At 36.9% G+C, this 72,089-nt stretch overlaps 1 pseudogene; it reads left to right on the plus strand.

The window, feature by feature from the left end:
• Positions 1 to 13,156: 13,156 nt before the first annotated feature.
• LOC114093061 (large ribosomal subunit protein uL16-like) lies at positions 13,157 to 36,093 on the plus strand (annotated as a pseudogene).
• The last annotated feature ends 35,996 nt before the right edge of the window (positions 36,094 to 72,089 follow it).

A 72,089-nucleotide genomic window follows, 5' to 3' on the forward strand; every position in this document is an offset into this window, starting at 1 on the left:
TGACATAATTTGCCTGCTTAAAATCTTCCAATTATTTCCCATGGCACTTAGAATAAAATCAAACCTGTTCATTATGATATGCAAGTTGATCAGGTAAACTCCTTGAATGATCAAGCTCCTGATTATCTTTCTAGTATGTCTGACACTCTTTGTGTTCCTTGTAGTCTAGCCACACCCTCCGTCTCTCAAGCAGTCAGATGTCTTTATACCCCTATGGTCTGTGTGCCAATCCTTCTCTTTTATTAGAATCATTTCTCCACAGGTATTTCATAGCTATATTTTTCTTTCCCTTACATCTCTGTGGTACCCACCACAATCCAATATAAAGTTATCAATCGCTTCCCGTCTATCACATCATCCTCTTTATTTTCTTCATAGCACTTATCACTATCTTAAATTATGTATTTGCTTATTTGTTATTTACCATCTTTCTTCTTTAGATTAGAAATCTTATGAAATCAAAGAACTTATAACTCTTACTACTTTCTACACTTGAAGAAGTGCCTGCCATTTTGTAGGTGCTGACTTATTATTTGTTCAGTAAACAAAAAACATGATTCTGAGATTCATAGAAAGCTAGATTTTAGCTCTAGTTCTTCTGTCCCCATTACTGTGATGCTGGGAAAATTATATTGACTTATTTTCCTTATCTATGCAATCAGGATGATGATACACCTTTTACATTATTATTGTGAAGCCTAATTAAAAGTGTGTTTCTAAAACCCTCAATATGATAACCCAAATATAAAGAGTGCTCAATAGGGATGGTTGTAATCATTGCAATTACTACCATTTCCTCAGCACCCACAGTAATACTTTCTTTTGCACAATGGCTAATGTCCTCATCTTCCTTGTCAGAGATGTAAAAATTTTATGTTCTTTTTTTTCATTGTGAATATAATTTATTTCTCACATACTGGTTTATATAAAGATAGACCTATTTCCTGGGTGGCAGGCATAGGATTATCTTTTTTTCTTTTCTTTTTTTTATAAAATATACTATTTATTTGTAAAAGAATGTGTTTTTTCTACATTTTGAAATTTATTTTTAAAATGTATTTATTTGCTCTGATTTGTTATACATGACAGCAGAATACATTTCAATTCATAGTACATGTATAGAGCACATTTTTTCATGTCTATAAGGTAGAGTCATAACATTTGTGTCTTCATACATATACTTAGATAATGATGTCCATCTCATTCTACCATCTTTCCTACCCCTATGCTCCCTCTCTTTCTCTCCCTCCCCTTTGCCCTATGAAGAGTTCCTCCATTCCTCCCATTTCTCTCCACCCCACGGATCAGCATCCACATATCAGAGAAAACATTTGGCCTTTGATTTTGGGGGATTGGCTTACTTCATTTAGCATAATATTCTCTAACTCCATTCATTTACCTGCAAATGCCATGATTTTATTCAGTTTTAATGCTGAGTACTATTCCATTGTGTGTGTATGTGTGTGTAGTATGTGTGTGTGTGTGTAGTATGTGTGTGTGTGTGTGTGTATATATATATATATATATATATATATATATATATATATATATATATATATATATAATTGGTTCCACAATTTAGCTATTGTGAATTGTGCTGCTGTAAACATTGATATGACTGAATCACTAGTATGCATATAGTATGCTGTTTTTAAGTGCTTTGGGAAACTTTATGTTCTATTATCTCATTTACTATCATCTGTCTTCTGTTCTATCTTTTCAAGATTGAATTCAAAGTGAATAATTATCTAATAATAAATTTATTCAATTATATTGCCAACTAATGATGATTTCTGTCTTGCAATAAATTGTCAATTTTGTTTTGGTCTCCAATTTCCAAAGCATGGAAAAGGGTAGAATTTCAAATACAGTGACTAGGCTAGGAAAAAAAAAGAAAATATGGGACAAAAATGTGGTATTTCTAAGTTGGTAAGCTAACACATTATTTCTTTCCTCAAATTCCAGCAGTTGTGGTGGTATTGCTAAGATTTTGAAGCAATAGTTGAATGTGTTACAAAAAGCTTTTGTCATCATCTCAAAGACCCCAGGGTGCAAAAAGGTCTGTCTATATGAACCACATGCCTATATAGTTCCAAAACATCTGGGGAATGCATTACCCAAATTAGTCAAACTGTTGATTTGGCATCCCATAGATCAAGTATCCAAACAATCAACAAAACAGATTGAAATTACTGGGGTTTGGGATGTAATGTGAAGAAACCAACTGGGCTAGGAGGTGGTTGGTTGACAGGTTGGAGCTGGCTGGCTTGCTGCCTGAAACAGATGGGGACCCCACTGGTGTATGGCCTTCTTCCTAAAGGCGACAGTACACACAGTGGCTGTGGACACGGGCTTCTTTTTCAACAATACAGTCAGTGTCAGCTGCTTGCTCCAAACAGCCAAAGCAACATTCCATGTAAGCACAAGCTGTCCCTGCAGAGGGTTCAGCTGAGGGGTTCCTACTGAGTGGACCATCATTATTCACATAAACCTAAAACACTTTAAAAAGCACTTTCACATAACCTATCTCATTATAGTGTAGCATTATTTTGTTTCATTTCTATCAACACATCGTAAATGAGAAAATTGATGAAAGCTTACTGCTTTTTCTTTCAAGGTCATTTAGAAAACAACTGAGCCAAGTCTAGCGTATAGATGTCCTGAGTCAGATGTTCTTTCCTTTGCAGAAATAAGGAAGGTTAGCTGTAGGAGTGACAGTAGAAATTGAAGAGAGAATGGAATTGATGATATTCCACATTGAAACTGTATAGAGAGGTGATCAAACATACTAGGTGAGTGTTTGTTTGCAGTGGGATGATATTAGTTATACACATCATTCAAAATAAGAGGTTTTCCCATGTTGGTGGCTATACAAATTTAAGAAGTCAGAAAAAAAAGATGCAGTAAGGCAGATTTTAAAAAATCATAAAAAATGATGGAAACAAAAATATCGTTTTTGGTTGCTCAAAATATTTTTTCCTAAGAAATAAGATTAGATTTTTCTGGTAGAATAAAGATGGCCATGACTTATTTTCCATGCTTCCTTGGTCCTGTGAATACTTGCCATCAGAAAGAGGAAGAAGTTGTGCTGTATCAATTCCAGACACACATTTCAAAACCAAGAAATGGTTCCTTCTTCCTTCTTGAACATTCTTCTTGTAAATCTTCTCCTTTTCTTGGAACTCAGCTGCTATGGTATGAGAAGTCCAATCTGCAGAGATTAGCCATGTGTACACTCTACAGTTGGACTAAATGACCTACCAATCACCAGAATTAGCTGCCAGCCCTATAAGTGAACCATTGATATTCTAGTGAAATAAAGTTCCTGGAAGACTAAAATCCCAGTCAGCGTCACATGGGAAATAATTTAGGTGAGCTCAGACAATCCAAACAACCATAAAGGAAAATAAAAGGAGAAGATTTACAAGAAGAATGTTAAAAGTTTTACTAATTTATTTTAACTAATTATAATGTCCAGATAGAAAGAGCAATGAAGATAGGAAGGACAATGAATTTTTTTTTTCAGTTTTCTTGTATAATGTGGGGAAATATTTTATAACTAGTAGTTGTTTACTTTAAAAAAGGATTTTTCTCCTTAGCCATTCTCAGTTAGACTCTTTGTGTAATGATCAGTCCAGAGCACCACCATAGAAACACAGTCTAAATTGAAGTTTCAAGGGTGCATCTGTTAAAAGCTTTCTAAGGAGCTTAGACTTAAGGCAGTGCCTGTCAGCCATGCAATGAGACTAATTCTCTGAAGGACATTTACTTTGGACCAACTCAGCTAGAAAATAAAGGTTCAAGGAAGCTTAAGGGAGTTCCATTGCACTCTGATTGGCATCCCAAGGTAAGAAGAAGCCAGTTTCAGTAGAATCTGTGGATCCACAATTTAGTTAATAAGTTAATGCAGTCTTTGACTTGTAAACTTTAAACTTATACATAGAAAACTCATATAATTTTTAAAGAAGTTTAATAAACATGGAAGCAAAGAAATAGAAGTGGTGTTGAACAAAAAGAGATTTCTGGATCTCCACCTTCCTGTGTGCAAAAGAAAGGTTGAACATGCTAATTAGACACAGACATGGAACACTTCTTTATAGAAAAGGAAGAAAGTCATAAAGGGAGGAAACCACTCTCAAGATAAATACCTCTAATAAATTACCAATGATAATGAATGAACAAATAAATGCCAACATGTACCCAGCTTGGTTTCATAATTGCTACATACCATTGATATGGTCCCTCTTTCCTAACTCCCTTTGTTGGATAAGACAGAGTGGTGTGCAAGTGACATTTGTTAAATCTTCAGTAACTTTGCAAGCTAGTTGACACCACATTAATGATTAAAATAAGTCATGTTAGGAGTATTCACACCATAGAAATGAAAATGTCACCAGTCAATCCCTAGAGAATGTTTGATAAAATTTACTAGCAGAAACCTGGATGAGAGAGTGCTTCATGGTTCTCCTGGCCCTGTTTTCACCATTGTATTCTGAGTAGTGTGGGTTTTAGTATTCTAAGTTCATAGGGATTTCATAGTGAAAGGAACCACACCCAGGATATCTCATCTGTATGTGGACCTCATTTAGACAATGAAGTCTTTTTCTTGGAGTTGTATCAGGGAAAGGTTGAGATTTTTTGAGGTCTGTGGATAAAATGGAGTGTATTTTTCAAGTGAAATGAATATAAGTAATTTATGGTCAATAGGCAAAATACGAGTAAGTTAAAGACGTGGGCAACATCTTTTTCTTTTACTCTAATTATAGGTGAAATGTTTCTTTTTCATCTTCTTGAATCTGGTTTATACTGTAATTGACTGCCCAACTAAGAGAATGTGGTAGAAGTGGCTATACGCCAGTTCTAGTTCCAGCTCAGAGGGAGCTAGTGCTTTAACTTCCTTCCTATTTCAGACTTATATTTGGGAAGCTCCTTCTTAATTCCTAGCTGTCATTTTTGAGAAGTGAAGCCATAAGAACAGCTATGTGACAGTGTTCTGGTTGACAGTTCTTGCTGATCTCCTTGGAAAGAACAAGCTTCAACCTCAAACCATGAATAAAACATCCTGTTGTTTCAACTCAGTTCAGTTCCTGGATGACCACAACACCAGCCAATGCTATGTGGAGCAGAAGAACTGCCAGGCTGAGCCCATTCATCCTGCAGAAAAGTAGAAGAGAAGAAATTGGTGGCTATTTTTAGCCATAACCCTTTGGGAGGATGCTATGGAATTATAGAGAAGCACATCAACATTTTTTTTTTTATATTTCAGCTATATTGATAAGGAGGAAATAGATTGGAAAAAAAATGAAGGGAAATTTTAAAGTTTAAATTCCTAGACTTACAGATAAAGATAATGACATCTTCATTGAACCAAAGCAGCTTATATAAAATTACAAATAATATTAGTGATTGAGACTCATGCTTTCTAAATCTAATCTCATGTGCATTCTGTTGTATCTGTGTATTTTGGCCATTCTCTGACATTCTGTTTTATCTGTGTATTTTGGAATTCTCTGACATTCTGTGATTTCATTCTTTGTAGCATATTAGTAAACCTTGCACCAATTCTACCTTTCTACCTCAAATTTTTCCTGCAAATCAACAGACTCAACTTCTACTTCCTTCCCCATCCAACACAGAATAAGTGTCAAGACTGAAATGTATGTATCCAGAACCTCTGTCTGTAGAATTTATAATGTTGCTAGATACTTAGTAGGTGCTGGGCTCAAAAGGATTTCTCCATGTATTCTACCTTTTCTTCAATATCTCAAGCAACATGTGTCTAGTTAGACTCATTCATCACTTGGTGTTTAAAAAGTGTTTACTAACATCCTTCCATGCACAAGGCACTGTGCTAAGCACAAATTTGAGGTAGAAATGTAGTGAAATACAGTTGGAGTTCAGGGAAAAAAAAGGACGCCTATGTTTGAATGTACGGGAAAGTAGAAACATACCAGTATATGCAATACAGATGCCACAACCATATTTATGAATGGAGATGCAAACATAGGAAGGACTAAGTATGCTTTCATGAAATTTTTCAAAAAATTTACCAGTCAAAACATGTTTGAAACCATCACATAAGCACACACACATACACAAATCCTAAAACAATTTTTCTGAATTATGAGAGAATAGCTAACAATTCCTTTTTCAAGCTGAAAGTGTTTGGGAAATCTTTTGCCCATCAATAACTCAAAACTGAAGTGGAAAAATCATACATCAGAGTTGACAGGTGACTGGAACTACATGAGGGATTGTCTCCTACTAAGTCCCACGATGGAAAAACAGGAGAAAAAGAATATAAATTGCATGAGTCCAAGAAAAATTGCTTCTGAATTGTGCCTAACTTCATCATATTGTGGAATCATTCACATCTATGTTTGGGCAGGCTTTTCTAGTTCCATATATTCTTGACATATTGAATAAAAGCTCACCTCCTTTTAAATTTCTGAATGATTTAGTTTAAATTTCCTTTAAGAAGGTTTTCTTAACTTATTTTATCCCAGTTGAGGTGTTCCTTATTTTAAAATATTTATGACACTCAAATAAGTGTGAACTTTGCTTACTTTTAAAAATAATACATTAGAATAACTCATTAAAAGTTCACTATGTGCCAAACATCATTTTCATATATTAATTTAGTTAATCTTCCTTGAAGCCCTATAATTTTAATAAATGAAGACATTTAAGCCAAGTTATTCTATCTGAGAAAATTCTAATAAGAATTAGCACAATAATCATCATTTTTTTGTGAGTCAACTTAATGACAAATAAATAATTCTATTCCCAAATGAAAAATAAGGTAACAGTGGATCCAGGGGGTAAATAATTTGTTTTAGATCAGGCAGGTAGGAAGCAGTCAAGCCCAGTTTTGAGTCCTGGTCAGTCTTTTTAATACACTGTGAAAGCTTTGAAAAATGGCTATTGACTCTTCCACATTGCAATCTGCATTAGATGATTACTATGTGTGAGTGAATGAATGAAAACAGATATAAAGTGTATTTTGTGGAGAACATTAGAGGAAGAGTCATGTAACTGCTGATGGGTGGGCCAAGTGAACCTTTATGATCTTTTGTGTTTGTGAGAGAGATTCCTCGAGAGCAATAAAATGAAAAGATAGGAATGGCAGAACTCCTGTTTTCTTGCCTGGGATATACTGCCTGAAGGCAAAGACTTAACAAATGTGACCATTTGGTCAGCTTGCAACCAAGTATAAATACAATGTTAGGCCTTTGGGACATACTAATGGTGGGCTTTCCAGGACTCAGAGCAATCAATTTTTACTTAAAATTTTGAGCACTCATGTATGTGTGTGGGTAATGATGCATTTTTGGAACAAATAACTCCTATCCACAGCAATGCAATTCACATTTCTCAATGAAAACATCTCTGAACTCTGGGGCAAACAAGTGTGTTATTGGTGCAAAATCTTTTTGTTTTATTCAATCATATGTCTCGTTGCAGCTGGAATTAATTTCTTGCTATTTGTGACAACACAGATGAATCTGGAAGACATTGTGCTATATGGAAATGAGCTAGACATAAAAAAGGAAAATACTATATTATCTCGCTTATAGGAGGAATCTAAAACAGTCAAAATCCCAGAAGCAGAGAGGAGGGGAATGGTGGTTTCCAGAGGCTGAGGGGGAGGGAGGAATGTGGAGATTTGGTCAAAGCCTACAATTTTTTTATTTATAGAAGATGAATAAATTCTAAAGACTTCATGCATGGTATGACAACTGTAGTTAAACATTGTGCATTGCACACTTGGAATGTGCTAAGATGGCAGACCTTAATTTTTCTAACACACACACACATACATATAAAAAATATGGTAAATATGTTAGGTGATGGCTATACTAAATAGCTTGACTGCTTATCATTCATAATATATAAATAAGATATCAATATTTCAAGTTGTACACTTTAAATATATTTAATGGGCCAAGCCAGACCAGAGGAGGAAGCCCGGCCCGCCCTGAGTGCTGGTCCGGAGGAAGCCCATCAACCTTAAAACCCATCAAAGGGGGCGTGGCTACCAGCACTGTTCTGAGGCTGATCCAGATATGGTATGCCTTTTATGAAACTAATGACTATATTTTTAAATAATAATTGAAACCAATATCTGCAGACTTAGAATCTAACTATAAATGTATTAATAATGAAAACTTGTGCTTAGATGATGTACTGTTGATATTGGGAACTATTAACATTGACTTTCTCTGCAAAAGAGGGATTTGGGGGCTATACAAGAATAATATAAATATATAAGGGGAAAACCATTAACACAACAATTTCACAAAGCTAGAAAGAAACATGACCAGTATGAAAAGACAAGGAAAGAAAGGACCACAAACAATGCAGGTCAATTCAACATTAGATAAGGTAATATCTGCAGCTGATGGAATGTCAGATAAAGAGTTCAGGATACACATGCTTCAGATGATCTGGAGTCTCAAGGAAGATGTTATTCAGCAAATTCAGACAATGAAAGATCACTTCGACAATGAATTACATAAACAAACCCAAGAAGCAAAAGATCAACTCTATAGGGAGATAGAGGATATTAAAAAAAAAAAAAAAAAACAAAGAAAAAAAAAAAAACAGAAATCCTGGAAATGCAGGAAATAATAAACCAAATTAAAAACTCAAATGAGAGTATTACTAGCAGAGTAGAACACTTAGAAGATAGAACATCAGACAACGAAGACAAAGTTTTTCAACTTGAAAAGAACATAGACAGCTCAGCGAGAATGTTAAGAAATCATGAGCAGAACATCCAAGAATTATGGGATAACATAAAAAAAAAAAAAACTTAAGAGTTATTGGGATACAAGAGGGTATAGAGGTCCAAACCCAAGGAATGAGCAATCTATTCAATGAAATAATACTAGAAAACTTCTCAGACTTAAAGAATGAAAAAGAAATCCAAATACTAGAAGCCTACAGGACGTCAAATGTACAAAATCATAAGAGATCCACACCAAGACACATAATAATGAAGATGCCAAAACATACAGAATAAGGAGAGAATCTTAAATATATTTAATGTTTGTCAATTATAACTCAATAAAATGAAAATATGAAGCTAAAATAAAATGTGCATATTAGACATGCATAAGAAGAATTGTTGAATTTTTAATAAAATCTAACATACAAAATGATTCAGTATGGTGTAAAAATAAAATTTTAGATTTTTTAAAACCTGAAATCTTTTTTTAAATAATTTATTCTAATTATTTATACCTGACAGTAGAATGTATTTCGACTCATTGTACACAAATGGAGCACAACTTTTCATTTATCTGGTTGTACATGATGTAGAGTCACATTGTTCACGCAAACATACATGTATATAGGGTAACAATGTCCATCTTATTCCACCATCCTTCCTATGTCCCCACTGTCTCCCTTCCCCTCATGCCCCTCTGCCCAATCAAAAGTCCTTCCATTCTTCCCTTGCCCCCACCCCCATTTATGGATCAGCATCCACATATCAGAGAAGATATTTGGCCTTTGGTTTTTTGGGATTGGCTTATTTCACTTAGCATGATATTCTCCACATCTATTCTTTTACCTGCAAATGTGGTAATTTCATTCTTCTCTAAGGCTGAGTAATATTCCATTGTGTATATGTGCCACCATTTCTTTTTCCATTCATCTTTTGAATGGCATCTAGGTTGATCACACAGTTTAGCTATTTGTGAATTGAGATTCAATAAACATTGATGTGACTACATCACTGTATTATGCTGATTTTAAGTCCTTTGTAAATAGACAGAGGAGTGGGATAGCTGGGTCAAATGGCAGTTCCATTACAAATTTTCTAAGGTATCTCCATACTGCTTTCCAGAGTGGAAAACCTGAAATCTTATTGGGAAACTTTCTCTGAAATTTTCCATGTCTTTAGATGAGACCTATAACACCCCTCTCTCCAGGCAACACACTTTTTTCAAATAAAATGTTAGGTGGTTTGTATATATAAATGGTGTTTAGGCAGCTTTTTCAGCGCTGTGACCAAAAGACCAGATAAGAACAATTTTAGAGGAGGAAATGTTTATTTGAGGCTCACGGTTTCAGAGGTCTCAGTCCTTGATGGCCGACTCCATTGCTCTAGGCGGGAGGTGAGGCAGCACCCATGGTGGAATGGTGTGGAGGAAGAAAGCAGCTCAAGGTGTGAACACCAGAAACTAGAGCAAGAAACTGCTCTGCTCAAAAGGGGAAAAACATACCCCAAAGGCAAGTCCCCAGTGACCCACATCCTATAGCCACACCCTAACTTCCTACAATCTCCACCCAGTTGATCCATTCAAGTGGATTAATGCATAGATCAGGTTAAAGCTCTCATAACCCAATCAGTTCACCTCTGAACTTTCTTGCTTTGTCTCACACATGAGCCTTTCGGGGACACCTCACATCTAAACCAAAACACATGGTGAAGAACATGGGCTCTGGTCAGGAAGTCCTGAGGTCGAAGCTGAGGGCTGCTGTTTGCAGTTGTCTGATCCTGGTCAAATCATGTGAACTCTTTGTGTATTTACTTCCATTTTAGAATGGTATTAACAAAAGCGACCTCACTGACTTGTTGAGAAGATTAAAAAAGGAGATAATGCAGTTAAAATGTTTATCTTAGTACCAGACTCAGAGTCAAGGATTAACAACTAATATTATATGTACATTATGATCATTATTGCTAATTCAAAATTTAAATTTCTGATGAGATAGGCAAGTTTCACAATGGTAAATGTAGACCGATTTTGACATTTTCAGTTTCTCCTAATAAAATGCAGTTTGGTGATATATGTGGTGTATATTATTGTATCGTTATTTGTGTTTAGGTAGATTAGGTAACTATGTGTATGCACACAGAATACAAAACCTTTGGGGATAAAGAAAGGACAAAGGTGCTAAAAATCATCATGCTATGGGAATTGAAGTCTCCTGATTAATGTTACAGATTTCAGCCAGTAATCACGCACACATGTTACTGCTGCAAAAGAAAGTTGAGCTGTTTTTTGTTTTTTTTTTTAAATGCGTATATTATTGAGGTAAATATTTTTAGAGAGTTTCTGAGGTACAGTACATTGAATGACTTGTGAATATCCATGCGTGAAAAGATGAGATGACTGTAATACACACATAACACAGATCTTCACCTGAAAGCATTGCTTTCAATTCATTCCCTGGTTTGCTATTAGAACTGCAAATGAAGAACAGAGATAACTGAAGGGAATTTCAACCTCTCACCTTCTTTCTGTAATTTTCTCAAGCTACCTGTGTCTTCATGGACAAATAATATGTTTGTTGAAAAGGAAAAAAGAAGGAGAAGAGAAGAAAAGGAGTTGAAAGAAGAAATGTAACCCTTTAAATCTCCTAAAGTGCTTTAAAACCACAGTTAGTGGCTTATTTGATTTGTACTTACTCGCAAAACTTCCATTTAGATCAGCAATTCTCAATGCTTTCCCTCCCCTCTCTTTCCCACCCATTACTGATGACATAAACATTTGCTACAGGCTCTCATGGGCATTTGGCCAATTACAGAATACTGTAATTCCACCCTTTCCTCCTATATCCAAGAAATAACCTCAGAATGCAAGTGACTGTATGATCAGCCACTCTTATTTATATTTAAATCACTTGCAAACTTTAGACGTTTATTTGCATTTAACCAGTCACCTGAAAATTGAATTCTTACTATGCTATGTTCTTTACATGAATTACCTCATTTAATCCTGCAGTGATCTGATGAGGTTGGGCTTGATATTTTTATAGCATATCTAGCCAAATGTCCAACCAGATTTGTTCTCCTCTAATATACAGCATATATTTGTTTTCTGTGTATGTTGTAACAAATTACCACAACAGAAATTTATTTCCACCTAGTTCTGGAGGCCAGAAATCTGCAATCAGTTCCCCTGGCCACAAGTCGAGGGGCTTTGGGCCCCCATGCTCTCACCAGATTCTCTAAAGGGCAGTCTGTTTCTTGCCTCTTCAGGATTCTGGTGGATTCTGACATTTAACTAGGTGACTAGGTTATGTGGCAGGATAGAATATAGCATCAAATGTGTTTAATACCCCCGGCAGCTCTAATACCACCTGGGAGGATAGAGGCTGGGCCATGACATTCACTGTTCCAGGAATATTCAGAGTCAAATTGGAGGAAAATAGGTTTTATTCAAAGCCAGCTTTGAAGGAAGATGGAAGAAACTTAATTGCTTCAAAAGTTCCATCTCTGAAAAGCTCTGGGACCAGGAAAGCTTTTAAAGGGGGAAATGAGTGCATCAGGACAAAACACAGACATTTCACAGGTTTCACCTCCTTTGGAGTCTTTGTGGCCCAAAGGAATTTTTATAGGTTTTGCCTCCTTCTGAGTTCCTGGAGTTCCCTCATCATATCAAAAGGAGGTGACTTCCTGTGGCCAGCAATTGTATCCTCCAAATTTCAGGGGAGGGGAGACCCCAAATATAGTCTGTTTCAAATGTGGCTGTAAAAATAAAAGAAAAAGCATCATAAAAGCATCATTGAAAGAGCTTTTAAAAATGGAGTCAGGAGGCCATTAAGGAAGGAGAACATAGGCTTGCCTTAGACCATTGTCCCCGAATGTGGACACTGAGTCACTTTTACTTCTTGATGGCACCTGGAATAACTGGACAATTATATTGCATGCAGAGATTTAATATGTGTACAAAGAGGTCATTGCACTCTTATTTTATTGACATTTTAACTTTATATATATATATATATATATATATATATATATATATATATATATACATTCTTTTATTTTATTTTTGTCCAGAAGCTACAATCATGTAGATCCCATGACAACAAAGATGTCCTTCCTTTCAATATCCAACAATATTATAGTGTGTGTGTGTGTAAATGTGTGTATCACATTTCTCTATCCATTCATTTGATAATGGACACTTAGTTTGATTGCATGTCTTGGCTATTGTGAATAACACTATAATGAACATAAGATGCAGATATCGCTTCAATAGACCAATTTCATGTCTTTTAGATATTTATCCAACAGTTGGACTGCTAGGTCATACAGTAGTTTTATTTTATTGCATTTGTTGTTTGAGGCATGTCTATATTGTTTTCCGTAATGGATCTACAAATGTACATTCTTGTCAAAAAGACAAAAGAGAACATGGCGGTGAGAATGTGAAGAAAAGTGAACACTAACATACTGTTGGTAAGAATAGCCATTCTAACTGAAGCTGGTGATATTTCATTATCCCACTCTGTGGCCACATAGTGTCTGATGAATATGAGCAGCTATCCTCTGAAGCCTTGGAGGCTGCTCGTATTTGGGCCAAAGATGGCTTTCATATCCGAGTGCAGCTCCACCCTTTGTATGTCATCCATATCAATAAGATTTGTCCTGTGCTGGGGCTGACATCTCCAAACAGGTATGCAGGGGTGCCTTTGGGAAACCCCAGGGCACAGTGGTCAGGGTTCACATTGGCCAAGTCATCATTTCCATCTGCACCAAGCTACAGAACAAGGAACATGTGATGGAGGCCCTATGCAGGGCCAAGTTCAAGTTCCCTGGCCTCTGGAAGATCCACATCTCAAAGAAGTGGGGCTTCACCAAATTTAATGCTGATAAATTTGAAGACATGTGGCTGAGAAGTGGCTCATTCCTGATGGCGGTGGGGTAAAATATATCCTCAATCGTGGTCCCTTGGATAAGTGGCAGGCCCTGCATTCAAGAGGGTTTCCACTGTGCTTTAACCTTCTTAAAATCACACACACACCAACAAATCCTGTATTGTCTCTAAAAAACAAACAAACAAAAAATTAGTAATTCTGAGTATTTTTACATATACCTTTAGGGCATTTCTGCCTTCTCTTGAGAATTGTTTGTTCAGATCTTTTGCCCTTTTAAAAATAGGATTATTTGTTTTCTTCTTATTGGGTTGCTTGATTTATATATTGGGGTATTTGCCTCTCTTGTGGGGTACTGGAGATTGAAACCAGGGGTGCTTGGCCACTGTACCATATACCCTTTTTATTTCTATATTTTGAGACAGGATCTCAATTGCTAAGGTCTTGCAAAATTAATGAGGCTGGCCTCAGCCTCCTGAATTGCTGGGATTATAGACATGTAACACCACGCCCTGTGGAATTTGCCTCTCACCAGATGTGCTCTCTTCCATTCTGTAGGCTGTCTCTCTTGGTTGTTACCTTAGCTGTGCAGAAGTTTTTACTTTGCTATTATTCCATTTATCTATTATTCTCTCTATAAGTCCTATATAGACATCAGTAAGTTTTCAGCATGTCTATGCAGATATTAAATTAATAACATTTTCAAATAGTCATTTTCATTTTAAGGTAAAATTTGAAGGTTCTAGGCCTAATACCTCTTTGTGACCATTCCTTAGTTTTCTAAAGCATAGAACCATCTCTGGAGACAACAGTTCAGTCATATTTTATATACTCTTGGAAACCTCTGCATTGGAGTATAATCATGTGACTAGTTATTATCAATAGAATGGAAGCAAAAATGGCATGTGCTATGAATATTCATAGGCTTTTTTATCAGCAGGATAAACTTCCTCATGCTTTTTTGCCTCTTCAGCTAGTTGTTTACAAATGATGATAAGCCTTCAAGTGTCGTAAAGGCACGAGATATTCCAATCCTGTACACCCACAGTGAAAAATGGGTCCTTATAAATACAGGTCAAAATTTTGGACCATATGTACTGTCCAGCTGAGTGCCATAGAGCAAGTAGCATTTCAATTGCAAGTTATAATAGGTCATAACCACATGCTAAATCATGCACACACCATCAAATTATGGTTATCTTCCCATCTGGATAATATGAATATTATATTTGGTAGTCAAGGCAGACCTTGATTTGTCATCTGAGTTTCAATGCCATCCTCTGTCTGCATTATCCGCTAGTATCCTCATTTGAGCAGATATTTCTGCTGGTGTTTTTCACTGACTGTTCTTTGTTAGTTTGCCTTTCTTTATCTCTTGGATGACCTTCCTGGACATGACTTCTGGCCCTGTTCACTTTCAGAATTTGCCAGTTTATTTGCTTTTACTCAGCTTTCAAGTCTGCCTTACTGTGCTTACACCAGTCTATTGCTTGCAGAAGGCCTGAAATACATGTGTGTGTGTGTGGGGGGGGGACTGTCTTTGAAATAATGAAATAAACTGATGTTGAGATAATTGCAGGAAAAAACAGAGTTTAGTGTCAAGTGTTGATTAAAAATAAAACAGAACAAAAAAAAAATCTATGTGCCATAAGTAGCAATAAAACATGAGGAACAACAAATTCTGCAAGGCTGTGTGTGCTTAAATGATTCACCTGCTAGGATAACAATCAATTTTCAGCAAGTTCAGCAGCTCAATAGATGCAAGATATCCTTTCCAAATCTGAAGCATCTATAGGTACTCTCCCAAGTAGGTCAGGGTGTGTCCCCTTTTGCTATTGGAAATTTGTTGCAATAAATTTTTTGCTGCCAACAAAGTTGGCAACAAAAACTTCTGATTGCCCATTAGACTACACTTTGTGAAGTGTGGAAATCTATGTGCCACTAAGAAAAGAAACAGACTCATGTTAACTTAAAGCAATGGCAACTAAAGTAGAGCCTAAAGAGGGGGAAAAGCCCAAACTAATAAAATAATCTCAATCATCTGTTCCCCAGTTGGCTCATCAACTATGGGAGTGCACCATTGGCATTGATTTTTTTAAAATTTTATTTTAAAAGTAATATACTAACATCAATAAAGTCAGCTATTTTTATATTAGATGAAGATTATCCTACAGTTCTAAAGCAACAGCTGTGATCACTTTAACCTGAATTGATTCTCACCTAGTATTATTAATGTCTCAGTCATAAAACATCATCAGAGATAGTACATAGCACAACCTTCATTCATAATTCCATACTGTATAATCACCTGCCCATTGTCTCTAATTCATAGCCACACCCATTGTGAGATTGGTTCCTATGTTAATAGAAGTAGCACACATGAACCAGTAAATCTACTTTCTAAGTACGACTGTTTCTTAACTTGTTTAAATGTCTTGGGTAAATACACTTTTATTTCTTTTCTCAGAGATTGCTAGTAATCTGTTTTAACTGTAAAATACCAATAAGATAAATCAACAAACACACTCAATGTATTTGAACAAACCCTATGCTGTATGTGTGAGTGAAACACACAATCAGTATACCAAGGTACCTTGGGAAGGACTGGAGTGATGATGAGGATGATTAAAAAGTTTCAGTGACAGGGAAATGTTATCCATTCAACATTTTCTGCAGTAAGCTCCTGCCTGTTAAGCATTATCTACTCCCAGCTCTGGTCTTGCACCTGTGCCCTCTGATGTAGATATTGACACACCACTTCATAGGACTAAAATTCCCATCTATTCTTGGTGCTGCACCGAGGTCTTCAGGCTGTTTGTAGAACCTCTGGTAGGTGCTACTGCAACTAAAATTCATCAGTGACTTTGCATTTCCATTTGGGTGTTCACAGCACAAAAAGGCTGTATCTGGTTATTCACTTGGAAGAAAATATCTGCCATTCCCAGTGGTTCCCAGTGGCTTTCACTACTTTTTCTGGTAGTTCATATATTTTTAACCACTTGGCTGATGATGTGAAGTGAAGGAGGGGGAAAGGATCAGTTTGACTCAGTTACCTTTATTTGTATGAAAGAGAGAAAGCTGACTTACATCTCCATAACCCATCCTGGATAATGGAGATGACTGCCCCGCTGCTGTTCCTGAGACCAGACCCACAGCAAATGAACATTGTTTAGAGCCAGTTTCTCATCAAGACTAAATCACTAGGCTGATGGATTATTGCTTTTTGGAGATAAATTATGCTTTTAATTTTGCAAATGCATTTGGAGCTGTAAAGGCACACATATCTAGATGTAAAATTAAGAGCAATGCTTTAGATTAAGTAGCTTCCTGATTTGCATTCTGCTGAGCAGGACCAATAGGCATGGAGTGGTCTGAGTCCCTCATTTTCTAGTATTTAACATTCTGTGTCTCAGTGACTGTGCCATTGTGGTTTATTTCCCATGTCACAATAGAAACATGTTTATTTGCCTTTAATTAAAAAAACGCATTCTAATCAATAATATAAAAGAACATAGCACTAGATCTTTTTATTCCACAAATGTGTGCAGGGCCAGAAAGTAAAATTATGAGAATATTCAAGTAGCAGCACATTTTTCCCAAATCCTATATATTTTTTTGAGGGTCTACAAATAGTAGGAGATGAAGTATCAACTTTAAATTTACTTGCTTACTTTGGGATTGCTATTAAAAATACCCTCAAATATATGTATAATGGAATAGAACTGTCTTAATAGGAATCATCAGTGGGTGAATAGACATCTATTCTCTTCTTGTGTGATATCCCATAATTTCTCATTCTTGTAAAGTCAAAGCAAAAAATCAAATAATAGCCATACCCAATTACACACATTCATATGTTCATTCTTAAACTTACCACACTTATATTAATACATTTGTGTAATAACTGTGCACAGAGAGATAGCTCCATATATTCATGAACTTGTGCATACACTCAGAACCCAGACATATAGAAACTCAGGCATGAAATTTATTTACATATTCATAAACACATGCCATAACATATCCCTCTCATCTCAAATGCCCAAGCCAAATCCAAAAACTCAGTGATGGACATTCTAAGCAGACACATTCAAAATCATAATAGTAATTATAAAGCCCTCATTCTTCCTCATGGAAACCATATATGTCATTCACTATGAGATTCAAGTGTGTATGTGATTGTTGATGGGGATCTTTCTCTCATTAGCAGTAGTGACCAGTGCTATGATATGTTTCTCTATATGCTGGATGAAAGTCAGTTCAACATTTTCTCATATATCAAAAATCACTACTGCACTGAAGAATCTCTTCTTAGAACAGCAGGGAGATCATTTTGGCCTACAGGTCTTTAATTGAATAAAACGAATTGATCATGAAATTTTCTCTATATGTATTCAAGGTTTTTTTGCTACTATTAAAAAAATAATCTAGGTCTATCTTTGCTTGTTGTTCACCCTTTACTTTTGCCTGGTTTTTGGGTTGCATTGAGAGAATTAGTAAAAATTTACAGAATTCAATTCTACAGCATCTTGAAAATGGAATACTTTTAAGACAAGAGAAGAAAATGGGGAAATGTCTTCCATAATAAAAACTGATCTCATTAATTTCTATCATCTTAGGTGCCTGACTGTCGGGTCAGAGATGCAATGCAAACAGCAAAAGCGATGGTTTCTGTCCTTATGTAGTATATATGGCATATGTTTATGAATATGTAATTTAATAAGTAATCAAGATAATAAATATAATATTATAATAAGAAAAATGTTTGAAAAGAAAGTCACTTTGCTTTGTTGATTCTTCTTTATTGAATTCTATATTATTATTATTATTATTTTTATTTTTATTTTTTATTTTTATTTTGGTATGGGTGTTTCTTTGTGGTAAAGAAGATCTGGAGAGGGAGGAAGGGAGGAAAAGGAGGGTCCTGGGGAACAAGATTGATAAAATCATGGGCATTTATGAATATGATATAATAAGTCTACCTATTATGTATACTTACAATGCACTAATAAAATGTATTAATTTTTAAAAAGTGGAAGGAAGAAATCTTACACTGAAGAAATTTGAACAATTTTAAATGTTCAAATGAACTTCTCTGAAGAAGAATTAACATTTAAAGAATAAATAAGGTAAGATGTGATCTGAAAGTAACAAAAACAGAGGCTTACACATAAAGACATATCCGACTGGATATTATGCTAATAATTGTATTATATGTCCTCCACCAGAATTTAAGTTCTCTGTGATAAGGGAATCCATTTTGTTTCCTGTTTACTCAAAGTAGTAGGGACGTAATGTACCTATTATATAACAGGTGTTTAATAATATTTTTCTTATGCATGAATTCTTGCTTAATACTTAAACGACCCTTAGAGTTCAATACTATCATGATATCTATCTTATTGGTAAAATATTTAGTCCTAGGATCGATAACTGACTTTCCTGAAATCAATAGGATTCAATGCAGATCTTTTGAACTCATAATTACTCTGCCTTCCTTTCTTTGAGTCCATATCATTCTTTTCTTAATAGGATAAACCATGGAAAAATGGCAGACACTCCTTTCAGTAGTGAAATGACCAGCAAAGTAAGGTGTAATGATTGTAATACACTATGTGATGTGATATTGTGTGATTATAAAATACAGTTGTGTTAAGAATTTCATTGTCATCTTAAATTTAGAATACATTTTACTTTCCATTATGGAAATTATAGATTAGCAATTATTCTAAAGCATCATAAAATTAAATGTAATATGATGTACACTACCCACAACCTTTACATTTTAAATATTTGCTTCAAGATATATTTTTAAATGTAAAGTTGAACCTCTCTTAAATTCTGTTTTATTTTCTTTTTGAGTATCCACAAAAAATATAGAATCATTTTGTTTCAGAACATTACATAAATGATAAGTTCATGGCATTTGTTTTGTTTATCTGAAGTTTCTAAAATGTGTTCATGTTTTTACTTGTAGACTTGTTTTATTCACTTTAACAGCTTCTTTTATCAGATTAAATAAATATTCAGTTATTAATTCTTATCTGTAGGGGATTAATACAAGATAGCATATGATACCAAAGTCCAGTGATGCTCAAACTCCTTATATAAACTCATGAAGCACTTTCATATAACCTAAAAAAAAATACAAGTAGATATTTAATGAGTATAATGAGTAAAATCCCTGAGTAACATTGCATGCATACATGGACATTCATTCTAATATATATGTGTGTATAAAAATATATAAATCTATACTTCAATGCCTATGTTTCTCACATGTGTGCCTAGGTATAATGGAATACAGACTAGTTATAGTGGGATACAGAAAGATCACTTTGACATGAATCATACTCTTTATCTACTAGTGACAGAACATTGGGCAAGTTGGTAAATGTGAGTCTTAGTTTTGTCTTTATTAAATGTATTTAGGCAGAAGCTATCCCTCTAGTGTTTTCTGAGAACAAGATACAGTGCGTGTAACGTGTCTAGTAGTGCTGCTTGGTTAGTACCCACAGTGATCATGATGGCAGTGAAGAGAATGAGTGGATGAAGAAGAGGACCACTCCCTACACTGACAATGAATTGGGGAACAGATACCTAGACAGAATAATAATATAAAGCAGTATGCTGTGAGTATCTCAAAATAAGTTTCTATATTTCACAGTAGAAGTTAAAAAGAGGGAGATATATTTTAGACTTAATATTACAGAAAGTAAGCTAAGTGCAATGGCACATGCCTGCAGTCCTAGTGGCCCAGGAGGCTGAGGCAAGAGGATCACTAAAGCTAGTTCAAAGCCAGCCTCAGCAACAGCAAGGCACTAAGCAACTCAGCAAAATCCTGTCTCTAAGTAAAATACAAAACAGGGCTGGGGACATGGCTCAGTGGCTGGATGCCCCTGAGTTCAATCCCCAGGACAAAAATAAATAAATAAATAAATAAATAAAGGAAATATGTTATGGTAATTACGAAAATTAAAATAAAATAACAAATGTATTCCCAGGTTACATATGTGGAAGAGCATCTCAACATGTAAAAGAGCATCTAAAGTGATTGAGGTAATTTATATGTTTTTCATAGTTACTTTGGTCTAAAGCATAGACACCCCCCCACACACACACACACAGACACTTACCCAGTTGGTTCTTTCTGTGTCGAGGAAGTCTTTTATTCACACTAACCTTTGCCTCTTGAGCATAGAACTCATTACCAGTGAAGGCTCCTTTGGGAGCTCTAACAAATGAGTTCATGGCTTTACTCCAGTTTCTAATGGACACCTGTCCTAGTGACAAATACCACTTTCACAATGAGCGCACCTGGATCCCTTGGCCACCAGATCACTACCATGGCAAAGAGAATCAGTTAAGCATCCATCCTCCTGTAGAAGATGGAAGCGCTCATTTTTTGGCCACAGTTTTCCATTTCTATCAAACAACCTTGACAAGTGTGCATGCATTAAGGATAAATGGGAACTCACATGTGGAGGTCCAGAAATTCCCAGACTGCATAAAGAAAGTATAGATATAAGGGAAAATGTGGCATATAAATTTAAAGTGACCAACAGTTAGTTGCATCTCCTCCTATGGGAATATAAAACCCATTTCTCCACACTTTGAATTGGGTTTGCTTTGTGAATTGCTTTGACTAGTACAAAGTGACAAATGGATTTACTGATAGTTTCAGAGCCAAAGACTCAGGTCACCTTTGTCTGCTTTGTTTGTTCTGTGAGAAAGTTTTTCCAAGACCATCACAAAAGAAAGAATAGAACTCTGGAAGATGGAAGGATCGAAGAAAAATCTAAGGAGCCCCAGCTGAGAATCTGTACTCATTGTTAGACATGTAGGTATATATGTCTCAAACCTTCTGTCCCCACTAATGAGTGATCCCAGGTAAAACCAATCCAACCAACCATCTAAATTGTGAGAAATGATGAATCACAATCACTTTCAGTCGCTAGGTTAAGGGGTAGTTTGTTACACAGCAATAGATTACTGATACATTTGGGCATGGGTATAACTGAATTCCATAAGTCTTTCTATTTTATCCCTGACAAGAAATATAGATAACAAGATTGGGGTTGGTTACATTTCTAAACATGATATCATAAAGAGGAAATGACCAATGGTTATCGACTCCACAATTAAACAGATTTATTCATTTAATAGCCGTATGGGAATATGGCCAACACTTGCATTCTCCCTATACTCTGAAATTCAGTCCATCTTGTTTGCATTCTTCCCCACCCCATCTTTCCTCACCTCTTCACTCAAACTGATCAAAGCACTGCAGAAGTGAGCTCTCTATTATACACAGTCATTCACTCTCTCTTGCTCATATTCCTTCATTTATTTACCCATCCATTCAGTCTCTCACACATCAAACATTTATTGATTATTTATACTCTATGAGGTAATATCCGGGAAACATATTGATATGGTTAAAATAAAATCCTATAATAGTTGCATATCCCAAATCCATCAATGTGTCTAGAATGGAAAATGAATAAATAAATGGAAGTTCCATTTTAAAGTACTCACACCACTTAAAATAAAGATCTAATTATAACTGTTTTTCTTCTTTTACTAGACATGTGTGTATCTATATTTATGTACATATATGCTTAAATGTGCAATGAGCATGTATAAATTATATGCATTTTTCATGAATGCATGTCTTTCATGGGTATCCATGACTGCATAAGTTTCTGGATGCCAGTGGGTATAACATATGTGTTTTAGCATGTGTTTATGTGTATGTATATGCACACTTAAAAGCAGATAAGTGTGCATGCATAAAATATTCATACAATATGGAGATATTTGTGCTTTCAATGTGCATGCATAAGTGTATATATGAACATGAGAAAAATAGACTTGATAAAGAACTCGTATTATAAGTCAGTTCAGGGCTGAGGCTGGGGCTGGCTCAGTGGCTTAGCGGTAGTGCACTTGCCTGCCATGTGTGAGGCACTGGGTTTGATTCTCAGAGCTACAGCTAGATAAATCACATAAAGATCTATCAACAACTAAAAAAAGTTTACAAAAAAGTTGGTTCATATTCTACCTACTCATAAAAAAGTAGAGTATGCCCATGTTTTTCGATTCTGTCATCCTTGCTTCGACCTTCCAAAAGATATTAAAAATAGGGAGATAAACAATGACCCCCAAACTTGCCACACTTCGAAGATTCTGTGTTTATTTATTCATCTCCAAGCTTCACTTCTGGGTCCTAACACTTTTACAGGAACACCACAGGTATTATCATTTAAATAAATAGATCGTGACCATCAGTATCTTCAAGAAATATTCAATAAGGAAATATCAGGTAAGGGAGATGTAAATAAGTTAATATGTAAGAAAACTTAGCATTGATATTTTATGTTGCCTTTAGAGATGAAAAGATCACTAGTCAAGGGCTTTGGTAATACTCATTGACCTCTGAAAGGTGCCACATCAACTCCACTAATTAAAGACCAGGGAATTTCAATGAAGCCATTGATGACAAGGATTACTGACAGAATACCCTTTTAGATGGTTAAATGAGCAAAACCTCAGTTAGCAGTCATCACCCGTTTGGAATGAATTACTGGCTTTACTTCCTCACTGCACCCTCAGGAAGCCTTAATGGGCAATGTGTTTTATTTTTCTAGATTTAGCAATCACGCAAGATAATGATGCTGCAAAGTTCCCATTGTCTTACCTTGGAGACCCCTGCCTGCTCAATATGTTCAAGTTATGTTTGGGAGGTCCCAGCCTCATCAAGAAATTTTAACCTCAAACAAACAAGGAAAACTCTTATGTAATTTGTTGTTTAATCCTCAAAGCAAACTTTTTAAGCATCTGAAACATACTCAGGAATCTCCCACTTTACTAATCAGCCTTGCTACAAATAAGACTTAATGCACCATTTAAGAAGGGCTGTAACAACAAAGCATTTTCTGTTTGCCATTCATGTGCATGTGTTGTTTTATTTTCTCTATACAGCATGCATAATAGGTCATTGTTATTATCCCTATTTCAAAGATGACAAAACAAAGGCTTAGAGGAGATTTAAGCACACGTATGGCATATGATAAGAACCTGGGAAAACTGGATTGAAAGTTACACCTGATTATACACATTTACTCATTCACCATGTGTTTGCTTAGCACAGTCCATACATTAGAACTTGCTCTAGTGGGTTGGAATGTAGCACTGAATGAAACAGACAAAAAAGCCATTCCATGAAAGTTGATTGAATTTTTCAATGTTAATACCATTCCTGACTTTCATAAAAACAGGTTTTACCTGGGTGCGGTGGGGCACGCCTGTGATCCCAGCAGCTTGAGAGGCTGAGGCAGGAGAATCATGAGTTCAAAGCCAGCCTCAGCAAAAGCGAGGCACTAAGCAACTCAGTGAGACCCTGTCTCTAAATAAAATACAAAATGGGCCTGGGGATGTGGCTCAGTGGTCTAGTGCCCCTGAATTCAATCCCTGGTACCAAAAAATTTAAAAAAAATGCAAAACATAAAATAAAAACAGGTCGAATAGTTGTGAATGATGGGAATACTTTCAGAGAGAAAGGATAAAGGGATTTAAACAACTTAGACAATACTTAGAAGATTTTGTAGCAAAGGGCAGTAGAGAAAAAGGGAAAAAGCTGGAAGGGCAAAAAAAAAGTGAAGCTGTGTTATTTTTTCAATGCTGGGGCCTGTTGGTTAGAAAAGCAGTTGGCTGCACAAAGGAGAATACACAGTGAAAGAATCGTGGGGAATAACATCAGGTTTTAAAAATAGCAATTTAAATGGGAGAAGTCAAAGAAGCCTATATAAACATACAGATGAGTCAACAGGGAGCTAGGTGGCTATGGAAATCCTATTTTTCTTACTATTATTATTTTTCAATAAAATAGAATAAATGGTTTAGGTTAGATATGGTCATGGAAAGTACGAAGGCTTGTGGCAAACAGAAAAGATAGAAGAGACTTACAAAAGCAGACACAGACATTGGTACAGTCTTTCTCCAGATGTTTAAATACTAGCTTCCAATGGAATTAGCCATTGAAGAGCCTCGTGACTTTGGGCTTGGCAAAGTTAAATGTTAGTTTCTTCGTTTATGGAGTTCATTTCATTCATGACATGGTTTTAAAGTGCAAAACAGTCCCTTAAGTCTATATGCAATATTTCCTGTAAGGTACCAAACTCACATGAATTTTTCTTATGTGTTCCTAAGAAATCCATTGAATGAAGTATCTGTAATATTTTGTATTATAATATAGTTTGCATAGCTGTACTCTTGATTTGTTACCTTCTTTGCCACCACATTGTATGTGGTATCATTCCAAGTTAACATCCTCCCTCTTTTGTAGAGGAAGACAGGAAAATTCAGAAAAGGTTGAGTGATTCATCGAATGTTACCCAGGGCACTTTGGCTTCTGTAGAAAATTGGGGCATCTGATTTATGATTTAGAAGCCTTGGTCACAGAACAAAAACAAATCTATTAAAATAGAAAGAAAGAAAATTGACATTCAGAAACTTAACTTTGCTCTTCAGTGTTTCTATGACAATTTAAGTAATGACTTCTGTAGATGTTAGAGGTCAGGGGCCTCTGCTTGAAGAACTGTCAGCCTCAGGAGCTGAAGACAGAGGATTTTAGGGCATTCAGAGGCCCTACACGAATAGCAAAGGAAAGAAAGAATGATGCAAACAGGAATCAACTCCAGGTAATATGGGTGTTTTTCTGAACCACTTAAGTAATCGCAGACAAGCAGAGGAAGATACTGAGTCTTTCTTTAGAAGAAAAAGAGCTGAGATAATAGGCACTTCTTCAAACCTTGAATCTCATGTTTAAGTATGCACAACACATTTTAATTATCATCACTATTATACCATTCATCACCATGCTGCATTGTAATAAGAGGTAATAGGATGCATTGTCCCTTTCTTACATTAAATGTGTCAAGTACCATAAATAGGACAATTGACATAATTGCTGTAAATCCCAGAGTGTGTATATATGTGGGTGGGAGTGGGAGAGATGTTCACCAAACCCTCACTCACAATATTGCAGGATGAATTTACATAATTGGGTCTAAAAATGGTATGTCACCATTAAATGTACTCACAATTCTTGCCTCGGGCTCCACACTACCAGCGTCCCCCTTTCCAGAGGAGGAGGGCTTGCTGCAGTGATGCTCCTGCAAAGCCTCCCATTTATTCTGTGGGTTAGTTAGAGACACACAATAGGGCACATTATTGGAGGCAAACTGATTAGTTTGTTAAAATAAACCTTCTTTTATTACCTTTGAGGAAGGAAGGGTCACAGGAGATTTCACATTTTCATAATGAATGGACAAAGTGAAATTAAATATCTTCTAAAATTAAATATCCTCTAAAATATTTATATTCCAGAATATGTCATGACATGTTGGAGGATGAAGGCCACCTGACAGGGATTTCAAGTACTGTTTACTTACAAAAGTCACTGTAAATTTGTAATACTATCTTACCTTTAGAAAATCACCCAAAAGCCAATGTGGTGTGGTGGCACACTCCTGTAATCCTAGCAGCTGAGGCAGGCAGGAAGATTGCAAATTCAAAGCCAGCCTCAGCAATTTAGTGAGGCCCTAAACAACTTAGCAAGACACTGTTTCTTAAATATATATATATACACATATACATACATACATACATACTGGGGATGTGGGATGTGGGGCTGGGTATGTTGCTCAGTGGTTAAGTGCCACTGGATTCTAGAAAAAAAAAAGAAAAGAAAAGAAAAACAAGATATTCACCCAAAAATAACCATAGTGGGAAAGGTAAGTAGTCAAGTAGAGACTATCCTCTCCTTTCTCCAAAGAAATAATGTAGGAGAAGAAATTTAGGAAATTTTCAGGATGGAGGAGGGAAAGCGAAGCCATTGAGATCTGAAAGCTTTCTATTCAGTCCTGGGTTAGGCAGCCTTCTACCATGAAAGTCAGCCAGATTTCTCTGATCTGCACAATGGCAGAGGAAAGTCAGGGATATCATAATTTCTGTCTTATCCTGTACTGCAGGTCTGCATCCTTCCTCCTGTTTGAAATACTGTTATTAGAACAGTCTTTCCATGAAAATTGTGGTAATTTCCCATTATGCTAAGTTTTACCCTTAATTTTGTTCTAGAAGGGGCCAGCATTTCCCAAAGTGCTCCATTTTGAACACAAACATTTAGAATCCTTGTGTTCATGTCAATTAATTTTCCATAAAGCATATACAATGATTCTATAAAAATTTAGATGGGCCTATACATTTTCTTGCTAAATAACTTTATTATCTTCTCATTGCTAGTAGTATAAAATCCATTCTTGGTAGCATGGTTTAAAAAGCTCTTTTTGATGTGACTCCCGTCAAAGGTACCAAAGTCATTGTTCATTTCTCTCCACACCTCTACCCTCCACCTGACCCCTGTGTCTTCCACCCTTTTACTTGTTATTGCCCCAGGGGCCATAGTAAGCCACATTGCTGTCCACTAACCACGTCCTCTTCCAAGAGGACAAGATGGGGGCCCTTATATCTCAGGGATACTCTATGCAGATGCATAAGTCATATATCCTATTTAAACTCCTTCTACTGGTATACATTAAATATTACATCCGCTGAGACATCTTTAAAGACCGTTGCTCAACTTATGCACAGGCAATTTAGATATTCCAGCTAAAGGCTTATATAACTTCCACTTCCACTAACTTAGCTCCTTTCCAAACTCAGTCAATGACATCCTCATCATGCTCAAGTCAGAAACCTGGGAGCCGTTTTTGACATTTCCTTTTCCTTCAGTACCTTTCCGTTTCCTTTGTTCTCTAAATAATCCTTCCACAAGTTATCTTTCCTAGACTTTGAAAATGCATACCCTTGAGTTAACCTATTTTTCCTCCAATTCTTCTTTGGCTGTTCTAGCCCAACAACCATTTCCTCTCACAATGACCCTACATTGCCTCTCTCATCACCCTCTTCAACTCCAGGACACCTCTAGTCTAGTTTCCATAGATGATAATGATTTTTGAAAACACTAATCAGATGTCAATCTTCCTGCTAAAAATATCTTAGTGGTTTCCCACTGAACAGTAAGGAAAGTCCAAGTTCCTTATTGATATGAGAAAAGCTGGATTCTGTCTACCTCTTGGCTCCCCAAATCAGTGTTGAATATCAGTTGAAACAGCTGTATCTTATCTCTTAGGAATGAATTTATCCTCTCTTCACCAAGACCCTTGTGACCAGACCCTTCTCCCTTCATCTAAGTACTCCTTGTCCTCTATTCCTTCTCCTCTTCATCCCTTTAGAACACTCATTTTTGTAATTTTTAACTGTCCTATAATGAGAGCAGGAAATATCTTGACTCATGGATCACCGGTATCCTTACAGTCTAGTCCAGTGCTTGAGCCAGAGCAAATGCTCTGTAAATATTCATGGAATGAATGAAGAGCACAAATTACACACAGTGATAATTACTGTTCTAATTGTTTTCTACCCAGATGTACTGTTTGAGGGTGGGATCAGAGTGGACCCAACATTAATTGTGAATTTCCTCCCTTTATTGATTGATTAGCTCAATTTCTTTTAATACAAACCTGATTTTAGCCATCTTTTTTATACTGAATTTAGATTAAATAATAGTCACTAAACAAATCGTTTGAGTTAATGAAGGGATGAGTTCATAAAATAACAAATATAGGTAGCTTTAAATTTCCACTAGGATTCAAAAATGAAGAAAAAATAATAATTAAAAAATATTAAAGGAACATGCTTTCTATACTCTTATCATCTTGTTGCAAATTATATTAATTAAAGCTGTCAAACTTTAAATCCGTCACAAACTTATTTTACCGAGCAAGTGTCTTTCATATATATGCATGCATATGAAAAATATATACATGTATACACACACACATAAAACAATTGCTTGATAATGCTTATATAATATTGATATAAAACTTTTTTTATTTTCTGAGTGGGGGCAAACTCAGAGCCTTGGCCACACTTAGCAAATGCTCTATCACTGAGCTACATCCCCAGTCCTCTCATATAAATTTTAATTTCTGAGAAAGATGTTTTAGGAAAGTTGTTGAAGAAGAAGCCACAAGGGACTTGGAGGAAGAAGACAATGATTTAAATATTGGCTCTGCCAGTCACAGTTTGTAAGACCTTACACAAGTCCTCTGAACCCGATGCACGTTCCTCTTCCCACTTTTGAGATGGACTTGTGGCTGCCTTCCATCAGGCTGAACGTGGACATGAGCCTGTATGTTTAAGGGTTCGAAATACAGCAGGAATCAATGAAGGGTTTTCCACTTAATATCTGCCATCCAAGCTTCTGTCTTCCAAAGTGTGAATACGGTATCATTTTGCTGGGGTTTTTGTTGTTTTCCTTTATTACAACTGTAGAGGAGATTTGGCTCTGACTCTAAGTTCCCTTGTTTGTGACAGCTGTCCTCACTCCATGGCGTCAGGGATCATTTAATAGCTGATTTTGACCATACATATACCAGCAGCAGTCAAGATGCAGTTCTTCAATCTTCTCTGGAATGGCAGATGGCCATAGAACCATCTGTGCCTTGGAGACTGAATAATTGTAGGAGAAAATGTGGAAGGAAATAACCGTTTTCTATCTAACATACAAACTTTATGCTGATGGAAAATAATAAATCATTCCAAAGATATCTTGGTCCTTTATGGATATTTGCAACTTTCCTCTTCCAATGTGCTAGAAAGAAGGCTGCTTTGGTGGTATTTTTTTAACATAATAATAATTTACATTCATGGAGTGTTGGATACTATTTCCGGGACAGAGTACTTCCATTCATTCCAAATGTCATTTATGGACCACCAATTTCATGTCAATCCCTGAGATAGGAAGATGAATATCAATCAGCAAGGAATCTCCTCTCAAGGGACTATATAAGAGTGTATGATAACATTAACAGTGAACCCAGGCCAGACTCTTCCCTCTCTTTCAGAAAGATTGGATGTACACCATGGTCCCCATTTCAAAGTTGAATAGACTGATAACAGAATAGACAAATGACTCATTCAAAGTGACTTATGATTCGTCTGTCCTCTACAATGAATGATTCCAATAGGCAAACTTTACCAACTTGGACGAATAGGAAAAAAAAATTATACAGAAATAACATATCTAGAGTAATGAGTCTATTCAAATCAGCATGCTTGTCTTATTTCATAGGCAAACAATAGCACACATTCATTGCTAGCAGTGCTACCAATGTTGAAAAGAACTCTTAATAAATAGACAAGATGTGCAATTACCCAGTTCACAGGATTTTAAAATCATGCTAATAAGGTTTTTAAAAACATTATTACATGTTGAAAAAAATGTTTATGCTCTTAATGTGTTCAATAAGTTCTTCCTTTTTCCTATATTCAAAATACTATCTTTATTGTAGTCTTGCTTTAACCATATCAGGTTGTTACATTTTCTATAATATCCATGTTCTCAACTATACCTGGAATCATCTTGTCTCCTTGAACACCAGGAAAATGTTACTTGCTCAGATAACAACTCTCCTAACTTCTTCAGATAGAATTAATTGGAAAGTCATTTGTGATCCCACAACACTATGTAAATATTTCTACTACAGCATTTTAGTCTATGATACTGCAATCAGTTCCTTATCTGTTTGCATTAAATATATACTCTTTGGCTTACCCCATCTTCATCATTATTGACAACAACAATAGCTACGAATGCTTATTATAGGCTTATGTTACAGACACTGCACAAGTTTTCCTAATCTAGAAATTCAGCTATTATATTCCATTTTACTAATGATAAAAAGAGAGATTTAGCCAATTTCACACAAATATGAATGTGGAGGTTATAAGATTTCAATCCAGGTAAACAGGACTTTATAGCCTAGAGACCTTTTAATTATCATACCAGAGCTTATCTCAGTGTTTGACACACAGGCTTTTATCAAATATTTTTTGAATTGCATTAACAATTAATCTTAGGGATCATATAGGGGAGGCCTTTGGTCTAGTCACATTCAAGTAAGTACACATTGCAAATTAGTGAGGTCCAGATTAATGAGGACCAGGCAGAGTTCTGGTGGTGCTGCTAGCAGATGCTATAATGATCTATTATTATAGCTAATAATAATCATAATTACAATCTGAACTATGTGTCTTGGCTGCATAATTTTCTGGCTACATAATTTTCTCTGAGTCAGACTAGAACAGTAAACTAGATAAAGATATGATGTTGCCTGCTGCCTATAGTTATAGCTATTTTAGACATATTGGATAGAGGAAGGAAAACTAAAAATCTTGCATCCCACACTATTTTTGGGTGACCTGAAATGAAATAAAATCCGTAAAGGAGATGTCATTTAAGGAATTGCTGAGCTGTATCTTAGAGTCATGTGGTCTACAAGATGAAATCTTTACTTTATTTAGTACCTACTATATGCTCAATGATAGATGTCCTTCTGTTGTCTGAGAGGATAGGAGTGCTAGAAATATTTATCATTCTCTTGTAAAATGATAAAACTGGGTCTTAAAAATAAGCAGAAATAAAGTCAGCAGGAGAGGGACAGATGACAGATGAGGAAACTGGACAGGAGAGAATGGCTTTGATATGGGCCCAGGAGCGTATCCTTCCTTGCACCTGCCTATTGGGAGAATACAATAATAGGATGGGAAAGCATCTTAGTCCCCAATAAATGGAACATTGCGTATTAGTAGGCAGGGTCACCACATGTCTGTTTAGAGCCTCTTGACTCTCCTGGATCAGGTAATGCAGGGTTTGACATTCAATGCTGAGTTACCATTCTTTGCCTCCTTTCACTATTACACATTACAATATGTTTTTTTTTCTTTGTGTGGTACAAACAATTAGACTTGAAGAGAGGTAGAGACCTTATTCAGTGATTGAGGCTAAGAGATAGGCTATTGCTCACTTTACAAGAGAGTTCTGCATAGAGACTAATAATGATGTTGTTGCTCCATTTTCCCAATTTTTAAATTTTTTTCACATATACATACAGACTTTGTAAATATCATGGAAAGAAGTTGCCAGTTCAAAACAGAATGTACATGTTTTTGGATCTTCCAGCAAAATAGGATCAGCAGTCAATAACAACCGCAACTTGCCCTCTAATGTAGTCAATCTACATTCTAATCAGAGGTACTACACTCTACATACAGAGACCCAGATGCCTATACTTTTCTTCCCATAACAATGTAAATTATTTGTTCCTCATTTGTACTTATTTAGGTCTCAAGAAGCCCATTTAGATCAGGTATTGCTCTCTCTGTCTGAGGTGTGAGGGCATTGCTTTTACAAACGTGTTGGCTGGAATTCTTTTGATGGCAAGAGGAAGAATTTGTGTTAACTTAGACAAGAATCACACAGAATCAAACAGAAGTGACCCTGGTTTAAATAAGTCCATCAGCTGAAATCCTAGTCCCCAGTGTGGTGGTATTGAGGAAGTGGGATCTCTAAGAAGTGGAGCCTAGTGAGTGGTAATTAGGTCATAGGAGCTATACCCTCCTGAGTGGGTCAATATTGTCTCAAGGCAATGAATCAGGTCCCCTCTGTTTGAATTAGTTATCACAAGAGCATGTGATGATAAAGTGAGCCCACCCCACTTGCTTGGCCCCTTTTGCACAAGAATTTCCTAATTCTCTGTCCAGTTGTGATGCAGTCAGGATGCCAATGTCATCAGAATTGTGAATGAAATAAACCTACTTTTTAAATAAAATACTCAGCCTTGTGTACATTGTAATAGCAAAACAAAACAGACTAAGAAGTACAAATACACAAACCACAGGCAGGAAATAGACAAATTTATCTTAATCAGCAAACCTCAGGAACCTCACTCCCACTAGGGTATCTCTGTAGGTCCCTTGTCTGTCTTTACCTCTATTCTCTGTCATTGCAGAACATCTGCCTTTATGCTACATCCCTAATAGTCTAGTGGTTAGAACTTGAACTCCTCAGCTACTTCTAATTGTTAAATAAAAAGTTGGGAGGTAGTGACTGACAGCTCTCTAATTTCACTACTTAAACAACCTATCACAGTGAGAGGAAAAACATCTCTTTATTAATTCATTTTAACATAAATTCCATGGAAAGTACTCTATTTAGCAGAGCTTGGGTTAGATGGGCATCCCTCTACCACTCAACATGACCAGTGGTTGAAGGATGGAGTGAAACTTTTAAGAGCTATGGTAATCTTTGTGCAAACATACAGTTTGAACGGAAGAAGAACAAATTCTATAAGCAATAGTTATGTATTCCGGGAAAGGTTAGGTGTGTTATCCTGAAGATTGATATTCAGTAAATGATAGATAAGAAATTTAAAGCTAAAGGATTTTCCCCCTAAGTAAATGCATTATTTTCTCTTTCATGCTAACCAATACAATCCACAAAAACACTTCACCATTTGATGAGCTAATCTTTCAGTTTGCACTTCACATAGTAGACTTATCATTTTCCCCATGCCACCAATCACTACCGTCTCTGGAACCTCTAAACTCTCCCTCCTGCAAATTCTTCTTCGTCCATGGGTCTCCATGCTTTCCAAGAGATCAACCATGCAGACAGATTAGGGGTCTCCTTTCTGTCCAATATTCTATAACAAATACAAGTGTATTTTACACTTAAAACTCTGATTTTTTTTACTCTTTGATATTAATTTAGAGTCCTTAGTTTTGTGCATTTGTGGTTGTAACTGTAGATCTTTTTTTTTTTTGTCCCTAAACCTATTTCAAGCTTTTAAAGTCAAGGATCACAGTTTAAATGTTCATGTCTGATAAGATGTTAGTACGAGGCTAATGTTATAATATTTGCATTGTTAACAAAATTTGATTCATGTATTTTTATAGAACATCTATTAGGAACAAATAGCTATTCTAAGCACTGGATTAATTGTTTCCTTCTCTTGTTGTTTGCACATAGCCTTGTCAATAGCTTAAAGAAGAGCAGGTGATAAATTATGTTCTACTTCTCTCTGTTCCCCCCCAAATCTATCCCTCCTCCTTAACTTGCTCACTTCGTTCTAGTCACAACACATTGCTTATTAGTTCTAGAACATATTGAGCATAATGTTGTCAAACAATAAGCATTGAATTTTTTATCTAAAATGCATTTTTATATTGACTTAAAATTCACATTAACCTTAGCAAACTCTTCAAAATCAGATCATGGATTTTTCCCCCTAGAAAGTATCAATAATCACTCCCTTGGAACACGGGAGTCTCCCTTATTCCATGTCTGTATGTACATGCATCCCATACCCCTTTTGAATTGTTATCGTTTGAAAGAGTGGCATGACAACCAGGGCTCATTTTCCTGGCATGTGTGATAAATTGGGCAAGGGAATAGCAGCCGCCTGCAGATCCACCCAGAATGCTCTCAGCCACCTTCTTGTAATTTAAGAGGGTCATTCTGAAGGGAAATGGCCACTCAAGGCAGCCACTGTGGCAGACTGGAGTTGTCAAGCCACATCCAGCTGCTTTATAGGTTCGGTCCTTTCTCCTTTCTTCTGAACTCTTCTCCGGTGCTCACCAGAAAGCACCCTAGAGAATCAGCGTAACTATGTTGTTATTAAAATTCTTTGTCTAGACTTGCTTTCTTTCTGCCTTCTCTTTCTTTGTGAAAGAAAAACAAAACAATCATGGTGTACCACAGAATCGGATACAATCAAAATAGTTCCAAGATGACACCAATTTTGTTTTTTTAAGCACCGAATCACAGGCATTTTTATTTCTAATAACAAAGTACAGTACAGATATTTTGTCTAATTTGTTTTTGTGTTTAGCCTTGGGGATAGAGGTCATTATAACCATCTGGTAGAAGTGGGTGAAGAAAACTCAGATGAAAACAATAGCATGCTGGGAATTTTCAACTGAATGGATAAAGAAAGTGTGGCATATAAACACAATGAAGCTTTACACAGTCATTAAAAAGAATGAAATTATAGCATGGGCTGGTAAACTGGAGAACATCATGCTGAGTGAAGTGGACCAGACTCAGAAAGTCAAAGTCGAAAGTTTTCTGTCATATGTGGAAGTTGGACCAAAATAAGGGGAAAAGAAGTGGGTGATTCTATAAAAATAGGGATATTAGTGGCGTAATAGAAAGAGATTGAAAGGTCGGAGGAGGAACCGGAAATAGGAAGAATAGTGGAATAAAAGTGACCAAACTCTCCTATGTGCATATATAAATACACCATGGTGAATTCCACAATATCTAAAAAATATTAATTTTTTTAAAAAATCAATAAATAAGTAAAAGGAAACCAGTAGAGAAAGGGGATCAAGGTGTAGGAGGAGGGGAGGGAAAGAGGAAGTACAGAGGAGTGAATTGGAGCAAATTATATTTCATGATTGTATAATTGTGTCAGAGTGAACCCCAATATTACATATAACTATAATTCACTAATAAAAAATTTTTATCTTAGCACTTCAAAGCCCATACCTAATATGAATATCTTTCCACATGCTTTTGAAACTGAGAAGGCTACTGTCTGCTTACTTGGAATATTCTTTAGCTTTCTCTTCCTCATATTTCCTCCTGAAAAATAATATTCATCTTTTGATTTCTTCCAACAGAGTCTCTGCTCCATCACTCTCTAGTTGGATAGCCCTAAATAAGTTCTTATATGTCTCTCAGCCTTTCTCCTTTGCCATTTTGATAATCATACCTAGCATATGGTAAAATAAGCAGTATACACTATGGAAGGTAGCTATAAGTGTCCGAAGAATAGCCAATGTCAAAATATTGGTGAGAACATGCATTAAACAAAAGCCTTTTGTTCACTATTGGCTCTGGATGTTATTTATTCTGCATTATTTTTGTTCAGAACCAGAGGAAAAACTTCCAACCAGATGATCTTCCTACTGTCACTTTCCACACTTTATCTGTAGCTCATCATTGTTGTTACAAACTGAACACTGGCCACAGACTCCAGATGCTTATATATAAACTTTTCGCTATAACCAAATTGATCTCTTTACCAACAACTGAAAATACCATGATTCCTCTATTTCTAATGCTTGTACACAGATCTGAGCCTCTTCCTGTACACTCTTCATAAATATTTTTACCTAAATCATGCCAATTTTTGCATTCCCTGGTCTCACCCATGTTACTAATCTTTTGTTTTCTCTCATAGTCCTCCTGATAATTCTCCTCCCAAAGCTCTAGCTTAATCCATTCTGTAACATGCACCAGTAGATTTATCCTTGTTGATTTGTATTGCCACTTTTAGTTGCCTATTACCATGCAGTATGTCTTCAATCAAACAGACCTTTGGAGGCTGGGTCATCATGAGTCTTTGTATGTTACAGGGGCCAAATGATGACAGTGATGATGATATTAATGAGGGTGGCCTTGGTGGCAGTAATGATGAGGATGATGCTGTTACTAACTGTGATGATGATGATGATTCTAAAACTTGTCAGCACTGGGTCCTGGGTGGCCGTCAACCAGTTTGAGTCGAAGAAGGCCAGATTATAGTCACAGGAACAGTAGATGGAAGATTGTTCCATTAGTGTAGAAAGGGAGATTGTATGGGTACTAAGGATCAAGACAGTGCACTTAAGTCTGGAGTCCATGTAACCCTATGAGTTTAGCAGTTTAAGACCTGGCCAAAGGGAGAAGTCAGAAGGACCAGACAGCAGAAGGGCTGAGTCATGAGCTAATGATTGACACTGATCCCTACAATCGATCTTGAATGAGATGTTATGTACTCTGAGATGGCATGTCCTAGCCTCAAAGTGATAATCATGGATTTGGGAAGAGGAAAGGACTGTGTCCAATCCTAATTTTCACCCTTACCAAGCACAGGACCTTTGCTATTTAATGCCTCCAAGCACGTGTTTCTTCTCTTTAGTGGGATAATGTGCCTCAGAATTGTTGTAACAATTAAAATAATGAATGTTTATAAAGTGCTTCACACAGTGCTTGGCACACTGTTAATGTTCAATTATGAAAGACAAATAGAATAAGGATAATTCAGTGGATGCGATGGCATGATGACATCCTGCAGTTGGCAGTCATGGGGAGGCAACGGAACCTCTCTAAGTGGCCTACACTGGTTTATAACAGGATGCTGGGGAATTGGGAGGCACAGACCCTAGTCCCCAACAACAGGCTAGCAGGATGTCAGGACCATAATTGAGTGGGCTGAGACAGAGATGGGGAGTTTAGATCCATCATTGAATTGAAGTGCCAGGCAGGCAGACTGAACATGATGCCCAGCATACAAATGGGCCCAAGGCAGCAGAGAAAATCAAGAAGAAAATGTGGTGCACCCAGGATCTGGAAGTGTGTCCGAAGCATCAGATATGAGGTAGAAATTTAAAGCAGCAGGACTCCCCCCATACTATGCACTCTGGTGAGCCCAAGGCTAGTGTGCCATCTGCCCTCAACAGGAAACAGATGAAGCCAGGTTCATAGATGAAAAATAGCCATTTCCAATTGTGATGCCCCAAGGAAAATGGGGGTGTGCAGCCAAAGAGGAAAATTATATAGCTGTGCCATCTAAGTACCAGGCTAATTCTGTTCCCTGAATTTTATATATATATAGTCCTTGGGAGAAGCAAAATATAAACCTATAGGGATGATTTCAATGTGCCATGGGTGATGCACAGGAGGAAGATGCACTTCGAACTCACTAAGTGGGTCTTAGGATTTGATGTTAAATTCTGGGACTTTGTATTTGTGCATTCCTGAGGAAGCAGTTTCCGTCTTCCCAAACTGCTTGGTCTTTTTCTATACTACTAACCATAGCCATCATTTACTGAGCAGTGACCAAATACCAAGTTTATATTGCTAATTAACTTACCTGGACTATCTCTTTCCAATCCCATAACAATTATGGAAGACAAAATCTGTTTTCTCAATCTTCAGTTGAGGCTGGTCAGGACTGGAGAAAGCCTATAGCTGAAGCAGGGTCACAGAGCTGAGATGGTTACGGCCTAATTCTGGGTCTGTTGAACACCATCCTGAGATTGTAATTACCACACTTGACAGCAGATTCCAATTTTATATGATTTTTATTTTCCCTGAAAAGTGCTTAGTGACATCTCACATGTAGAAAGCGTTTAGGGTGTTCTTGTTGAGTAAGCTTAAAACTGTAACATTTAAGCAGAGAGCCAGGATTAGCATATCAGCCTCTGGTATAGGTTGTCAAGTCTATTTGTGAGTCCTGTGATGATTTTCTATAGGTCAGCAACTTTCTCTCCTCTATCCCAGGTCTTCTCAAAAGTCACACTAGTGACATATTAATTCTTTACTGTGAGGGGTTTTCCTGTGCCCTGTAGTGTATTTAGCAGCATCCCTGGTTTCTATCCTATCAGTGACAGTAGCATTTATATCTTGGACATCCCACAAAGACCCAGTGTAACAGGCCTGTCCCTCAGGGTGGTGGTATTAGGAGGTGGTAGAAACTTCAAGAGGCAGGGCCTAGAGGGAGATCTTTGGTGGTCCTCAGATAGAATTTCAGGACCTATACCTGTCCTTGCTATTATTTTCCTTCCTTGACCATGAGGTGAGGGGTTTTACTCCATGATACACTTCCACCATGATGGACTGTCTTGCTATAGGCCTAAAGCAAGGAAGCCACCCAACCATGAAACAGACTTCCAAAATCTGAGCCAACATAAAACATTTCCCTTATCTCAGGTATTAGTCATAGTGACAGAAAGTTGACTAACACACTAGCCCTACCCCAAGAACATCCTCCAGGTGCAGCAATTCCTCAGGTTCACAAATTCTAATTTACAACTCTTTTTAGTGTCAGCTTCGAAGGCAGACTGGTCTCTTCAGAGGCCAGGCACTAGCAGGATGGGTGGTTTGCGTTACGGTGTAAAGAGAATGTTGGGTCCTTTCTGTCATACCCCAAATTTTCCCATTTGGATTTTGCGGTGAAGTGTAAACTGTGCTGTTTGAGTCCTGACATGGTAGTGCATAAGAGCACAGAACCTGATCAGCCTGACATGCATTCAAATCCAGCACCACTGTGTGCTAACTCTGTGAACTTGGCCAACTTCCCTAACCTCTCAATACCTCATTTTCCTCATCTGTAAAATAAAGATAATAACATAATTTATCTCAAGAAGTAATCTGTAAAATGGAGATAATAGTGGAATGGATCCTATAAAGATACGGTGATTTAATCTTTGTAAAGTACAGTGTCAAACAATAATAAGCTAAAGGGATGTAAGCTTTTACTTTCAACAATGCCTGGCTGTAATCTATGATTGGTTCCATTTTCTTCCTGCCAAGTGGGTTGCTAATATGATTAGACAGTAAGCTCTTTTGAACAATGGCCAAGTTTAGAGTGTTTACTGCCGAGTCCCTAATACCTAGGGCAGTGCGTGGAACATAATAGGTGCTCACTAAATATTTGATAAATGAGGAAATGAAATGATTAACAGATCAATATTCTAAGAACCAAATGCTGTCAGTATCATTAAATCTTCATTATTTCAACAGCACTGGTTGTAATGTCAATGATTGTGAGGGAGTGGAATGGGAGGCAAAATAATATACATTTCAAGGATAAAGAAACCTGGAATTTATATGCCAGTTAGCTTTCAAATCTGGCTCGAATGTAATTTGAATTTGAAAGTTGATTTATCTGGCCTCACCCTTACCCTACACAATGCAGATCTTAATTGAAACACACACCTCTGGGAGCAGAAGAATAACGAGCTGCCTGCTGAAATGTCACTCTTGTGAAAGAAAGCAAATGCAGTCCCATGAGGGATCCTCTTCTTCCCTAGGTTGAGGGGGCTCAGCTACATCTACCAGAGAGAACAAAAAAGTGATGTGGGAAGGAACAATTCCATCTAGGGGGCATCGGGTCCAGCTTGTAGGACTGAGACCTGTGACCTGGGCTTTTCACCAACTCTGAGAGAGGGATCTATATAGTTAGAAATAGGGAGATAGCCTAGAAATTACCCATGTACTAATAACAAACAAAGGTTATATATCATAATTCTGCCACCTACTCCATAGAAGCACAACGTTATCTTTATTTTATCTTATTTTTCAATCTCCTTTTAAACTCCAGTTTTCTTATGTAACAGATGGGGGAAATAATACCATACCTGCATAAGATCATTGGAAGCATTACATGAGATAAATGCATAAAATCATTTGGCATGGTTCCTAGTACACAATAGTTTGGAATGCCAGAGGCTGCTACTACTGCTATTATTACACTTGAGTTTGCATTCCCTCGGGTGAAGGAGCCTAAACTTGGGGTGCAAAGAGACTATAAAATGCAGAAATCAGAAGCCAGCTTGGTTTTGGAGAAAATGTAGAGGGAGGTGTAGATGGAAAGTGGGAAAGGATCAGATTAACTAGGACATGGAAGGCGATTCTACAGATTTGAGCTTTTAGTGACAAGAAGTGTGAAAATAGAGATATTTTTGGTTTTCTGTCAGTCAGAGGGGGCTTGTTTAGGCATGAAATGGCCTTTCAATCCCTGTAAATCAATTCATATAGGTGACCTGGCCCAAATTCTATGTTTGAGACGGAAATGTTGCTTGTGGCAGGATGTATTCCCTAGCCACTCTTCCCCGGGTCTCTGCCAAAGTGAGAGCCCCCTTCATTGTGTGCTGGAGAGAGAATGCCACATGAAATTAGAGAGGATGAGCAGAGAGGGAGAGGAGGCGGTGAGCTTGCCACAGTGCTGGCGTAAGCCTCGCAGGGACAGAAGGCGATGCGTCCTGACAGATGCCTTCGTTATGTTGTTTGTTAAACACTGTGTGGCTGCATTTCACAACATTTTTGAAGCTGCCCCTGCGTTCCCCGGGCATTTTGGCAGTAGAGAATGGAAACTGTTGGGGCTGGGGACAGGGGTGGAGGGTGGAGGGCAAGGAGGGAGCAGTAATTGTGATGCAGTGAAATTCATGTTCAAAGTCACCTTCACCCAGTACATCACCCTCAGAATCCCTGAGTGTGATTATGTGGTCTGAGAGTTGTTAAGAGGTTTATGTATTGAAACAATTCAATTAAAATCAGAAGAATATCTGAGTACCAAATATAGGTTAAGTCACTGTCCCTGTTTTGAAGGAAGTGTTACAATCCAGTGGACACAATTCAGTACACACATACTGTATACACACACACACACACACACACGCACATACTCGCAACCTCAACACATATTAGGGTGCAAAGCGATTTTAAACTGTTGAGACTTTGTTCAGTTCTGAGGGAAAGAAGGGTTGCATTTAGTGAGAGGAGTAATTTTGACTTCAGGTGAGCCATGAAGAAAGAACAACGTTTTGTGTTGCAATGTAGGCAGTGGGAGGTCAGGGAGGAGCACGGATGGAGACAAGGAGATCGGTGTGAATGATGCCCTTGATCTGGAACACAGGACTGTGTCGAAGAGAAGCACGTGAGGAGCAGAGAATGCAGGTTTATCCAGCACAGAGGAAATCCTCCAATGAGAAAGAGAGAGGGGAAAGAAACGGGAGAGGAAGAGAGAAAGAGAGAGATTTGGCCAAAATGAGCCACTGAGGGATTTCTGAACATTGATGTGATGCTTCAGGTTATACTTTAAGATGTGTTGAGAATTCTCAATTAAATTCAGCCTTACATGGGAGTTATCAGGAAAAAAAAAAGTGGTAGCCTAACTGTTGTCTAAGATCCTTTCTGCTGTCAACTCTAATCTGGATGCTCATTCTGCACTTAGCATCTGTTAGAGACAGTGGAAAGATAAGTGTAAGTAAACTTTGGGGCTGCAGTAAGTTTCAAAGAAAAAAAGCTAGGGCTGAAGTCTCTACTGTGGGACATGAAGGAATCTGGGCACCACTTCTGTACAGCTCTGTCTTGAAGATGGAGATCCTAGGGAGATATCACTCCCAAATACCTTGAACCTTGATGGGGAGGGGAGGTATCACCTCCTCGTGAATGTTCTTAATCTTCCTGGCCCTGAGAAGAGCAATGAGGGCAGAAGAATGATCCACAGCTCACTGTGAATCTGTCACTGGCAGAGGGAGGATAGGAAATAGGTATCCTGGTACCCTGGGTCAGAAATGTATCTTAATCTTGTTGCTCTTTCTATGTCAGGGAAAGATAATACTTAACTTTCTGCCCCTTTGGGGACTTCCATAGATTGATCCAATAAACAGACAGGAGACCTGCATGGTGGTGCTGAAAGATAACCACATGTCTTGAGAAATCCACTGGCAGGGAGCAATGAAAACAGAGTAAAGATTTGAAAAAGACCTAAGAAACAAGTCTATCAGATCACCAGTAACAGCAGTGACAGTAGGAATCCATAAGAAAATTCAAAAACAGTAAGAATGCCTCCCGAAACTAAATGCATGACTTTCAAACTAGAAACAAATCACAAAATGATCATCAAAAACTAAAAGAGATCATTAATTATCTGTATTGGTGAACTGAGGAACTTAGGACATTTTACATTTATATTTTTTCTGGAAAAAAAACCTGAGAAAGCATTTTCATCTCCCAGTAAGAACAGATCAGGAGACATTCCTCCAACAACAGAGGAACATACACATACGTCTGCCGGTGTGTACATAAAATGCATGGGCCACTTGAAAATGAGTAGTGTGAATGCTAAATAAACATTTGTAACTAGAAAGAGCACATGGCAATAGGAACACTAATACCAACCTGTAACTACTAATTCTAAACTTTCCTAGTGACACCTCAGAAATGGGGCTAAGGGAAAAGGAAGAAATAAAATAACCTGGAAGATTTTACCTCACTAAGTCAGGGAAGAGGAGAAAGAAGAGAACATGTTCTCAGAGTTCTATTTTATTGCCAAAGGAAAGAAAAGGGAAAAACAAAAGTGTGCCCTGGAGGTTTTGTGTCTCATTTTTAAATAATTGCAAGGAATCCTTCAATTGCTTGTGGGCTCAAACAAGAAAGGAAGTATACGCTCAAGGAAGGAAATGATTGAAGAATGTCCACACATTGGAGACACAAGAGGAAAAAGGATGATTACCTAGGAAACAATTGACAACAAAGAAATATGAAATATGAATAAATCAAGTTTCACAAAAGAGAAAATAGGATGATATAATTATCATTATTTGAGTCAGAGGATGCAAATAGGTCCACAGTTGAGTCCAGTACTTCAAGAAAAAGTGGGAACAGCGATGAGAGCTGATCATCGGAGCAAGAGGGATAAGAGAAAGAAAAGGAAACAAAATAGAAAGTGTGTAGTATCGTGGAGGAAGTAAAACGAGCATATCATCTAAATATGAGTGAATTTAATTCTCCAAATGTCAGGGATTGTTAGTTGAATTAAGCAACACAACACAGCTGTACGCTATGTATAAGAAACATTTAGTAAAAAAATCAATAAAACAGCTAAATATGAAGTGGGGTAGCCCATGCTGTGCTATAAAAATGAAAATAATAGCAAAAATATCAACAATAATCCTCAGTAATTAAAATGTCAGTATAAGACGTGGTACAAGTTTAAGTTAAAATGTGAATGAAGGTGGCAAGCATCTTTAAGCAACAATTTAGAAACTAAGCACAGAAAGCAAAATCCATTAGAAAAGTGAAGAAATGTAATAAAAGTGTAATTATAATGAGAGACCTAGATAGTTTTTTTTTTTTAATTGGAAGGTTCTGACCGAAAAAAATTCAAAAGAACTTCAAAGAAAATATTTAACAGTAAACACACTGTTGATTGAGAAGGAGAGAAGGGGCCACTTCACATACTATATGAAATGATATACATTTTTTCTGTCTTAGGAGATATTTATAAAATTTGGTTATATATTTATGAAAGAAACAATTTTTTAATAAAAAATGTAGAGTTATCATAAGCCATAATCTCTCAGAATAACCTACTTCATTAGAAACATACTATGAAATATTTTATTAAAATAAAACCATTTGAGAATCAAGTAAATGCAGTATATATCTGTAATGTGGCTCTGGAGGCTGAGGCAGGAGAATCACAAGTTTCAGCCAAGCTTCAGCAACTTGGTGGGGACCTAAGCAACTTAGTGGGACCCAGTGTCAAAATAAGAAATAAAAAGCCTGTCGAGTATTTTTTTTTTTTTTTTACACATGTAATCCCAGCAGCTCCAGAGGTTGAGACAGGAGGATGGAGAGTTCAAATCCAGCCTCAGAAATGGAGAGGTGCTTAGCAACTTAGTGAGACCCTGTCGTCTCTAAATAAAATACAAAATAGGGCTGGGGATGTGGCTCAGTGGTAAAGCACCCATTAGTTTAATCTCTGGTAACAAAATAATGATGATGATGATGATGATGATGATGATGATGATGATGATGATAGCACTAATAAATTAAGTGAATTCAATTTATATATTTCCCCCTTTGCATCAATGGGGAAATCAAGAGTTTAATCACAAACCATCTAGAAAGCAACATAGGAAATTTCTACTCACAAATGCCTTCACAACTGACGAAGATACTCAAAAACCAAGAGAGTTATCACTCAGAGGAATTAATATACTATTAATTAACTTTCTGTATATATATATATATATATATATATATATATATATATATATATATATGGAATTAATATATACTCTGTACAGAAAATTAATAAAAGAAACCTGAAATGAATGAAATACAATAAAGAAATGCAGTAAAAAGATGTACAACAGGCATTTCAGGTCATTGAAGAGGAAAATGAAGCAAAACTCTTTTTGACTTAATTAAAAATAACACAGTGGAATAAAATATATTAAAATTAAAAATTATTGAGGTGATGTACCAAGTCAAATGGAATCAATAAATCACTACATATATTTTACAGTAAAATTTTGAAAAACCTTAGTGGAAAAAGATGATTTCCTGGGAGTTTATAAATCATTATCATGGACATCAAAGAAATAGAAAATGTGAATAAATCAAGTCCAATAAGAGACCCAGAAAATAGGATTAAGTAGCATTGAAGTATCACCAGAAACAAATAGGTTCAGAGCTAAGTCTAGTCCTTCAAGAAAATTAATTCCAATATTATTAAAATGTTACTTTTTAGAAAAACACCTCACCTTGATTTATTTTCTGAAGCACTTAGGGCTTAAAAATCAAAGTCTGCTCTAATGCTAATAAGGAAATTGTGATATTGTATATGTTTGCATATGCTGTATGCAAACTTTTGGTTGAAAAATTAATTGTTGATAGACCTTTGAAAATATTAGTTGTTGATAAAAATCAAACCCAGTGCCTCACATGTGCCAAGCAAGTGTGCTACAGCTGAGCCCCAGCTCCACCCTGTATGTATACTTTTTATGCACATGTATACACTAGATTTTTCCCTAGGAGTTCATGAGTAGTTCAAACTGCAGTTTAATCTGCTGTGTCAACAAACAAAAGGGAAAGATTACTTGAGTGCATCGACATATGCTGAAGAGCCCTTTTAATAAAAATCAGTAGGCTTACTAAATAACATTAGCTTAAATTAAATTATTAATTTAAATTTTGTAAAGGATAGCTTGAAAACCCTGGAGCACCTATGATCCTAAAGGGTGAAATACAAAAACCACTTAATTTTAAATAGCAAACTATGCAAAGAATAAATAATATTGTCATTATTGACATTTTCATAACTTCTCTGGCAGATTCAATATGAAAAAAAATGAGATAATTGGTTAACGATAAGAGATTAAAGTGGGGAAAACAAACTAATCGAATCAGAAGAAAATTGAGTCAGGTGGTTGTACAGATCATAGAATATCCAAGGACTAACATACTTTCTCTATACTTGCAATACACAATATTTAGAAAAGAGAACACTTTCATTAGCATCATGTACAAAATGATATATAATCGAACATAAATTTTACCACAACATTACAACATATACATATAACTATAAAAATAATATATTAATTTAATTAAATTTTACAGTTGTCTCTTAACTAATTAATATTTCATTGTACATTTTCTAAATTATGCAAATCCACCTGGAATAGCAACAGCAATTTTGGAAATAAAGTTGTATTTTTAAAGTTTTCAAAGGAAGAGTTGGGAAAGGAGAGGCAAGTGGTTGGGGCCACATCACTGCTGAAAAGGGAAGCTGGGGCAACATCTCAGATTGCAAGGCCCCTGGGGCGGATGGCAATGGAGAGCAATGGTGCTCACTGGGACCAGATATTTTGTTTGCTGCTACAAGTACTGGCACTTAGAAATAATGGACTAATTAATTTATAAAATAGACTAGAGGATTTTTTTTATAAAGTACCTAGCAATGGATTGTAATATTTATTATTTGTGGTGATTAAAAGACATTCTATTGAAATATAATAAAAAGTGTAAATTCTAAGTGTTAAACTGGAAAACTTTTGATAAATGAACTGCTTGTAGCACTGCTTGTGATATATATGCATATGTGTGTGTTTGTGGTGTGTGTATCAGATATCTATCTATATGTGCAATTAATTACATCAACCCAGATGTCAAGTTTATGCACTTTCTAAAGATCTATCCCCACACTAATATCTCCTGATTCTAAGACCTCAGATTTTTTCCAGAGGAAATTTTGAAGTGTCATTTATCTTGGGTTGAAATTATTATTATTATTATTATTATTATTATTATTATTATTATTATTATTAATTTATTTATTCCTTCAGCTCAAATGATCCTCGGGTTATTAGGATAAATCATCATTCTTCGTCTTAAAAATAGCACCATAGATTTTAAGTATGTAATATTCATTTTCTAATTCAGGTCACATAAAACCAACCTGAATAACTACTATTATTTTCTTTTAAAAAGGAAGAATTTGAGGCATAGAGAGACGAAGCAATTATCCAATTTCACACAGCAAGAAGGCAGGAGAGCCACCACTCTAAACCTGTTCTGTTGTGATCCTTCCAGGGCCTGATGTTTCTGCATACAAGTTTCAGATAAAACTTACAAAGTGTTTAATATATTACCTGCTCCAAAATCTGTGCTGTATGAAAGTGCCATCACAATGGTAATGTCAAAATCATTCTATCCTTACTGATGTTGCCAGGTAGGTCTATTGACCTCAGAATTGCAAGTGAGAAAACTGATGTTAAATTATCTGATTCCAAGCAACTAGTAGAAAGAAAACTAAAAATAAAAAAGGAGTCACCTTCAGGCATTTCCTTCCTAACTTTGTCTTCTCAATCCCCAGGCAGGCTGAGGTTCACCTTCAGCTACACTGATTTTAGGCAACGTATCTCCCCTTTCTGGATAATCAGAACCTCGGAGTCATAACTCCTGCTCCATTTATTTCAGGGGGATGGCTTCAGATAGGAGAAGGGGCTTTGAAATAATAACATTGTAACCAGAAGATTACTGCTTATTTCTCCCTTAGCCACACAAGGCAGCCGAATTAACAGCCAGGTCATTATTACCTCCAACAGTTAGGTCAGACCAAGAAAAGAACTATGTGCTTTGACATATCCTCCCATAATGATGTCACAAAATGCTTAGTTTTCTTGAAATCCAGGTTTTATATCTGTCGTGAATGGTTCTTGTTTCCTTATTTTGTAACATTAGTACAAATAAAACAGAGGAAACTATTTTTTCTGCCACTTTGGAAGACAGAGGTGGTATGGATAACTGAGGCAGAGAGAGAAAAAGAACATCTTCATGATTATGCTGCAAACTGTCATTTAAACATAAGTAGAACCTGTGCCTACCAATTTCCCAGCCCTGCATGAGATCTTGCACAGAGAACGGGGAAGGCACTTCAGAGGAAACCCAGGACATAAACACAGCTAGTAGGCCACCTGTCTCTCCTGTTGCAGTCAGGTGTTAATCCATTGCAAACTCCCTCTTAGCACTCTATACTCTTTTTTTCCTATATCTACGTGATTTCCAAGTTTCCCTCTTAACATCTCCCTCTTATACACTCACTTATCAAAACCATTTCAAAAACTAGAACTTTCCTCAACTTTTCCTGATTATGTGTAATACTTCTCATTCTCTTCAGGTGCATTTTTATTTTCATTAATTGTATATTTCCCATTCTTCATGAAAAATCACCATTTCCTCATTTTTAAATTACAACAATAAAACATGTTCATTTTAACATATATAACAAAAATATAATTAGGTTAAAAATGAAAGTGTCCTTATTATTACTCATCCTACTCTCCTTTCCCAGAGTATCCTATTTTATTTTATTTCATTTTTTTTAGTTTACATTTTTGCAGATGTTTCACATGCAATTTAAACAGTCCACTTATTCTGAATGAATTTTGGGGAAAAAAAAACCTTACTATTCTGGCCATGGATCTTGCAGTCAATAATGGCACTTAACAAGAACAATGAGTCAGGAAATCAGGTGAATCCAGACTCATTCTACCTGGGATGACTGTGGCACATGATGAAAGTAGAGATGTTCCTGAATGAATTCCAGAGGTTTGAGAAAATAACCATTTTGGGTCTTTAGAAATCAGAAATGCTTCATGGTGGCTGTTAGCTATTGCTGCTAACCCAGCAGAAGGGGTGGATTCATTGAGGTGTTGAGTGTGAGCTTTAAAGACAGAGAGCAAGCCGGCAGAGAAGCAGAAATGAGCAGAGAGAGAGGAGGGTCAAGAACAATTCTTCTCATCTCTTCACCTTCCCACTTGGGGTCTGCTCCTGAGTTCTCTCAGTGTGACTTCTTGTTCACATCATTCTCTCCATTGCCCCTTAGCCTAGATCATAGGCATTCACCATCTAGTGATCATTTCCAGACCTGATTTGCATTTTTTAAAAATCATGGTCTGTATTGCATAATTTGCCAGGACATATTCCTGGTAACTCCCCAGAACAGACTACGCATACACACACACACACTCACTCAGAAATAAACATGCATGTATTTCAGCCTTCCTTTGGTATTTACACTAATTTCAAAATAATATGCTCATATTACATGTCACCAGGTTTTCAGTACTTGGTGAGAAATATGCATTTTTTTATTAAGGAAGTTGAACACTTTTAAAACCCCCTCGCCACTCTTCTCAAGAAATATATATATATATATATATATATATATATATATATATATATATATATATATCACCTGTATTATTCTCACATACAGCCACATTAACTATAGGTGTTTTTATATGATTTGACTGCACCAAAAAGCGTTCATAGCTAAGGCATGGAGTTCACTGTGTGTCTGTTGGGCTGCTATCATAAAATACATGAAGCTTGGTAATTTATAAATAAAAAAATTATATTTCTCACAGCTCTGGAGGCTGGAAGCCCTAGGTCAAGGTGTAAATGGGTGCAGTGACTGCTGAAGGCCAGATCTCTGCTTCCAAGATGGGGTCTTAAATGATGAGGCCCCGGTAAGAATCAACACTGTGCTAAAAGGAACAACAATGAAAATAAAGGCATATCTGGTACTCTCCTATCCTTTTATATGTTGTAGATCCTTGTGAGGTGAAGCCCTCATATCCTCCTGAGGTCCCAACTCTCAACACTGTTGCACTGAAAACCAAATTTCAACATGAATTTCGGAGGGAACCTTATAATTACATTTCCTTCCTTTTCTTCCCCCTTCCCCTCCTGGAACTGACAATTGCTTTATTATTTCCATTTGTTCTATTTTAAGCAATCATATTATCCTCTTTTTTTATATAACAAAACCAACCATAGAACTTCTCTTACCACAGTGGAAAATCATAGCCTGTGCACATATGCTCAGAAACACCCCTCTCTGAGGCCTTTATCCTTCTGACTTCTGGTCTCACTCACTATCAGGAATTCACAGATACTTTCTGGAAATCCCTGTTATTATAACTTTAAAATTGCCTCACTATATTTTTCTGGGTTTAATCTTCTGTTTGATATTTTTGTCTTCTCTTTCTTGGCTTATGGTTTTCTAGTGTTGGAACATATCATCCAGTATTTTCTTGCATACTTCCAAAGAGAGATAGTGTTGAGACCTGATGTGTTTAAAACTGTCTTTGGTTTACTCTCATCCTAGTGACAAAAGAGAAACAGGGTAGTCTTTTTTGATAACCTTTGCATACCCTTTCACATATTTAAACCATCTCTAGGTTACATGTAATATTTCTTATATCAAAAATGCTACACAAAGATTTATACTGTGTCAGGGAATCATTGCAAGAAAAAGAAGTGTGTACATTTTCAGTACAAATGCATTTTTCCCCAAAATTTGTGACCTGTGGTTGGCTGAATCACAGATGCAGAACCTATGTATTATGGGGAGCTGACTATTCATATATTGGTCCTACTAGATGTGGGCTCTGATACTTTCTTTTCTTTTAGTTCTGTGTGTCTTTGTATTTTTGTTAAACTTTCTAGGGATTTCCTCAAATTTATCTTCCATCCTAAATATTAAATTCTTTAAAAACAATTTACTTTTAAAAAATTTACTCAAGTCTTTTTTTATTTCTGAATTATCTTTTTTTTTTTTTTTTCTGGTAGTGCTGGAGATTGAACCCAGGGCTTGGTGCATATGAGGCAAGCACTCTCCCAACTGAGCTACATCCCCAGCCCAATTTCTGAATTATCTTAACACTTTAGTTGAACATTCTATTCCAGTAAAGATACAAACCAAATGAGAGTGGATGTGTACTTTACCATTTCCGTTTCCTCTGCAGTAACCTCCTATTTGGTTCCTCTGCATCCGCCCTTTACTGAACTCTATTCTTCATGTAGCAGCCAGAATTATCTTTGTTAGAGGATAATTATGTCTTATGCCTTTAGGAAAATATTGTTGTAAGTGATAAAATCATCATCACAAAAACATCAAGCAATGCAGAAATGTGTAAAGTAGAAAGTGAGAAACTACCTAAAATCCCAGCATCCAGCCCAAATTCACATGTTTGGAGACTCTGACTCTGAAATCTCCCTATGGAGAATACAGATCTAAATTTTTTCTGTCTAAAGGCTATGAAAAAATATGCAGGTGAATAGGGGACAGATGAAATTGAAATTGTGATGCTATTATAAAGGCTCATCTATTCTCTATCTATCTATCTATCTATCTATCTATCTATCTATCCATTCACACAGTTTATATATTTAAGAAATACAACAAGATGTCCTGATACATGTGTACACCATGGAGCCTCAAATCAACATCAGAACACATGCCATCACTTGATATATCTCTTTTTGCATGTGTGATGGTGAGAACACCCAAAATTCAGTCTCTTAGCCATTCTCAAATGCACAATATGTTGCTTACAACTATGGTCACCATGATGTACCAAGGACTCCTGAACCCATGTCTAACTAAAAGTTTGTGGTCTTTGACCAATGTCTCTACAGTCCTCTGAATCCTCAGACTCTGGTAACCACCATTTATTTTCTGCTTCCATGAATTTGACATTGTTAGATTCCACAAAAAAATGATACCATGCAGTCTTTGTCTTTCTGTTCCTGATGTATTTCACTTAACATGAAGTCCCACGGAACTGTTTTAAAATAAATTGTTTCAAATTTAGTTTTACTTGAATTTATTAGCAAAAGCAAATATATGGAAGTAACATGAAATATTTGATGGATGACAAATAAATTTGTATACCTCAAGGAGTTGTTAGCATCTAAAATATCTGTAGAGGTAATGAATAAGGCAACAAAATATAGGTTGATAAGACCTTACAAAAAAAGAAAAGAAACATGTTTCCATTTTAGACCTATCCATTGACTCCCGCTATAAAGAAATAAGCCCTCTCATATTCTCTCTCTCCCTAGTCCTCCAGTCCTTCTTTCTGATTGGCTATTATTAGTAGAGATTATGACATTTGCACATTCTGGTCTGAAACTACAATTCTCACTGTTGTTCCATTTTAATTGTATATTGAATTGGAATCTGTGTTCACCCTTCCCCTGTTCCCAGGGCTTCCTCATTTCTAATTACTTTGTCATCCTTTACAATTTTATTTATCTTGTTTCATCTTCCAGAGGCTTTTCATTTTTAAAACTTTAATAATAATTTTATTTAACCCCATGTACTAAAAATATTATTATTGCAACATACAATCCATACAAAATTATTGAGTTCTTTTATATAATTTTTTTTTTTTGGTTTTTGTTATTACTAAATCTTCAACATCTGGTGAGAATTTTACACCCAGAGCTCTTTCAGTCACAGCAGCATGTGTTCAGTGACTATTCAGTAACATGTGTCCATTCAGTAACAATGGGTGGCCCTTGGTCATGGAACCAGAGAGCTCCGTTCCTGACAGCCTCCTCTCCTTTGTCTCTCTTGTCCATTTCCTGTTACATTGTGATTTTACCACATCATCTTCACCTAATTGTGATATCCTGACCTAGAAAGGACCCAACAGTGTTCATTTTTTGTTTAACTTTTTGTTTGTTTGTTTTTTGGATAATTATAGGTTCACATGCAGTTGTATGAAATAATACCAAAACATTATAAAGAAGAGATTTGGGTTCTCTATTTCTTGGTTTGGACATGCTTCAAAATATATGTGTTCTTTTTATGCATGTGAAAATTGTTTTGTTTTTCAACATAAATGGGCTCCTATCCATCTATCTACAGTTCTTACCCTGCTTCTCATTGCACTCAGCAAAAGCCAGGTGTTCCTATAGGGGCTGAAACTTTCTTAAAGTTCTGTTCATTTCAGGATACATCTCAGCTGACTTTTCCTCCATCCTTCCCTCCCTCCCTTCCTCCCTCCCTCCCTCCCTTCCTTCCTTTTCCCATTTTTCTTTTGTTCCTTCTTCTTTTTGTCTTTGGTTAATAAATGGACCACCTGATATCACTCTTTCTGCTCTCTTAAGTTCCTCTGCCTCCTTCTAATTGTGTGCTGACTGCTGAGGTGCCACAGTTATGGACAACTTTAAAGCCTATGACCCTTCCCCTCCTTAGCATGTTCTTATCTCAGACATGTGCATGGTCCCCTCTCTTAGCTTTTTCAAGGCTTTGCTCATAGGTCATCTCAGTGAAGCATACTCTGGCCACCCCAGTGAAAATAAATGGCCTATCCTCACCATTCACTCAGCATTCCCAGTTCACTGTCATGGCGCCCTTTTAATTTCCTATCTTTCAAAGTGTTTTACAGTTTCCAATATGCTACATAATTTACTTATTTGTACTTTTTGTTAGATCAATTTTACAGTCAGAATGGAGTTCTGCTAAACACTTCCAGTTTACCTTTGGTTTAACTTACCTGTAACTTAGTTTTCCCCATATATGGAATTCAAGTAAAAATACTGATTCTCATTGATTGAGTGGCTACTATGCTGTGATGTTCTCTTGATAAGTAATTATTGGTGTAAGCACTGCAACCTCCTTCAGGAAGACTGTCCACATCTGTCAGTTGAGAAAAAGAGATTAGAAAGGGTAATGAGACTCGCCCAAGGTCTCCCAGTTAATAAGTGAGACAGACTTGACAGGATTATGGAGATAACACAGTCATACCACCCTGTAAAAATCTCAACACATGTATACCTAAAAGCCCCTTTAATTTTCATCACACCCATTTTAATATTGCTGATGCAGTTAGACCCATTTTACAGATGAAGAAGTTGAGCTCCCCAGAGGTTAAAAGGTTTGATCACAAGACTGGTGATTTCTTAAGCTCTATGTTACCTCAGATTCCTCTGGCTGTAAAACTAATGTTCTCTTGATTCTACTACAATGCCATCAAATTCTGCTGGAAGGAACAGATGAGATTAAAAGACAACTTTTCACTTTCCCTTGTTAAATATCTTACCTCTTTTAAAATAATTCTTAAATACATGAAATTGATCTGGAAACAGTTCTTCCAGTGAATTTAGGTGGTGGAGAATCAACGCCATGTCAATAAATTGGACATTGACATTTATTTGAATTGTGGTCAGCTTTACTCCAATTTACGGGGTAATCATCACTCTGTCCCACAATGCTCTGAGGTTTCCCACTGCCATCAATCATTTTCCCTCTGAGCATTGCATTGCAGCCTTCACTTGGGGGCCTCAGCTGCCAAATAAAAGGTCATTTAATGGGTCCTTACTCTTTTGAGCACCATCCAAAGCCTCCTCTTCAATCAGCTTCTCGGGGAGAGAACCAGGTGGGGGCAAAGAGACAGGTCACTTCAGCTCCGTTTCCATGGAGACCCATACATGAATGTGATCTGAGCCCACGACTTTGGACATAATGACCCCTAATCACATCCTCTCCACCCCTGAGGACTCAGTGACGGCTATGGCAATTTCCTGTGACTTGCTTTAATGGAACGAGTCTCAGAAAGGTAGACTTCCTACTTCAAGCAAGCAGGGCCAGCCAGCAATTACTTTGGGGCAGAAACTTCGAGCAGACAGGTTTTGGTTTTTTTTTTTTGCAGGAAGGGTATGACAGCAGTAGATGAAATATGTTAGTAGGATCCGAGGTGCCAAATAGACCACTCTCTTTGGAATGTTTCAGCTCCTAATTAACCCTGACTCAATTCAGTTGTGACCTACTTCATTTCTAAATCCCACACAAAGGTAATGCGGATAAAGGAAACTCTCTAAAAAGAAATGGTTGAAGGAACAAAGGATGCTAGGATAGTAAGGAGAAGATACGCCATAAGGTCAAAGTTAACTATCTTCCAATGTGTCAGATATTGACATAAGAAAGAAAGATTAGAGTTGGAAGTGTTTCTGGAAGTATAATCACTAGGAGATAGTTAGAGGCATCCATTCTCTCCTTGGGAGGCTCAGACATCATCATGGTCAGGATGAATTTTGAATCACAGCTCTGCATTTCACTAACTGCGTAGCTGTGTGGGAACATTGGTTCTCCTGATTAGAATTCATCTTTTATAAAATAGGAATTATCCTGCTATTTCTGTCTTCAGTATTTATTGAGACTGTGTCTTCATAGTGATGCTGTTGAGAATAAATCATTTACAGACGGCAGTTAGCTTATTGCCAAGCACATCATGGGTATCTTAAACACGGCCATTTCAGTTGTTACCATTGCTATTATTATTCAATCCTTTACTAAAAATACATTTCTAAAAGTTAGAAATACTAGAAAGGGTTGCTTTTAAAGTTATCAAGTTCTCAGTCATTGGCCAAATCCTGACAGAGATATATGGGAATTGGGGAGAAGGTTAGCTACGATTAGGGTCAATTATTAGAGAGTTACTGACCTTAAATTTATAGATTTCCCATTGCAGGGTGCCACTGTGCTGTGACGTTTGGACTTGCCGATAGTGTCTAAGTAGGGATCAGCTTACTCTTTTTGATTGCCAATGGGTGTGGAGTAGAACCACCGGTGTCGATGGAGAAGTAATAGGCTTCCTTTTAACATCAGTCATTTCAGAGTTTTCACCTTCCCGACCCCATGCATTCTACAAAGATCTATTTTTCATTTATTATTCTTACATATGTCATGGCTATGCCTATATATACTTCAGTTTCTTTCCTGCACAGGTTTTCTTCAACCTGGATCCAATTCTCAAAAAACAATTTGTGGAAGTTGAATTCTGAATTCCATCATTTCTCCTCACATTTTCCATTTGGAATTAATCACTTATTTTCCTGTGGGCATGTTAACTTGCTCAGCACATAGTCACTGAAGCTCTACCCTGTTCCAGTTGTCATGCAGGGAACTGAGTGGAGAGATGACAGCAGCCTACCTTTGGACAATCATGGAACTTTGGTTCTAGTGAGGGAGGCACATATACAAAAAGAATTATATAGAAAACCAAGTTCATGTACGTGGGATATCATGAAACAGTGACAATGAATGGGATACAGTTATATCTATCCACATGGAGATATCTCAATGATTTGTGTGAATGAATGAAAGAAGCATGATATTAATACAATGGAAATTGTAGATATAAGCCAAGAACAGTAGAAACTAAATTCAGAATAGGGCCACTCCAAGGTGGGGTTGAGAATGAGAAAAGGGGATAGAAGTTAGTAGGAGGATGAAATCTTCAATATTTCATGTAAATTTTATTTCTTTTCCTTCAAGGTAAGTATATGAATGTTATATATAAAAATGATTCCTAAATAAAATATTCCTACCAAAAGATATTACAGTTATAAAAAGTGTTCTAAATGGCACTATAATATTAAATAAAAATCAGCAGTATTTGATTTAGAAGGGGTATATGACAGAAATAGCTTCTTTGTATCTCTGTGGAAGTACTCTTAAGGAAGAATTAACCAGGAAAAGTGTAGAAATAAAGCAGAAAAGTACTTAATTAACTACTTTTTATTAATCTCTCTGTGTTTTGATATACATTTTCCCCCAAATCTAATTCATTTTCTTAAATGAAGAAAACACATTAGGCATTGAGTGTTATTTACCTTTGAATTCACCAAAGGACTAGACAAAAATTAATTTACAAAATCTATAATTTTCCTATACTCAGTAATGAATCAGATGAGAAAGAAATCAGGAAAACTCTTCTATTTACAATAACCTCAAAAAACACTTGGGAATAAATTTAACCAAGAAAGTAGAATACCTCTACAATGATAACTATAGACCACTGAAGAAAGAAAATGAAGACCATAGAAGATGGAAAGACTTCCCATGTTCTTAGAGAGGTAGAATTAATATTATCAAAATGTCCAGAAGCATTACACAGATTCAATGCAATCCCCATCAAATACCAATGACATTCTTCACAGAACTAAGGAAAAAAACTGGTTTTAAGATTCGTTTGGGAAATAAAAGACCCAGAATAGTCAAAGCAATACTGAAAAAGAAGAGCAACACAGGAAGCATTACAAGACCTTATCTCAAATTAAACTACATAGCTATAGTAAAATGAGAACATGGTACTGTATCAAAACAGACATGAAGACCAATGGAAGAGAACAGAAGATAAACCCACATAAATACAGGTATCTAATATTCAACAAAGGTACCAAAAACACATGTGGAGGAAAGATAGCCTTTTAAATAAATGTTGCTGAGAAAACTGGAATATCCATATGTAGAATAAAACAAACTATATTGCTATCTTTCACCTTTTACAAAGTAAAATCAAGTGGATCAAAGATCTAGGAATTAGACCAGAAACTTTGCAACTTCTAGAAGAAAACTGACTCAGTACTTTCCAACATATTTGCTTAAGCACCAACTTCCTTAACAAGGCCTCTAAATCTCAAGAAATAAAACTTATTATGAACATTATATTATATTATAATATTATAATATAACTTATTACAATCAATTAGTAATCAATAAGTAGGATGGCATCAAATTAAAAACTTTTGTGCATCAAAGAAAATGATTAAGAGTGCAAAGAAACAGCCTTCAAACTTGGGGAAAGTCTTTGTCAGCTACTCCTCCAACAGAGATTATGACTTAGAATATATAAAGAAGTCAAAAGCTTAGCACCAAAAACAAACAAACAAAAAAAACCCATAAATAACCCAATTGCTACATGGGCAAAATAACTAAAAGGACATTTCTCAAAAGAAGAAATACAAATGGCCAATAAACGTGTTAAAAATGTTCAGCATCCCTAGTAAATCTAAACTACATTGAGATTTAATGTCACTTCAATTAGAAGAATGGCACATAGAATACAAATAGTAATGGGGAGGATGTTGGAAGAAAGGTACACTCACACACAGCTATTGGAACTGCAAACTAGTACAACCACTTTGTAAAACATTATGGGGACTCCTCAAACTATTAGGACTGGAATCGCCAGATGACCAAGCTCTTCCACTCCTTGGTATTTATTCAAAAGAATTAAAGTCAGAATAATATAGTGATATAGACACAATGATGTTTACAGCTGATGATCTATAAACAAGTTATAGAACCAGCCAAGGTGCCCGTCAACAGATGAATGCATTTTAAAATGTGGAATAGATATACACAATGGAGTTTCACTCACCCATAAAGAAGCATGAAATTCTGGCATGTGCTGGTAAATGGCTGGAACTGGAGAACATCATGCTAAGTGAAACAAGTCAGACTCCAAAAGTCATGGGTCAAATGTTTTCTCTCATAACAGAAGCTAGAACAGAGTAGTTTTAAAAAGCAAGAATCCCATGGAAGCAGAAGGGAGATCAGTGAGGTAGAGAAGGGGGATTAAAGGGAAGGTGTGAGGGACAGGAAAAGGGAGAAACTGTGAAAAGAAATTGATCAAATTATGCTGTGTACATATGGGGATATACCATAGTGAATTCCATTTTCGTGCATATCTATAAAGCACCAATTAAAAAGTATATAAGTAGAGGGAAAAGGGGAAAGGGGAAAGGAAGGAAAGAGAAAGTACTAGGACTAAAGTGGAGCAAATTACATTCCATGCATGTATAATTATGTTAAAATGCACCCCAGAATATGTATGGCTATAATGCAATAATAAAACTATTTTTAAAAATTTTGTTATAGGAACAGTAATAAAAGTATTCCAGAGGTACTGGACCTCACATATTTTAGGAAAAAAAAAAAAATATATATATATATATATATATATATATGTCATATGTCAAATATATATATGTATATGTCAAATATATATTTATTTTTAACTTATACCCGTTAGCAACAGGTTCAAGCTTATAGGATTTTGGAAAGGATCCTTATTTGACAATTTCCCACCCTATCAATGGGACCTAATATTTCACCTGAGCTTTAAGGAAAGCCATGAAGAATATCTTTGAATCATGCCTTCTCTCTGTGTGAAATACAGTTTCTTTTCATCCTTGACCTGTCAAGTTCAATCTAGCCTATTCTCTAAGGTCTCCTTCATGTGCCTCTACCTCCACAAAGTCTTTACTAATCAATTCTATTCAAAGACTGAGCTCCCTCTTACAAACTCTTTTGCAACTTTGTGATGTCCTTTGAGCTTCCTATATATAAATTGGTTAGGCTGGCATAATGCATGGACCATTGCAGACAGCCAATATATTGTAGCTATCATCATCATCATCATCATCATCATCATCATCATCATCATCATCCTTGTTGGATATCACTTGCCTTCAGAAATATGCACCCCATCAGGAGAGAGAACAATGACACAGGTGCAACTCTATCTGGTGGTACAACTTACCACACTCCTTTCTTGGCAAATAGCAACTGCTTATATATGAAAAAGTAAAAATTAATAAATAAATCCATGAAATAAGCCACATGTGAATTCTGTTTGTCTAGACATTTGGAGTTCTCAGGCTTGCAAACATCCACCTTCTATCCCAAGGGGAGGAGTTATTTATTGTTTGCACAGGATAGCTCTTTGACAAATGAACAAAAGTCTGAGCTGGCTTCATTAAGAAGGATAGCTATAAAGCAGCAACATGTCTGTGCTGAGCCATTGAAAGTGAAATGGGATAATTGCTGTGGTTACAATGAGGCTGATCAAGCTGAGAGAAACAAGTTTCAAATTGTTCCAATCAGTCCTAATCCAGCAGAGTTATTAACAGTGCTCTACCCTGGTGCGACTGCATCTGCTAACTCGAGATAATGATTTATATCACAGTTTACGAAAGTCCCAATTTGTCCTAATTCAATAAGTGAAACCCAGCAAGGCAGGCAGGAGACATAACATCGTGCAATGCCTGGAATCCCCGCTTCCTTCTCCTCTCCCCACCATACCCAGACCATCATGGACACAGGTGCAGCTGCTTGCCAAGCATTTTGCTTGTAGTCCTAAACGGAGGGATTCAGCAGTGGGTTGAGGTCTTTCACCATAACCTAGCTCTGAAAGATCCAGCAGGAAAAAACACTTCAAGTAAAGCCAACACGAGGGAGCCATACAATTAGCAGGAGATATAACTGAAGTTAGATAGGAGGAATAAAAATAAAAATCTCTGTCCCAAATAGGCAAATATCAAATAGATTATGTGATTTCCCGGTGCTCTGGGGTTGCACTGCGAGTGGGAAATCAGGGAATGGATTGATGTGGAGATGGGAGAGAAATGCGGGAATAACCACTAATGCTTACGGAATTATTTTATATGATTAAGATGTTAACATTCTAAAATTGATTATGGAGCAAGTTGAATAATTCTGTGAACATGCTAAGAATCACTGCAATATACAGTTAAAATGTGTGAGCTGGGTTAGGTATGAATGAATGGTATCTCAATAAAGCTGTTTTAAAATAATGAGTAAGTCCACACCATAAAGAAGTATGTTGGAGACCTGAGTCTAGTAGTTCTTAACCAGGAAATCAGAAATTAGTTAGAAATTAATGATTCTGTGAGTGACACAAAAATGTGTATTGTGTGTGCATACACATGTGTGTATTTGCAGGTGTGCAATCTCTGCCCCCCCTCCCCCACTGTATCCAGGAAGTTCAGAGCTATTGCTAGATCTCATTTGTTTTTGTGACCTAATGAGGTTATGAACCACTGACAGGTCTAATCAACTCAACCATAAAATGAGAAAGCAGAAAAGAGGTGGGAAGATAATTTCCCTAAGTCATTATTAGAGATGGTAGTGGGTATAGATTACGAGAATCTCAGAGCCAGTCAAGAAATAATTTACAGATTTGACCACAGGAGAAAGTGTGGATTCTGCCGAGTGTGATTTGTTGAACAGCGTTTTCCTTGAGCTGTCCTCCTGCCCAGAGCAATGCTGCTCCCACTGAGGTAGCCAGACGTGTGTCTTCTCTACATCCCTAAAGGAGAAGTTCTGTTGACAGACACAGAGATCACTGGACACATAGGGAAGAATGCAGAATGGGCTGCAGCTGGCAAGACCGTGTACATATTTACTGAATGACTGAGTTGCAAACCAGGAATGTACTTCCTCAACATTTATTTTTAGCCCTCTGAAATGAGAGACTGAACTTAATGTCTCAGTTACCTTCACTTTGTTATTTGATGACCAGGATGACTGCTTACTTGAGACCTCATTTCTCACTTCCCTTCTCATTTCCCTCCATTCAAAGGATTTCACTGTGTAGATAGATTAGGATGAACTTCATACCCCCCTAACTCTAGGACATGGACTCCCTTTCAGCCCAGCTGAGACCTTGTGTTCTGATGATCCTCAGTCCAAAGCAAGCCCCATCTGCTCATATCAAATAACTTGTCCAGTCATCAAAATAGATAAATAATCGCACTGAATGTCCCCTCTCTGATCAGACCAGTTTTAGGGCTTGACGTTTCCAAGGTAATATAAGAAGGGAATCTCCCTTCCAGGACCTCACAGTCTATGGGAAAAGGCTCAGATGTAGACGACAGTCAAGAAGCCAGTTCACAGTTCACAACTTCTGAAGTCAAGAACTTAGCAGAGTTTTGGGGTGGCACAGAGAAAGGAGTTTTGAATAGTTATGAGGGCACCTGTGGCACTGAGCGAAAAGCATTAACAAAGTCCTTATGAATTCACCGGACAGAAGGTGGAATAATAATCCATAAAACTAAGAAGACCCAAGCAAAACCATGGTACTAGTAAAGTGTACAACCCATTTCTGGAATTTTAACTATTGTACTGTGATCCAAGGATGGTAACTGGCATTGTGGAAGAGCTCGGTAAAATGTGTTCAATTAATCAGGGAATAAATGGCTAAATAATCATTAACAATAATAACTGCATTTATCGAATCATTACTTAGTGCCAGACTCAATACTAAATACTCTTGATGTAATGTATCACTCAATTTCCACATCACCCATAAACTTTATGATAAGTGACATTTTGAAGATGAATTTCCTGAAGCTCAGAGGGGCCGAGGGATTTTTCCAATGTCACACAGTTAGTAAGAGTCAGAACTTGGCTACTATATGGCTTTATGATCATAATTTCTGTGCACTTAATTATTTCCCTAAAAGCACAGTATATGTTGGAAAACGGGGTGGGATAAGGAATACCTGCAAGGGTACATTATAGTCAAATGATATATGGTTGTGTGCTATACAATGAAGGAATGTGGACTTCATTCTCTTTAACACAAAGACTTTTTGTTACAATTGCCCTCAGTATTCTATAGTCAGGTGTTGTTGAGGTTGTGGCCCAGGGACAATAAGCTATTCCATATAGCCTGAGTGAGTAACAGGCTCTGCCATCTGGGTTTATAAAGGCACCCTCTTGTGTTCCCATGATGATGACATCACCTCCCACCACAATCCTCAGGACATATCCCCATGTCGAAGGGCACATGAACAAAATTCCACATGAACAGATACACATCGTTCTCCGTCATAGCATTTTGATGAAATCATTATTTTTTTAAAAAACAATAATAAATATTAAAAAATATAGAAAATAAAATCCTAACCCCACTATGTATTTTATATCCAGCTTCCATCATTCATACCTCCCTCTGTCCATCGCTCTGTTGAGTCATTCCGGTCATCTCATTATCTCCTCAACAAATATTTCTCCATGTGCTTTCAAGAACACAGACTCCTCATGTCTCTTCACCTGATCTAGATTCTCTAAATTAGAATTCCTTAAATGACAGGACAGGTTGAATCCTGGCTGCCCCACTTTTGTGTGATTACATTACATCATGGTTTTCACATTTTGAGAAAAATAAATCAAAAGAATATGATTTTGTGACAGAAATTATATAAAATTAAAGGACAGTGTGCACTAGTGAAGTTTGATTATGGATTATTCTTTTATGGAGTAGGTATGACTGCTTTTGTGTGGGAAGGACTGAGTTTTGTAGTTGGGCACCCTATATCATGTACCAGCACTTACAGAATATTCACAATTTCATCTCCTTTCCTATAGAGTTTAAATTCTTAAATGATGATGAGAATGGCCTAGAAAACTTCTAAAATCACAAATTCCAGAAATCCATCTTAAAGATTCTGATTTGGTAGAGCTAGATGAGCCCGTGAACTTGAGTCTTTTACAAGTTCCCAGGGGAACCTGATGCCCCTGGTCTGGGGACACACATTCTCTGACCTAATATGAGAAAGATCCAGATTCACGGAAAGGGAAGTGATGGGATTCCACAGTCTTGCACTGAGTGCCCTTCTCAGCCTCACAGCTGAGTGCCACCACCTGGGTCCACATCGCCCCCAGCTGCCTGGCCAATCCTGGAAGTGCCATCACTTTTTCCACACTTTTTTTCTCCACTTTTTCTCTACGGTGTGCAATCTCTGTACACAGTACTTGATTTTGTCTTAAGGGGCAAAACTGCCTGGTGTAGAAGACCACCAGTGCCCACCCAAGTTCACCACAGCCATTTTCTCATGGAGAAAACGAAGGTGGCCACCTGACGCAAGCAGATCGTGTTAACCAGGCAGATATTTATTCAGTAGATGTATATCACACCTTTACTCAGAGTCTGGATCCCAAGCTTAAAATATATGTAATTACCCAGTCACAAAAATAACCACTCTGCATTGAGCCTTTAAACAAACCCAGGGAGGGAGCCTGATGAGGGACTTTTATAAAGTTAACGGTGAAACCCTCTATTTTAGAAACTTGAATGTCAATTTCCAAAATAGAACATCGTACCTCTGTCTCCTCCCCATTCGAGTCAAATATGTGTCTGCCTCTGCAGTCTTTTTGGGGTGGTACCATGTCTTGTGTGGTGTGGGAGGGAAGTGTGAACTTTGGACTGGAGGAGAGCAAATCTCTGCTCTGCTCCTTCTGAGCTGTGTGAATCTGGCCAACTTACTTAAACTTTCTGAGCTTGGGGAGCTAGAATGGCTTGTTCCCGCTTGCCTAGGATATCTCCTTGTTTTAGCTCTCAATGTCCCATGTCTTGGGAACCTCTGAGTCCTGGACAAGCCAGGATATTCTTTGTCACTCCTGTTAGAAATCAAATAACAATCCACAGGGCAAAAGATCCTATTAGCTAGTTTGTAATGCTGTTGTAGGGGGTGAAATTTTATACCAGGCATAGAGAAGGAGATTGTTGATGGCTGATTTACTCCTCCATCTCTCTCTGCTACCCACACTGTAAATTCTAGCATCCTCCTTGAATCCTCCTCTTAGGTACAACCCAGACTCCACTCTAATCCTCACAGAGCATCTTTCACTGAGCTCCTACCTTGGTTGCCAACTCCACTGCCTCAGGACAGAGCCTCATGTAACCACATCCCAGGGTCATGTCTGAACTTCTTCACTGGTCCTTCCACCTCCATTGATTCTTGCTCTGATATGTCTCAGTGAGAGATTCTTCTGAATGTCAGTCAAGCACATGGTTTCAGAGCAGAACTCCTTTGGAATTCTCTTTTGCCTAATGCAAACTGAAGACCCAGCCTCTCCATAGGCTGCCAGAAGCCCTCTGAAGAAATGATCACCTCCTTTAATGCCCTAAGACTCTGCTAGAAGCTGTACACTGGTCTTAGTGGTCTGTGTGCTATTCTGCAACACCTTCAGCAATTGGTTTAAGCCGTTTCTTCTGTCTGTCCGAAGTCCCCTCTCTCCAGCTCAGATCTAATGCAGGAATTTGAAACTCTGGCATTCTTAACGCCTGGGGCTTGATAGTTCTTTACTGTGAAATGCTACTCTGTGCATTTAGAGAATGTTGAGCACCATTGCTGGCTTCTACTCCCTATTCACTAGAAAATACTAACACCTCCATCCTCAACTATTATGACAACAACAATCTCTGTACCCAGTACTAGTTGTTCTCATAAGGGGCAAAACTGTCTGGTGTTGAGAACCACTAATGCCCACCCAATTTCACCACCTAAAACCCAGTCCTCAATGGTCATCAGATCATCCAAACTTGTGTTTATTCTTTACCTCAATTGGTCATGAATATCTATCTCCCTCATTATATTGAGAATTCTTTTTAAATCCTTTTTTAGTTGTAGATGGATATAATACCTTTATTTATTTATTTTTATATGGTGTTGAGAACAGAACCCAGTGCCTCACACATGCCAGACGAGCGCACCACTACTGAGCCCCAGCCACAGACCTTGAGAACTCTTTTAAGGAAAGATTTATTTTTCTCTTCTGCTTTTTTCCCTCTTTGCAGTGTCCAGAATAAATTCCTTATTAGCAAGTCTCCAGTAGGCATTTGTTGAATGAGCCATAAAGTCAGATAGGTGTTTCTTTGGGTTATGCTTTATATTTCTTGATAAAAGTTAACCCAGGGCTTCTAGGTGTTCTAAGATCAGTTAATGCATCTAATACCTTTAAATAAGTATACCTGTGTAAGTGAGCAGGTTTCTTTCACTTAAGTTGTTAAGACTGATTTATTAGCATCTCCTTCAGAATATGAAGTTGGGGAAAAGAAAGGTTTAAACAGGATTCGCTAATCCTCCTTTTAGAGTCTATTTTCGTTTGCGTTTCCCTTGACCTTGCTTATTCAACGCTGGTCCCATTTTACTCAGATCCTCAGCCTTTGCTTAGCTTGCAAGGCTATATTGCTGAATTAGCCAGTTATACAATCGTGCTTGCTTCCTTTTCTGTCTTGTCTCTTCTAATCAGCTGCTCCACTCACTGGTGGCTGGTATCGCGAAGTCATGCTATGTGCACATCTGTTCACATCTGGCACACAAAGGGCTGTAGGTCACATATGCGCAGGCAACACAGCTGACTTCACAGCAGTCAGGGAAAAGAAAAACAAGAAAACTAGGGCCCCAAAGTTCCCAGTATCTGACGGACCACAGTAATTGGTGCCTTTCCAGCTGGCATTCAGCTTGGCACAGGAGAAAAAGAATGAGGAGGTTAGGATGAGGGAACTGGCCCCTGCCAGGAGCTTTCTTCTTTTTGGTTCCTTCTGGAATGGAACATCAGCTAGTGAGCAAGGCTTGTTCACCTCGTCCTGTCTGGCAGGGTGTCCTCTCTTCATTTGCTGAGACCAGTTGATGACAGACCACTGTTTTGAGGCAGCTATCCTAACTCTCCCCAGCTTGCAAGTATTAACTAAAGTGGGCAACGTTTTCACATACAACAGGCATTTTGATTGTCTTTTTTTCACACTGCTCCTGAATCTACGGTAACAGATTGGAGAATGGAAGCCAAGGTCCTGGGGCCCATTGGGAAGGTCAGAGTCTCCTTCTGATTTACTGGAGGCTGCCTGCTGAGACCAAGAGGCAAGGGGGCACCTTGGCAAGTAGCCAGGAAAACACAGTCGGCTATAGATGGGGTCCAAAATGAACTAAGATTTTGGAAATGAGAGTTTTTCATAAATGTTCTTCTGGGACACACTGTTGAAGGGGCTAAATAAATGTCTATCAAGAACTTCAACTAAATGTTTTATAAGACACTTTTTAACCCATTTTTCTCATCTTTCCAGACGTAGAACACCTATGAAAACTAATATTGAACAACAAACATACCTGGTAATTTTGAAGTACTTATTTATTAAATATGGTTTTATTCACCTGAGAAAAGTAACAGGTCAATGATTACCATGTTTGAAAATATTTTTATCTATTGAGAAAATGGCATAAACTTTTCTGCAAAAGTTACTCTACTAAATGTTCATAGTGTGAAAAAAATATTACAAGCATAACTGATATGTAATAGAAGAAATATGTTTCGGGAGGTATTTTCTAAAACTAATTCATCATTTTATTTTGAGAAATGCACTGTGTTTCAAATTACCAATGGTGAAAATACTTGTCCTATAAATAGGACACAGGGGCAATGTGTATCACCAGTATTGCTCAGTGTACTGCCTGGATATTCTGGGCCACAGAAATGATGCCCACCTGTCCTTCTTTCTCTATTAGTACATCAAAGTTAATCTTTTCCCCTCTCTGTCCTGCCTTGAATTCTAAGATGCTGGCCCCTAAAGGACCTTGTCAAAAGGAATATGTTTTCCCTCCGTTTCCTTTTGGACTTGCGCAGTTGAAGTTACTGCCAGAAATGAAATGAGAGGTCAGATTGTTTAGTCTTCCTGATCCTGTGTCACAGGATGAAAATAGGCCAAGGTTGAATTCCCACACAGAGCCATAGCTTTTGCTTCTTCAATAGTCACTGGTTTTACTGGCAGCTGGCAATAATTATAAGGTGAGGAACATTAGCCTTCTTTGTTGGTAATCCCTGGTGCTTTACCATGTCTGATTACTTCCCATAATCCTGTCTATACCTTTGAAATTAATTCCTTCTTTACCCTCCCTTCAAATACCTCTTTTGCATACTCTTCTTTTACCTTGAGAAATGGTCTCATAGCAAGCCAGACATAAATAAACAATATTTTATGCCTAATGCTGTAGTAAACATAAGCCAAAAGTAGCACAGATGCACTGATAGATATTTCTACTCAAAATCCATTTCCTTTTCTTCCTCGGGGGTAAGGTGGTTCTATAAATGCCTGAAGTGGTAGAGAATCCATACTCATACTTTGTTTTTATTGACAACCTCTTCACTGCTCATGATTTGTTTGTGCATCTGGCACATAGAGGTTATACAATCGTGCTTGCAAAGTACTGTTCAAAATATGGTTATACAATCGTGCTTGCAAAATATTGTTCAAAAGGGTTGTGCAAAATATTGTTCAAAAATTTGCTTCAAAATACTGCATTCTAATCTACAGAATCCATGAGGAAAGAGAGATTACTGACAACATTGATGAAAAAACAAGCAAGAGGGTCATAGGATTACAGATTTGACACAGATAATGAAATTCTCAATGTAAACTGGTTGATAACAAATGCCATTGTTGGGAGGAACTATGAGACATTGGAACCACTTGGCAAAGTTCAATAGTAGAGAAGAGAAAGAGTACAACCAGTGAGCCTCCACCCAAGGTCATAGACACCTGCAGCAATTGCAGTGGTGGTGTGTGTAAACCTGATTCAATGGTTTCCAAATATTTCACTTTATTAGAGTTTAAATATGGTATGAACCTTTGTTCACTAGAATAATTGATATGTGCATTCAAAATATATGGATTAGTCACAAATTTGTGAACAAAGACAAGAAAGATCTTATATATGTATAATTTCAAGACACATCTCCTTAACATGATTAAAATTATTCAATGAAAAACCATCAATAGGAAGAAAGCATTATCATGAATCTGCTACTGTCTGAGATGATATTAGATTTGACATGAGAAGCCATATTAATCTCAAATGGAAAGAATGAAAAGGACCTAAAAATAAGCCATGCTTTCAATAACATATTGTCAAATAGACAACGTAACCCTTTATTAGAAGTGTTTTTTTTCTTTCCACTAAACTTGTTAAACAGTTCATAAAAGTCATTTCTTTGTATATTATACGTAGCCAATGTCATATATGTGTGTATACTATTGTCCTATTATATTATTTGCATGATTTCTATGCTTTTGTTCTCACTGATAATAAAGGCTATACATATTTCAGATTATGAATTTTATTTCCAACCTATTATATAATACACCTGTGCCACTGAAATAATTGCAGAATGGAATACGAGGGAATTAAATGATTTGATTTTATCTACTCCCAAATTCTATTGTTTTATAATTTCAGAGCAGTTTCACGTTCTATCTACTATCACCTTCCCACTTCTCCCGCTGGAACTTAGCAGCACAGAGAAGACAGCTGAACTCCAAAGAATATGATAAGAGCAATACCCAGGAAAACAATCAGACTCTCTGCTCAGTCAGTCATAATGTCTGACATTTCATCATTAAGGACTTTATTTTTAATGGAAAGTTTTTGACCTTGAAGACTCCTTTACCTACTAAGATAACATCTGGAGGAGATTATTATTAACCAGTACTTTGCTGGGACTTTCTACTATGTCTTAGTACTGACTAGTTTGACAAAGTGTTTTCTGTGTGCTACCTCCTTGACCTCGGTGATTACACTATGGAAGGAGTAGGTGTGTATGGGCCTGTCCACCCTCTAGATGAGGAAAATGAGGGCCTGTATTCAAGATCACACAGTGATTAGTGGCCAGATGTAATTATACCTCAGGCTTCATGCACAGAATCCATAAGGCTTTTCTATATTTTGACTTAAACTATACCCAAAGAATGAGCACCCAAGATCATTGACAGCCAGTTAGCCCAGACTAGATGACAACCTCAGCATCCTCTTGTTGTGCAAAACGTGGTGATTAATGCTGTTTGAACCACAGCCATGGAAGAAATGAATCAATGCAAGTTCTGTCCTCAAGGTCTCCTTGGGGAAATAGAGTGTTCATGCATAAAAACTAACCAAGAATTTAAGTCAGAAGAATGATTTAAGCAAATGATGTTATAGAATTCTGGAAGAGAATGGCGAGAGGTCAAAAAATACTTCTTGGAGAAGGTGAAGTATGAGGTGAGTCTTGTCACATTTAAATAGTAACCAAAAAAAACTTCAGAAAAGCTGTCATATACCCAGAAACTCTATCAGGAGCAGCTGAAAGATTGCTTACTCTACATTTCTCTCCTCCTCCTCCCCCTCCCCCTCCTCCCCCTCCTCCCCCCTCCCCCTCCCCCTCCCCCTCCCCCTCCCCCTCCTCCTCCTCCTCCTCCTCCTTCTCTATCTCCTCTTCCTTCTTATTCTTCTCCTCTCTCTCCATGTTAAAGGATATCAAAGCCAGGGCCTTGCACATGTTGAGCAGATGTTCTACCACTTAGCTGCACCCCCAGCCCAGTTGGTCATAGGTGGACAGACATAACTGCAGAGTTGGTGGATGTGATTTCCAGGACCAATATTACCACTTTGCTGACTGAGAACTATTGTATCTTAGGTTTATTTTTTCCATCTTGAAAACAAAAATAATAATGCATTCTCTTTCCCAGATATTTTGGGGAGACATTATGCAGAACAAAGCAAAAATATAATAAAAGGAAAGTGCTCTACAAGGGTGTACTCAGTGGCTAAATATGTAATCTCTCTGGAATCAGGCTGTTTTGTGTTCTAACTTATTTTATTTAAGTTTTGAAATAGAACTCACGTGAAAAAATATTAAATGTATAAATAAATGAATAAAAATCGCCTACATATCAAGAAGAAAAGTACAGAGAAATTATTAGATAATCAGGGGAAAAGCTTAAAGTGACATTTAAAAAGAAGAATATGTTCAACCTCATTAGTTATTATGGAAATACATACCCAAATCACCAAGTAATATCACTACATAAGCATCAACATAGCTAAAATAAAAATAGCATACAGTACCAAATACTAGCAGTGATGTGAAAAAATTAGAACTTGCCCACCTTGCTGCTGAATGAGTTTGTTGTTTTGACTGCTCCAACTTTTTGCTAAAGCTGATCATATACATTTCCTATGACCCAGCAATTCCACTCCTAGGCATACATAACTGAAACACACACTTGTGCACCCTCAAAGACATACAAAAGGCTATCCATAGCAGCCGAAGTACAATTGGACTCTCAGCAATGTTATAAGCAACATTAGCTAAATACAATAACACAGAAGAATCTAAATAATAATAACAATAACACTGAATAAGGAAGCCAACTATGGCGAAGTGGAATAAGCCAGACTCAGAAAGTTAAGGGTCAATGTTTTCTCTCATATCTAGAAGCTAGAAAAAAAAATTAAAAGGAATTGAAAAGAAAGGAAAAAAAGCCAGAAACAAACTTTTACTTACTTTATGGTAATCATTTATTGAAATTCAAGAATAGACACAACAAATGTGGGTGATAGAAGTCAAGACATTGATTATTTTGAATAAAGGGAGAAAGGGACCAAAAAGTGCAGGGGGTTTCTCTGAGATGCTGGTTATGTTCAGGTTTCTGATCTGGGCATTGGCTATATGGTAGCTGTGAGGGCTTCCTTTGTGAAAATTCAAACTGTCATGTACGTCTCAGTTCTAACATCTATTCATCTAATACTGATATGTCTAAATGTGGATATATGTTCAACTGAACCTCAGTTTTCCAAACCTTACAGAAAGTTAGATTACCTAGATGATAAACATCAGGCATGAAGAAGATGTAAATCATACATTAAATGCCCAATAATCATTATCCTTATATATAATATTGCTTTCAAAGCAGCTTAATAAAAGGATTTACATCATAGAGTTGTTATGAATAATCTAGAGAATGGTAAAACATATCACAGTTCCTGAACCATAACAAATTTTCAAAAAAGAATGTAAACTTTTGGTACTATTATTTAGGAAACTTGTATTTGCACAATCCCTAAGGATTTCTAGCCACTGCAGGTCAGTGTATCCCAACATATATTAAGATTTTTAGGAACACAAACAATGTGAGGTCTGTCTGAGACATTGGAGAGACACTCTGTTTGCAGACACCAGTTCTGGCATGGGCACCCATCCTCCGCTCCCTCTTTTCTTTCTGCTACAAGCATGGGTACACATTCTGCCCTGCTTGTGGAATGTGGCCCAAGTGTGAAACATTCAATTTCTAGCCAAAAGGGAGCTGTGAAAACAGAAGGCTTTTATCAGGATCATCTACTTTGACTTTTATTTTCCTTGCATCTTGTTTTCAGGCCAGCACAGGAGCATAGGGTTATGCAGGGGGAAAGGCTGAGAACCAGTGAGCTACCTCTGCAGTCAGAACTGCCTTCACTCCCTGCTCTGCTACTTACCAAATGACATTGGCTGAGTCCTTTCAGCTCCCCATGTGTCACACAGTTTGTCTGTAATGAGGTAATAATAACAGTACCAACTTGTTAGGGTTGTCATGAGAATGAAATGAGATAGCCTATTTAAAACATCGGAGAGCACTTTGCATGTGTCTTCAGAAAACACCAGCTCTTATTTCTACTCCCTTTTTTATTCTCAGTCTTGATTGTATTTCTCTTTTTGTAAATTGGGATATAATTTATCTGCTATAAAGGTTGTCATTTTAAAATGTGTAATTCAGTGATTTTTAATATCTTCACAAGGTTGTACAACCATCAGTACTCTGTAATTCCAGAACATTGTTATTGCTCTTAAAAGAAACATCCTATGCATTAGCATCCTATCCTCCACCCTTCCTCCCCTCAACCACTGAAAGCTACATCTATTTTCTGTGTTTATAGTTTTGCTTATTCAAGATATTGCATGTAAGTGTAATAATAAAATACATGACCTTTTGTAACCAGCTTCTCACACACAGCATGCTTTCAAAGTTGGTTCATGTTGTAGCACAGATTGGTACTTCATTACTTGTTAACAGCTAAGTAAATTCCACATTTTGTTTATACTTGACTGTATTCTTAAGAAAAATTCAGATGTAGCTTGGAAGAATGCTTAAGAAATCACAGATATCCTTTCATCTGTAGAAATAGAAGTGTATTTTAGATCTAACAGAGAGGCTTTTGAATATTGCTTAAGATCATAGACTCTGGAGACTAATGCTTAAGTATAAAAGCCAGATTCATCACTACTGATCTTAATAAAATTAAACAAGTAATAAATTTCCTTCTACATTATTTTTGTCATCTGTATAATGGGGATATAATACCTCTCATGTAGGTTTTATTTGAGTAAAAAGTTAGACTTTCTGTGGTCCAAGGTTGCAAAGTAAACCTCTTTTCCTAGTCTGCAATCTCAGAAGTATGTGAGCAATAGGGGCTCTTTGGATTTTTTGGAAATTTTCCCTTTCCACATCAATGAAAATAAATGACTTAATTAACCCCAATGGTCAGTCTTCACCACCTGAACAGCAAAGATAGATAAAAGAGGACAATATCGTCAGCTACCTGTGCTCACAACTATGAGATAAAATAAAATATTGTTTTGATTTTTAAGATTGATTGTATCCCCAGGACCATATTTGCAAATTCAGATTAACTGGGATTTACA

Source organism: Marmota flaviventris, chromosome 13 (genome assembly GCF_047511675.1).
Source record: "Marmota flaviventris isolate mMarFla1 chromosome 13, mMarFla1.hap1, whole genome shotgun sequence".
In the NCBI taxonomy this organism is placed as follows: Eukaryota; Metazoa; Chordata; class Mammalia; order Rodentia; family Sciuridae; genus Marmota; species Marmota flaviventris.